Source organism: Ruditapes philippinarum, unplaced genomic scaffold (assembly GCF_026571515.1).
Source record: "Ruditapes philippinarum isolate M1 unplaced genomic scaffold, ASM2657151v2 ctg439_1_1_1_1, whole genome shotgun sequence".
In the NCBI taxonomy this organism is placed as follows: domain Eukaryota; kingdom Metazoa; phylum Mollusca; class Bivalvia; order Venerida; family Veneridae; genus Ruditapes; species Ruditapes philippinarum.
In genome coordinates, this window is record NW_026862043.1 from 140,915 (window position 1) to 192,328 (window position 51,414).

General features: G+C 31.9%; 2 protein-coding genes across 2 annotated transcripts; both read right to left on the reverse strand.

Annotated features, from left to right (window-relative positions):
* Window positions 1–624: 624 nt before the first annotated feature.
* On the reverse strand, window positions 625–12,365 carry LOC132717751 (uncharacterized). The gene is made up of 7 exons (XM_060701311.1): window positions 12,090–12,365; window positions 11,865–11,941; window positions 11,319–11,550; window positions 10,533–10,736; window positions 10,283–10,377; window positions 9,948–10,073; window positions 625–1,000 (listed from the first exon to the last, which is right to left on the reverse strand). The coding sequence occupies exons 1-7, from the start codon at window positions 12,259–12,261 to the stop codon at window positions 935–937; spliced, it is 972 nt and encodes a 323-aa protein (XP_060557294.1). The 5' UTR covers window positions 12,262–12,365; the 3' UTR covers window positions 625–934.
* LOC132717752 (uncharacterized) lies at window positions 12,339–28,356 on the reverse strand. Its single transcript, XM_060701312.1, has 7 exons — window positions 28,177–28,356; window positions 27,894–27,989; window positions 26,865–27,032; window positions 24,934–25,016; window positions 23,967–24,167; window positions 12,838–13,399; window positions 12,339–12,364 (listed from the first exon to the last, which is right to left on the reverse strand). Exons 1-7 carry the CDS (start codon window positions 28,295–28,297, stop codon window positions 12,339–12,341), a joined length of 1,257 nt encoding a protein of 418 aa, XP_060557295.1. The 5' UTR covers window positions 28,298–28,356.
* Between the last annotated feature and the right edge of the window lie 23,058 nt (window positions 28,357–51,414).

Genomic DNA, 51,414 nt, shown 5'->3' on the forward strand with positions numbered 1-51,414 from the left:
GAGGCGGTGACCTCAACAATGGTAGCAAATGTTAAAGCTTTTGTCAACAAAAAGCGTCGGGTAACTTTGGAGGAGGTAGCCAACAAGTTTAGCATCGGTAAGGCATCGGCACACAAGATTTTACACGAACACCTAGGCATGAGCAAGGTAAGTGCCATGTGGGTGCCTAGACAGCTGTCCTCAGATCAAAAGGCAACCAGAGTAACCAATGCAAAAGAACGAAGATGGCAAAAGTGCGTAGACGTAGGTGGAGAATGTTTTCAAAAAGAAAAAGAGTAGAAAGATTTTTTTAAAATGTTGAATGGTTTTCGAGAACGAGTCAAAAGTCCGGATAATTTCTGACTTCCCCTCGTAATACAACATTATCCAATACTCGCTATACTACTTTTCTCTGATTTAAAACTAAACTGCCATATGAAAACATTTAAGGCAGTTTCTAAATCAAAACTTTGACCATTTTCATGTTAAAGCTGTTGCTAAGGGCCGTGTACGGTAGCTTAGCTTGTATTTATCAAAACTGTCAATGCACAGACTGAGTTACACCGAGATTGTTACATTTTTTCCTTTTGGACGTTCCTAACAGTTTCGATGTTTGCATCTTTGTTAGTTAAATTGCTCATTGTAATAAGAATCATTTTCATATGTTTACAAGCTAAACCTAAATGACCCATGACACTCTTTTACTAAAGGTCAATAAAACTATTTAAGAAAACTGTAGAGAGTAAAATACTATATAGTATACAACATAATTAAAAGGCTGTAAAAACGGGATATCAATATTTACATATATATACATCGTACCTTCAAGTATTTACCAGAATTTTAATAGCTGGTAGGTGTTTTGTTTCTGTTCAAACACTTTTACAGTTTCAAACATGTAAGTTACATCAGTTAGGAAAACTCAAATGTCTCTTTGTAACCAGGTGTGTTTGTTTTAAAACGTTATGCCATGGCGATCACTGTTGATGAGAATCATTTTCTCCAGTAAAAACCACTTAAACTGAAATTTTAGAAAGTATGCTCAAAGTAAAAGAAACTACAAGAATCAAAAGATATCTGCAAGACAACGTAATTTTAGTATGGTAACAATACCTTTGACCTGACGACAGTTTATACGAAGTTTTTCCATAAACACAATGTATGCCTTTTTGTGTGCTGTCACATTGTTTTATCGACGTGGAAATATTTGCGATGTTTGTTCGCGCAAAAATTATTTTTTTAGGCAAACTTTCTTCTTTCATTTGCAAACACGTTTTCATACAGCATCTTACATGAATAAATTTGACTGTTCAGGTACCTAGATTATTTTTACTCATTGCTTATGTGTTTAAGTTTGGTCATAACAAATCACAAATGTTTTAAGAAAACAATATGTTTGTAAATAACACAATTATTATAGGTTATAGTTTGATTTTATTGACCTGTCAATTATGAATACATTATAGCACTCATTTAAATATTCGATCCCATTTTGGTTTTGTCCGTGTCGTTTACGAGAATTAATATGAAATATATAACTAATGTTTTGAAGGTCACACCATCGTAAGGCAAAGCTAGTCATTACATCCTGCAATATCACAGTCGGTTAAGTGATTGCCTTATGTGCGAGAGTTTTGTGGTTAGATCGCTACTACTGCCATTGTTTTAGACCTACTCTTTATTTTTGCAGTGTATTTTAATGGAAATGGCCGAGAGCTTGCATTATTGTCTACACAGATATAAAGCAACTTAGAAACACTGTTTTGTGTCGATTTGTATTGTGTTTACAGCATTAAAATGACATTTACCGATTTTAATCGAATGAATTTTAAATATTTATTCTTAAACCGTGTTTATTAAAGAGTACAATGTATAGACTTTACCAAAATAAGCGCAAATCATATTAAAACAAAACAAACAAATAAAAAAAAAGAAACAAGCTTTAATAATGTTGAAAATATAGATAAAAGAAAACATGGACCTACGAGGTCTCGATCTTACAACACGCTGAACACTTAGAAATAATTATAAACCCATGGTTCACCCTATTGCGCTTTAACGCCTAGTACAATAAACTTGCAGATACAGATTAAGATAAATCATATCACGGGGGTGGAACCCCATATGAATCTCAAAAATGAGCATCGGTAAAAATGATATGTGAATTTCCGCTACACCAGATGTGAAGCATAACACCAGATGTGACTGGAAAAATAGGCTGATTGCAGGGTAAGTTTTCATCTTTTTAAACATTTATATAAAATTCAATCCTTCATTTAACAAAATCGAAATGTGATTCTACCCTCCTGAGTCTCCTCTATATTACCCCTTGTTGTTTTGGATTTCTATGCAGTCTTCATCGAGATATTCTTTTCGTCGTGGGTTCTGGTGTGTCCAAAATATGCAATGTGAATGAAGAAAATGTCACTAAACGGACTAAAAAAACAGCGATTTTACGAAATCTAAGTACAGGCCGATGCTCAACATTCAAACAAATCCTGGTTTAAACATTTATTGAGATTTGGCTATATACAAGGGAATCGCTGCTCAAAATTACATTTGAGCTCCAGATGTGCTGACGGGATTCATAAGTGATGTAGAAAACCATCTACAAAACTACGGACCACTTCCATATAATCATTGAATAGCCAATGTATAGAAACAATATAGGTTTTGCAGCTCTGGCGGAAAGTTCAGTTGTAACATTAGTGTGTTTGATTACCACAGTGACAGAGCACACTAGCTTATGCTAGCATTAGAAATACTAAAAGACCCGAGTACATGAAAATGTTGACGCAGAGCGGATAGTACTCGTATGATAAACAATTCACTGATAAATGATATGTAACTTGGACAAACCAAACTGAAAGTATTGAACTTTGTAAAGCTATCGTGTCATATAATATGTTTCTATAATAATGTTTACTTTCATAAAAATATCTATCACTTTAATATTCCACAAGTTATAGTTATAGCGACAGACTGTTTTGTGTAAATATCATGGCCTGATGCGACATCGAAGGTTTTTCTTTACAGAATATGGGTCGAGAACATTGTCTGTAAGGAAAACCCGAGATGCCGCCCCAGGTCATGATATTTCTACATAATAATAGAGTTCGATACATTATACATGTGTAACTGTTTTATCGCATGATAAACAGAAATGAGAATTTTAATAAACATAAAATTTCAATTTATAATTGGCTTCTTTCCATAAATTAAATTCCCCACCCGAAACCTCGGTTACTTTTTATGTAACGTGTCAATTACCGATATTGTAAACCTCTCATCACATGAGCCAATTAGAAGTGTGTTGAGTGTTCCTGATTGGTTGGATGACAAAAGACACAGAAAAACATTGCTGTAAATAATTTGGACGCGCCAGTATTACACTAACCGCCGTTTCATCAGCATTTTGATGGCATGTCAAAAGATGGATTTTTAAATTTATATCAATAAGTCTATTATTAACGATTACTGTTATTTTCTCGGGTACTTGAAATGGATGATATTGCAAGTAATGGTACTCATGAAAAGATTCATAGAGGCAGTGCCTCTTAGCGCAAAATAACATGAAACAAAATAAAAGGTTTATAAACAAGTACGTCCATGCACCAGACAAAACTTTATGCAAACCCATTTCCACATTATATATCCCATTAATAAATTTGTTTTTTGCTGTTAAAGTTTCTTTAAAACCATTCAAAGAATTACAGAGCAGGCATGAAATTCAGATAGGCACTGACCCATAATTACGACTGTGGGCATGGCATGAAGTGAACCATGTAAATATTCTGCAGGGACGTTTCTTGATGTGGAAAATAAATATGCAAATCTTCTTTGATCTTTTTTTAAAAGTTTATCACAAACTTTCTTACAACATCATAACAAATTCAAAAACGCTTCATATTACTCCCCTATTAAGCAGACAGTGCAGTCGAGTGAATAATTAATTAATTAATTAATGCATGGTGGCATAAAAAGGGAAAGATTGCAGTACACACGACGTCAATAAGTCAAAATAAGCAAGGTCTTCCCAAAATATCTACGTATGTTCAAAACCTTTCGTATGCAGAATGTCTTATATCTCTTTCTATATGGATACTATGTTATTCAAGTGAAAATGTGTCTATTTCGGATAATAGTATTTATTACAGAATGATATACAATAGAATGAATTCTAGATTGCTGTATGAAAGTGATGCGTAATTATGTTGCTTTTTTATGTTATGCACATATGAATCTCTTCAACACATCTGGAGCTCAAATGCAATTTTGAGCAGCGATTCCCTTGTATGTAGCCAATTCTCAATAAATGTTTAAACCAGGATTTGTTTGAATGTTTAGCATCGGGGTAATATAGAGGAGAGTCAGGAGGGTAGAATCACATTTCGATTTTCTTAAAAAAAGGATTGAATTTTATATAAATGTTTAAAAAGATGAAAACTTACCCTGCAATCAGCCTATTTTTCCAGTCACATCTGGTGTTATGCTTCACATCTGGTGCAGCGGAAATTCACATATCATTTTTACCGATGCTCATTTTTGAGATTCATATGGGGTTCCACCCCCGTGCATATGTTACTGAGAACATCTCACGGAACTTCCCGAAAATCTATCGAAGATTTATATATTGTGTGCATTGACCGTATAATTAGTATGCAATTGACAGGTTAATAAAATCAAACAATATTTATATAACAAAAGAATGTTTCAAAGTATGACAAAGAAATGTTTGATCAGGTATTTATCAAACTAACAATGTTTATTTTAAACATTTATATAAATAATAAAAGTATTAATGAACTGAATAGAATAACGGCATATTGCATATAACATTTACCTGCTTAATGAACTTTGTTCGCTCGAACTCGGAGGGCCTGTGCAAATTTGTTCGAGAGATCGGTAGTTCGAGCCAACCGAGGTTGAACTATTATTACGTTTATCATATGCCTTACGGTTTTCTTGCTAACATCGGTCGAATGATAAATGCGTCAATTTAATTGTTTGTTAGTACATCTCTTCGTCGAGTATGTCATATTCAGAATTATTATCCCAGTGTTTTAATTAAGTATTAACGGTACGCTGTGTTAGTCTATATTCATGGTTGAGTTCGATTGGGCAATCACACCAAACTTGTTGAACAATGTTCAAAATATATTTATATGTATATAATGGGATGAATTTAATTTAAAAAAATAAATTTATGAAATATTTAAAAAAAAAACATTTACAGCAGCATCTGTTTGTAGTCATTTACTAAAATAAACACACGTACAAGTATTATTATATAAATAGATAACACTGTAATAATTCACTTTACATGAACCACGGTTGTTATTAAAGCCGTCCAGGTAATTGCCATGCATATTTCACTAAGTTCACGAGTTATTTTCTTTTTATCGTTACCATAAACGGCAAATCAACAATATTATCATAACAAACAAATCGGTTACAAGTCAAGTCAAGTCAAGTCAAATTTCCTTTATTTCACACATTTCATGTTAACATGAATAAATGTGGTTAATAATAAATACAATGTGAGTAGAGGCTCTTTAAACAAATGTACAATGTATAATTATATAATTTGAGTGGTAAAATAATTCGTAGAAAGAGTATTTATTCATATCATTTGCTGAACTGCAGTACGTTCAATTAACAATGTATCAAAACCACAAATTGTTAAAGTTCTTAGTAAATATGTTACCACAAAAAACCGTGGAGAGTCACGTAATTTGGACACTCTCTAAGGGTATAATTTCGTTTCATATTACCTTTCTTTTTATTTATCGACAAACGATGAGAATAGTTACAAAAAAGAAAAAGGGAAAAGAAATAATATTATAAACAACTGACAAGTGATGTACAATTATGTACGACATAATATTTTAAACCATTACAATGACATTTCTAGACTCATACTTATAAGCTAAATGAAAAAAGTGTCATACTATTTAGACAAATATTATAACAAACAAACACTTTACAATGGGTAATAAAAGATTTATCTGTGAATATTCGTGTAATAGTCTTGGAATGTAAGTAATTCTTGGAATGTAAGTAATCACATATGAGGTGAGTTCTAATTTTAATTATCTTAAAATTATTGTTTTAACAAATTTACATAATTTCAAATATTCGCTCTTGTTTTCTGTATTAATTAGTTGATCTAGTTTGAATGTATTTGCACGTCTGTAATAATAGGGTTTCAAAAATTTCTTTCTTTCATCATTAAGCAAAACACATTCAAATAAGTAATGAAATTCGTCGCCTATTTTATTGTTACAAGAAGTACATGTTCTTTGATTGATTGGTATTCGGGCCCAATTGCCTGTTTCTATTGGTAATCTATGGTTACGTGTTCGAAATTTTATCATGTAACGAAGAAAAGGTTTAGGAGTTGATAAAAGGTATTTTTCGAATTTAAATTCTTTTTTGAATATTCTGTAGAATGTACTTTTGCTGGAGTTTTGAATAACGGAATACCAATCATTTAGAAAAAAATCTTTTAGATTCTTCCTAATTGCTAATTTCAACCACTTGTCGTTTCCGAAATTTTGTGTATCCCATATATTACATAAACCGCAATTTATGAAAATTTGTCTTAAGTTTGCAATTCAAGGAAATTTTTTTTTCTCAAATTATTTTCACTTAAGTTTTTTGAAAGATTATATATAATATTGTTTAATAGTGACGACACTTTCTTTTGATGGTTATTTACATCGTGCTTTTTTAATCTAGCCTAAAACATTATTATTCTTTCATTTCTATCAAAAGATAGCGACAGGCAGCCTGTTTCTCCGTACACCATATAATTCGTGGTGGATCGTTTCATATTTAAAATATTTTTTTTTGATTGTGCTCGTTCAATCACTTCTATATTACCATATCCCCATATTTCCGCCCAATTAAAGAAGAATAGGTTTAATTGTTTTATTAAAAAAGATATATTTGGATATCAATTGGTAAACTAAGTCGACTTGAGTTTCTTATCAAATATGCATTGCTCTAGTAGCGTGTAATGCTATGAGCTTTTAAGTTTAAGTATATGATCCACTTTTACAAAAATAAAACTCCTAGATACTTGTACTCCGTAACTACCTCTAATCTTTCGTTGTTCAAGATAAAATTATAGTTTTGTTGTCGTCCTTTAGAAAATACTACGATTTTAGATTTAGATGTATTTACAGTAAGTTTTCATGTTTTACAATAGTTTTCATACAAATGTAATGATTTTTGAAAATCTTCAACCGATTCAGATAAAATAACAGTGTCGTCAGTGTAAAGTAATATAAATATCTTTAAAAAATCACGAATTTCGTCTGCGTTTTGGTCATTTTGTACCGTGATTCCCATAGTGTCATTACTATTTGCAAAATAATCGCTAAGGTCATTCAAAAACATTGAAAAAAGTAGAGGGGACAAGTTCTCTCCTTGACGTACGCCTATGTTACTAGGGAAAAAATTTGAAACTTCAAAGTTAACTCTGACACACGATTTAATGTTATCGTACATGTTTTTAATGACATTTAAACATTTTCCTGTTATATTAAGATTAAAGAGTTTTTGCCAAAGACCATTTCTCCAGACTGTATCAAAGGCTTGTTTGAGATCGATAAAAGCACAGAATAATTTATTTTTACTGTTATTAACGTAATTGATTAAATGATGTAATACAAAAATTTGGTCTGTGGTTGAAAACCCCTTCCTAAAACCTGCTTGACTATTATTTATTATATTATTTTCATCTGCATAAGTAGTAAGCCTATTATTTATTATACTGGTAAAAAGTTTTCCCAAACAGCTTAGAAGTGTTATAGGTCTATAATTTTCAGGTTTACTAGCATCACCTTTGTTTTTATATATTGGATTTATTATCCCAATAGTCCACATTTCAGGTATAACACCTTTTTCAAATACTAAATTAAAAAGTTTGAAATACGTATCTTTCATTAAACTATATGAGCATTTTATTTGTTCGTTAACTATTTGGTCTAACCCACATGCTTTATTATTTTTTAACATTTTTACTGCCTTATCAATCTCTTCATATGTTATAGGACAATTGATAGATCTAGATTCGTTTTGGTTTGATTGCTCATTATTTTCTAGATCAAATGTGTTATTGTCATTAATTGTTCCATCATTTGAAAAATTAACATTTCTGAAAAATTCATACATTTCATCGATACTTGCTTCCGTTTTGCATTGACTGTTATTATTACGAAGTAAATTCCAATATTTCCTGGGATCTTTGATTTTTAATTTGCGAAATTTATCAATGTTTCTATTCAAATGTTTATTTTTAAACGAACGCATAGTATTTTTGTATATCTTACTTTTTTCTTTAAGGTTATATTTGTTTTCGTCAGTTTTTCTTAATTTATATAAATATTTCGCTCTATGAAAGTTTCTTCTTGCTTTCCTACACTGATATCCAAACCAAGAGCTATTGTTATTTACTACTTCATTGTTGTTTTTAATTTTATAGCCAAATGCTTCCTCAGAAGTTTTAAGAAATAGTGAGGAGATATTTGTAACTAAATCATCTGCATTTTGCTGATTAAAATTGTCGCTATTTTTCAAAACGTCAAGTTTTTCATTTAATTCCTCTATAAGATTTATATCAAATTTCTGTAAAAAGCTTTCACTTTTCTTATTGTCCCATAATTTAATAGATGGTTCAGTATTATTAACATGTTCAACAATTTCAATTTGGTTAGTATTCAATGTTAAAACAATAGGATTATGTGCATCTGATAAAATGGGACAAAAATCTTTAACAGTAAGATCGAGTACATTTTTAAACAGATTTGAATTACATATAAAATAATCGACGGTACTGGTACCTTTACAAGTAGTACTTCCGGTGTAATCGCCAGAAGTTCGACCATTTAATATATACATATTATTTAATTGTAAAAAATCAATAAATCTATTACCGTAACTGTTATTATGTTTATCGGTGTTATAACGTAATAGCTTTACATTTTGTGCATTTTGAAATTTACTCATTTCAGTATCAAATTCATCGCAAAGAACGCTTAAGTTTTGGTTTTCCAAAAAACGTCTATCGACTGTAATAAAATCTTCAGTTGATTTTGTACGTGAATTGAAATCTCAAAACAATATATACGATGAGTAATTGTCCGACAGGCGATTGAAATCGTCTTGAATTTCGGAAAAAGGATCGTCAACTGCATAGTCCGAGTATTCGGGTGGTATATACACAACACCACAGAAAATGTCTGTTTCAGATTTGCATAAAACCTCTTACAGCACCTCTTATTTTGTATCAATTAACCTTAATTAATTTGTCACTATCACTAGGTGTTAAAAACATGTGTCGCAGACTGTCATTTATTTAGGACATGTCGAGTTGTCTTTTTGTGTTCGACCGAAAAGGTGTGATTTTCACTATATTTCTGCCGAAGGGACCAGAGAACAGGTTCGAGAGTTCGAGCGATCGGTGTTCGAGCGATCCGAGGTAGAACAATATATATTATATAGGAATTTTGCCGGGACTGTGTAATGAGTTCGAGCGAAGGGAGGTATTCGAGCGATCCGAGTTCGAGCGAACGAAGTTTAACTGTATATGTAACACAAAACAGTATTAAATTCAAGAAATCATATTTTCGCAATATTCCTGCGCGCAAAAAGTCCACTTTTTGACATTCGCAAAATGTTTGTTACGCATAAATATCGACTTATACAATTCAATTCAATTTTTTCATATCAATGTCTTTATTGCTTTAAACATTTTACAATGCTTATAGCACAGAGCAGTACCTGACCAAGTATAATGACAATTAAGGCAAAAATGTGACAACTAGAGTGTTAACGAAGTAAATGTGGACGGACGACAGACATTCAACGATTCTAAAAGATCATTAGAGCCAGCTCAGAAGAGCAAAAAGCAAAAAACATTAATACTTTTATCAAGAATTTTAAACGCTTGATAAGCTCACCTTCAGTTTTTGCATTTGCTCATGTGTTTCGTCGTGATGTTCCTCTGGATGTTCCTGGAATACCTCTTTTAAGAGTTGAAAGGAATCGCCTTGTAATACTGTCCGATGAACTACGTTCTCAAAATCCTTGAAAAAACCCATATATATGTACTTTCGTGAAGTTAAAATCTAAATATGTAACTGGTATTCAAATATTACATCATTTGCTTGGATTTGATAAAATTAGTACTATTAAAGTAAATAATTATCAAATATCTATGATTATCCAAATACATAAATATTTTATGTCTTTATTTGTCATCACTAATTTAATCAAGTCACTGTGTTTTATTTACCCTTGTTATATGAATGGCACGTTCGAATTCTGATAAACACTCTGTGAGAAGTCCTTCAAGGCTGGCAAGCCCGTCATATGTCTTTGCAAGATGGTCTAAAATAAATAAAACATTAACAACAATCAAATCAACAAAGATTAGTTATAATGATGATTATAAATGAACTAAACACATGTCTTTAAAATGTATATCGAAAAAGCTCTAACAAATTATTTGTGTTACGTGAGATAGAAATAGAAAAAAAACATACCAATCTCTGCATTGGAATTTCTAAGCTCGATAGTACTACATTTTGATTCATACTCTGCATTTGATTTTCGCTTTCTTTGAGCCAGTTCCTTCATATCCTGTGCATTTAATATAAGGCTTGCAGCAGCCATCTCACACTCGTTTGCGCCATTTAAAGCCATGCCAATACCTGCCGAGACCAAACCTGCTCCAAGGGAAGCACCATCTGAAAGTCATTTTTGAATTGTTGAAACAGATTTTATCTGTCATGACTATACTTTATACCTGTATATAAAAGGTTCACCAGACATTAAATAAAACAAGTAGTCAGTCCAAAAACATTGGCTAGGGTTCATTAATTGTTTGGGGTTGACTAGAAGGTCATAATAATGTATCAAGATCTAAAGAATTGTGTATATTTTCCTTTATCATATAGCACTCTACAAGAATTAAACAGAAGTAAGTGTACTACATATACAACATTGTAAGTTAAAACATCTTTTTTATTTGTTAATTCGTAGATATTTTGTTCTAGTTTGTTTCTGTTTAATTTTGTTTTGTTTGTCCGTTTTATCAAAAATTTGCTACATTGCTAAACGCATCAGAACATAAAACTGTTACTGGTTTGAAATACATGATGCACTGTTCAAAAGTACAAGGTATAAAATAAATTGTCATACCTAGCTAAATGCGGTGTTTGCTTTCTCCTGTAATAATAATAATAATAATAATAATAATAATAATAATAATAATAATAATAATAATAATAGTAATAATAATAATAAAACAACTGTACAAGTACACCTACATGTAGATGGTGCAAACAATATTCCTACAATAGCGGATGCAGCGCCCCATAAAGATCCCGTTTTTTTAAATTCCTCTGATAATGATCGAAGTCTACGTGCTTGATTTTCGAGGTAAACAGCATTATGTTCCTCATTGGTAGCTCCATACTCTTCACATTCCTGGAACATCTTTTTTATGCCTTGTAAATAATCGCCTTGTGATAATAATAGATGAAATTCGGTCTTGAAATCCTTGAAAAAAAACTGTATATTTTTACTTTCGTTACATTAAAATCTAAATATGTTATTAGTATTCAAATATTACATCATTTACTTGGATGTGATAAAAATAATACCATCAAAGTGATTAATTATCAAATATTTACTAAATCCATGCATAAGCAATTGAGACAATGTACAACTTTGGCAGTTTTTCATAAACACATTGCTTTTTCAATCACGGTGTTGTAGTTTTAATACAATGGTGCTGATTATTAAGATACATAGAAAATTTTATGTCTTTATTTGTCACCAATAATTAAATCAAATTAATGTGTTTTATTTACCTTTTTTATGGGAAATTCTAAGCCTGATATACACTCTGTGAAAAGTCTATCAATGTTTGCAGTCTTAGCAAGATGGTCTAAAATAAATAAATCACTATCAACAAACAAATCAACAAAGATAAGTTATAATGATGTTTAAATTTGAACTAAACCCATGTCTTTAAAAAAAATAGAAAAAAGGTTTAAATTTGTGTTACGTGAGAACGTAATAGAAAAATAACATACCAGTTTTCGCTTTGGAATTACTAAGCTCGATAGATGTCGTGCTAAATTTTGATTTATACTCTTCCATTAATGTTCGCTTTCTTTGAGCCAGATCCTTCATATACTGTGCAGTTAATTTAAGGCTTGCAGCAGCCATCCTACACTTATAGGCACCATTAAAGTATATGGCCATGCCAATACCTGTCGAGACCAAAGCTACTCCAAGTGAAGCACCAGCTGAAAGTCATTTTTGAATTGTTGAAACAGACTTTATCTGTCATGACTATACTTTATACCTGTATATAAAAGGTTCACCAGACATTATATATCACAAGTAGTCAGTCCAAAAACATTGGCTAGGGTTCATTATTTTTTGGGGGTTGACTAAAAAAGTAATTATAATGTAACAGAATCTAAAGAATTGTGCACATTTTCCTTTATCATATCGCACTCTACAAGAATTAAACTGAAGTAAGTGTATTACACATACAACATTGTAAGATAAAAAAACTTTTTATTTTGTTATTTGTTAATTCGTTGATGTTTTTTTACCTTGTTTCTGTTTAAGTTTGTTTGTTTGTCCGTTTTATCATTAATTTGCTACATTGCGAAGACCATGAAAACAGGAAACTCTTACTGTTTTTAAATACATGATGCAATGTACAAGTGTACAAGGTATAGGTTAAATTATCATACCTAGCTAAATGCGGTGTTTGCTTTTTCCTGTCATAATAATAATAATAAGTAACAACTGTACAAGTGCACCTACATGAAAATGGTTCAATCAATATTCCTACAAAAGCAGATGCAGTGCCCCATAATGATGCCTTTATGTTAAATGCCCCTGATATTCGTCGAAGATTACGTGCTCGGATTTCGAGGTCAACAGCACCACGTTCCTTATTGTTAGCTTCATCCTCGTATTTCGATAGTTCTTTTTCGGTCAATTGAAGCATATCTAATATATTTATTTCAAACCTAGCTTCTTTGATTTCATCTTCTTTTAATTTTATCGTACAACGATTGGCACCAATAAAATTATGGATTTTCGACTTCAAAGAAACTATTTCGCCTGTGCAAGTACGAAGGTTACGCTTAAACGCAAGTAACGTTTGTGACAATCTTTCAATATCCACTCTGCTGGGACAAGGCACTCGTGAAATCTTTTTCTTTTCCTTTAACACAGCACTTCCGGTTACTGTAAACGCATTGGTTACGCAATTACAAACACCCTCTGCTTTCTGGTTAAGTATATATATGTCAGTTTTTGTGTCTGGATCATTTATATTTCTTGAAAATTCCTGTAGCTTATCCGGTAAGCATCTGATTTTCTGTAAATAAATGATTTTTGAAGTCTGAAACCGAGTGTAGTTGTATATGTATTATAGTATACTGTATAGATATTCATTACCTGAGGGAACGTGAATAATTAACAAAGACATATAACTTTTCATATACTATATGCATTGTACACGTCATATTTAAATATAAGCTTGAACAAAATACATATTCATATTTTGCAGCACTAAATAAATACATATTTATTAGCTGACACAGATATATGTATTCTATATTTACATTACATCTACACCATACTGCATTACAATCGTAAATGATTACACTAAGCATACGCGTTGTCTATGAATAGCTGTTAAAACAAATGTGTTAAGTGGCCTTGAGCCATATACGGGAATCATAATCGGGATAGATTTTTTTTACCTTTCGTACAAAGTCCTCCAAGATCTTAAATAAAAGTTGTCCTCTGTGATTACGTGTATTATTAGCCTTTGTTCTCATGTCTATGTATGTTACATACTGAGATATATTCAATAAACTTAAAACTATTTAATAAACTTGATAATCAATTGTAATTTGACCATGTTTGATTTATAGATAAGATAATGATTTAAAACATAATCAGAAAATAAAAAAAATCTCTCGGTATGTTGCATTTTGTTCTAAGTAATTAAAAACAAACATTAATTGAAGTGTATCACCTCTATGTATAGGTTAGTGTTTAATAATACGTATAAACAAAAATAATTGGTCAAGCCTGCCACAGGCAGGCGATCAATTATTTTTGTTTACGCGTATTATTAAACATTAACCTATTTCATGATCATCATTACTGGTAGTATAGGGGTCTCTTTAACGCCACGACTGCGCATGCACGGCGGCCATTTTGTTTTCTATTAATAGTAACTCATTTGCATAGAAGAACACACACTACTTTGGCATCTCAATAGTCCTTTGTTAGTGTATCCGCCCCTAAATAAACACACGCCATACATTGCGGCGACTTTAAAGGGATTAACTTTAACAGTTAAATAGGCTATTGTTAAACCATCTGGTCTTAAATAGATAGACACTAGACACTGAGACTATGATCACGTTCGGTGCACTCGTGACCTGATCTAAATATAACTTATAATGTCGCTTGTAAAAACAGGTCCGAGCATGCGCAATAAGTACAATTACATTTATGATTGGAGTCATTTTGTCACTGGACGTCTAGCAGGAAACATTGTCAACAAAAAGTACTATGTTCAGGTAAAATACATTGCTTAATGCTTTAGTTTAAATCAAATGCATATTTCGTTCTATTTATTTATTTTTACATCAATATAGTTCATTTTTTATATAAATTCAATTCGTGTATGGATAAATCTATATGATATATAAATATGTTTCGTATATAGTTCTTTTTATCTGTAATTTATTTTGACATGTTATAATTATTTTTTTTTCACTAATATTGTTCAACAATTTATTTATTTATACTGTTTGATAAGTTTTGATAATAAAATAAAACTTTTATTTCTCTGTAATATCTTGTCATCTCTCCGTTTAGGGCTCAGCACCTGACCCTCAATGTGCGCGACCACGCCTTAAATCGTGTATACAAGTCAGCTCTGTATACTTCCGGGGGATATTTTTATTCACGTTTCTATTAATAAAGTGATGATGTCATTCTTAAAATAGAATCCAAAATGGCCGCCGCATGTCTGTTATTCAACACGGCCATCGTGCATGTTGAGTGAGGTCATTTCTTCTATGCAATTGAGTTACTATAAAAAGAAAACAAAATGGCCGCAGCGCATGCGCAGCCGTGGCGTTAAAGAGACTATACTACTATTTCTTTTTCAACCAAAAAACAAGGCATTTCTCTAAATCACTGATAGCTCCGCCTTTTCGCTCTACAAGATGTCTAAACCTTGTCAACTTTCTAACATGTCACATTTAGATAAGCTAAATAAATGGCCCTTTCAACATATAATCAGACACATTTTTTACTGAAATGTCACAGAAGTATAGCTTTATCTACAGTAAGACTATCATGTTTCTATAAAAAAAAACAGCGAGGAAAAAAGATGCAATTAGGTAAAACCAATGGAGTTAATGAAATGTGTACATCCTTTTAAAATATCTGGAAAATGTGAGAAAAATAAATAAGAGACTATTAATTGATACAAATTTGTTATAAGCTTCAAGTTATTCACTAACATTCAAAATCCCTATTAATTTGCTCATTTGAAAAACAGTTCTTTTTTCTGTGTGGAATGGGTTCATGTTCAATGAGTTTTCCAGCCAAAAATGAATAAAATATAAAAGTACATGTACCTAAATGACGTTTAGGTTTGAGAATATATAATCACTTAAATGTGTGACACAAATATATTCACCTAGCAACAAGTAGAAATTTACGCTACCAGAACACCTGTATAGATTTACAAAATTAGAAATGTAGTTGAAATATTCAATACTCACTGAATACGGTAATAATTATATTTCACTGTGTTTAGAATTTGTTTTCACCTCACTACACTTTACTGCAGTAAATTTATTGTCCCTGTATTTCAAAACTTTTCTTGCTAAAGATTATCATTCTTCATAGTCATCATTAGCATCATCATCCTAATCAATACACTCAATATACTTATGTGTATCATCAAGATCATCAGCAACGTGATTATGCTAATTAATAATTATGAGAAGAAATAGTATGACAACACTATCAGTATCATAATCATCATCATCACAGCGAATAAGATGACCATAACAATAATCAACAGCGTGAGCATCAATATCATTATCATCATCAACATCATCATCAGCATCATCGTATGAGTATAGATGCTCACTATTAAACGTAAAAAACCAGCCTAATATTGTACAATAATTAGGATCATTATGAGAAGCAGCAGCAGGATGGTATCAACGTAATCATTGCAAATGTCATGTAGGGAGAGAAATGTGCAGCCTGACCTGTACTCGAACCAGGTACACATCTCACTTATTAGGCAGCTTCATTAATAAAAAGAAAAGTGCTGAATTTTGCCATACCCCATCGTCGGTTAACCACGGTATATATTCCGTACATACTACATTAACTAGATAATGTAGTATGTACGGAATATACACCGTGGGTACCGACGATGGCCATAACACTGCCCTTGAATTTTTCTTTCTTATGGGCACAGATAATGAACCTTTTGAGCTGCAAACATGATACAATCACAACCCCCTTTGGGTGCTAAATGTCTCAGGGTAAAATATGTACCTGACCTGTACTTGAACCAACTATTGGAATACCATATAGTAGCTCTACTGACCAAGCTTATAATCACAGGAACATTTAATATCAGTGACTGTTTTATACCATGACACTATCAAAATACCTTTTACTCATCACCATCAACAACATAATTATTCAACTGTTAAAATGACCATCAAAATACTTCTACTCATCATCGTCATCAGTGCAATCAACATGATTCTGGTCATCATCACTATCATGGACATAATCATCACAATCAAAATACTTTTTTGCTCATCATCACCATTATCAACAAAATCATCATCATCGCAATCAACATACTTTTGCTCATCGTCATCATCATCATCAATATAATCATCAGCATCAACATCACAATCAACATATTTCTGTTCACAATTACCATTATTATCATCATCATCATCATCCTCAACATTATCATCAATATAATCATCAGCATCACCATCAATAAACTTCAGTTCACCATCACCATCATCAATATAATCATCATCACATTATTACTGCAATCAAAATACTTAAATTGCTTATCTTCACTAACATCAACCTCATATTCAACCAAATCTTTAGACATTTTAACAATCGCTATTGTCAGGAACATGTTTACTAATAGAATCATTGTCATCATCAGCAATGCTATTTTCATCATCAGAATTATCATTGCAATTAACATCAGTATGCTTCATATCACCATCATATTATCATCACATTCAAAATACTTTGCTTACTCATCATATATATAATCATTTTCATCCACATATGACATACTAGATCCTGACAGATAAGAATTTCCACCTCCCTCTTGTCTGGCACTTCTTAGACAACCTATGGAAAGCACTCTTCAAGAAGAATACCCTGGCCGGAAAATTAAATTTTGCCCTCCTTCGAACTCAGTTACGAGTACCACATTTACAACCTATGGACGACACTTTCCTGAAAATAACCCTCCCCACCCTGGACTGTCATTTTTATAAGCTCCCCACCATGTCGTGAATATCACGATATTATTAGATAATTAACTATTTAAGCGGGAAAATATTTTATTTTCTGTTTGCTCCTTGCCATGAAATTCTTGATTTTCATGTCATTTACATTTTAAATAAATGGCGGGAAAATTCTTTATATTTTATAAACTCCTTATCACGAGAATTGTGCTTTTTGTGTATTTTGCTCTCTGCCATGAAATTCATGATTTTCATGTTATTAACAATTTAAATATATGGCGGGACAATTATTTATATTTTCTAAACTCCTTGCCACGAAATTTGTGCCTTCACGTTTTTTTCCTTAGGCTTATGGCGGGAATAGCAACTTGTATAAAAAGATTGTAGTTGTATGTAAGATTGTTAACACGATAAAGGATTGTTACGAAATACATTAAATGATTGGATAAATGTTTATAATAAAAATTTTGGAATTAACAGATTTAAATAAAATGTAAAAAAATTTCGGTATTGGAATTTTTTATTCAGAGGAAATAAGATGTATTAAATCAAATGTCAGTGTGGAATGGGCATTATTATTCGGTCTTATATTAAGGAAATCTTAAAGTCCACCACACACCCTTCCTCGACAGGTATCTTTTGGACAAACTCTGGAAGTTCTTTTCACAAAATATCCCCTCTCGACAAGCATTTTCAACCTTCCCTTCCAACTTGATTCTCATCCCTTGTGTATCCTTAAACAATTATAGTTCTTTTCTTTATACACATATTTCTGGCTAAATACAAATATTGCTGGAAAATACTCATGTTTAAGTAAAAAGTTCACTGACAGATCAATTTATTCAGAACACCTGGCATGATCAGATGACGTAATCAGCTAATTATTCAAATTATTATATGTTTTAGAAAGAGTTCAAAATAATAAAATGTTACACCGCAATCTTGCTTGGAAATCTATTCCATTTAAGGTCAGGAAAAAATCGGATCTCTATCAAAACTTGGTTATGGGCAAATCCAAATATTCCTCATGATAATAAGAAATGTTCGTTTTGTACAAAATGACATCGGTGATGTTTTATACTCCGATGTCCACGACCGGGCATCTTAAGCCTTAATGGCCGGAATAGTCATACTGGTTTAATCTAATTTTGCAATTCAACCTAAATATCCTAATTATGAAAATAAAGAGATACAGACGCCACAACTATATATCAACTTCCTTACCGAATTATATTCCTTTATTGCCATAACTTACTTGCCGCTTATAATTCTTATAATTGGGCTTTCTTTAGGGATTCTATATTTATCTATTTTATGATCACATCCGTGTTATTTGTGCCGTGTGGCGGCTGTAAAAAGTCTCCCCGTACATTTAATCAATGATGTCATATTTTCGATCCTTGAAGATCGTTCAGCACGACATTATTGTTGTGCTTGTGGTAGTTTTAGTTTCAACTTTTCGGCATTTTCTAGTTGGGTGGTTCCAATATTCCTACTTAAATAATGTTGAATCACCCTTAGGATATGTTGCCTGCTTTTTAAATTTGTCTTTTGACGTCTTATCTGTGATACGCAGGCTTCATAACCTCTGATCCCCTTTCAAAATTCCATTTTATTTAGTTCCGCCCATTGTTTTCTCGTTTAGGGCACACGTATTTTTTTTTTAATTGGGGACCATACGCCGCTTTTCATGGAATGGCACGGAAGTGTCACATTGAAGGTTCCATGATAACCGCCGTATGAACACAACTGCGGATGTTTCTAAATTCAAATTTTACTATTTCATGTTTAAATGTTGAATTCTGCTTAAGCCGGTGCTAGGGGGCGTGGACGGTAACTTGCACTTTCCAGTACCGTCCATGAACAGGCTCAATCAAACCGAGCCTGCAACATTTTCAATTTTGCCGTGTTGGGCTTTCTTTAGGGATTCAGTATTTATCTATTTTACAATGTAACTATTCTAGCGATTTACTCAATATAGGCCAAATCACGTGCATCACGCGCACTCGCTATTATTTACTATTTTATTTATTTATTTATTCACAGAAGGTGCAGTTTTCTTTAAATCGAAGAAAACAGACTTGATTTAGGTTCGGTTTGCTACAAAAATAGTAATGTTAATTGCTCTTACACTTCGCTGAAACGTGAAGGAAATACCCGTGCTTGTCATTTTATAGGATTTTTGTAAGAATTGCTAAATTCTTATAAAAAAAATCTGGACACAAAGTGATCCCTCGGAAGCATTAACCACAACATAATTACATGAGAATTGCAGACACGGTTTGATTGAGTCTGTACATGAGGGATAATGAATACGTGCAACATCCCTCACGTCCCCTAGCACCGGCTTGAGCGGTACTCAATTCTCAACACTCAATAGTGCTGGCATCAATGAACATGAGGGTATGTTTAAGCCCGATCTTGCATGGCTAGGGCTTTAATAACTCCGAGAGCTTCTATAGATATTAATGAGAGTTAATAACGTGTATTAGCGCTTTTCCTGTTTAACAATATTCGTCTGATTCTTGTGATTTCGCGTTTCATTATTTGTTATGTGTATCAAGAAACCGGTTCGGCTTGAAATGCGCTTCACGAACAAGTGGGATAGAATTTGACAGGTATTATTTGATGATGAATTTATCGTGGTCGTTATTAAGCTAAGACATTTTTTTCATGACGCTCCGATTAACTATTATAAAACGTTCAACAGCGGCGCGTGCATGCGTTATTTTATTTGCCTTTGTGAATGCTTTTCCTCTTCGTAAATGTATACCTGCGTTGCGAAGCTTTTTGTGCCAAAATGTATGTATATATATATATATATATATATAATATATATATATATATATAATAAAAAAAAAACACAGTCCATGAGTTAACTTATTTAATTATTTGCCTACCGGTTTCTCTTATGATCATCAGGGCAAATAAGACGTCGTTTTTTATATATATATATTTTTTTTGATGGTTTTTATATCTATATTTTATATGTATGTATATGTAAAGTTGAGAGTAAAATAAAGAAATAAACTAAAACTATTACTGGGACATTATATAATGTGTCCCAGATTTTTTTTGAAGTATCTAAATGTATCAAAGTCAAGACGGTGTGTATAAATTAATAAAACAATTAACATTCAACTCATGCGCTTACATTTTGCCAAGATAAGTTTATTATTATTATTATTATTATAATCATTACAAAACAAAAATACTAAAAGGAATGTTGCCTATCTATATCAAAAAAATTTAGGAAAATTCATTATGAAAGGGCGGTTGCTGTATTTTTTTTAAAATCACACGCGTGTACTTCTTACTAAGAAACATTTTACTTCCCGTTTATTTAAGTAGATCTACGTGTTAATGATTATATCATATATTATTTTTTGTTGTTTCATAGTTTGGAGGCTTTACTTTTGAAATGTGTCAGATTTAAATCTATGCCCAAACATGAACAGTGCGTTATCTTTATATTATATTTTATTTAATAATTTTACATTTATTTTTAATTATATTTTAGTAATCTGCATTCACTCTAGAGCATGCTCGTTGCTTGGCTAATTTCTTTCTTTCTTTTGTGTGTGTGTGTGTGTGTGTGTGTGGGGGGGGGTGTACTTATTGTGACAACAGGGAAAGATAATCATATTCATATGCTTATATATATGAGACCGTACGTATGATACTACTATCAACCTTAATAATCACACGCGTGGTAACATAACTATATTCAACAGACTTGACTTCTGTGTTGTTATATTTTTCTGGTCCTTCGGGATCATTGATGCCAGCACTATTAAGTGTTGAGAATTGAGTACCGCTCAAGCCGGTGCTAGAGAGCGTGAGGGATGTTGCACTTATTCATTATCCCTCATGTACAGACTCAATCAAACCGAGTCTGCAATTCTTATGTAATTTTGTTGCGATTAATGCTTCCGAGGGATCACTTTGTTTCCAGATTTTTGAATCATTTGACCCATATTTTGATAAAATAGATAAATATAGAATCCCTAAAGAAAGCCCAACACAGCAAAATTGAAAATGTTGCAGGCTCGGTTTGATTGAGCCTGTTCATGGACGGTACTGGAAAGTGCAAGTTACCGTCCACGCCCCCTAGCACCGGCTTAAGCAGAATTCAACATTTAAACGTGAAATAGTAAAATTTTGAATTTAGAAACATCCGCAGATGTGTTCATACGGCGGTTATCATGGAACCTTCAATGTGACACTTACGTGCCATTCCATGAAAAGCGGCGTATGGTCCCCAAGTAATAAAAAGCGTGTGCCCTAAACGAGAAAACAATGGGCGGAACTAAATAAAATGGAATTTAGAAAGGGGATCAGAGGTTATGAAGCCTGCGTATCACAGATAAGACGTCAAAAGACAAATTTAAAAAGCAGGCAACATATCCTAAGGGTGATTCAACATTATTCAAGTAGGAATATTGGAACCACCCAACTAGAAAATGCCGAAAAGTTGAAACTAAAAATACCACAAGCACAACAATAATGTCGTGCTGAACGATCTTCAAGGATCGAAAATATAACATCATTGATTAAATGTACGGGGAGACTTTTTACAGCCGCCACACGGCACAAATAACACGGATGTGATCATAAAATAGATAAATATAGAATCCCTAAAGAAAGCCCAACACAGGCGAATCTAAAAAACTTTGTTGTATAGTTTCATCAAAATCAACCAAATAGTTAAAGAATGCATGTTATTAAAAAAATCTATTTTAAGCTCTGGTGGCCATCTCGTTTAGTAGACCGGAACCATCTGGGCAGTTTTTATGGAAAACTATCCAAGGATCTTTCATGTAGAGCTTCATCAAAATTTAACAAAATGAATAAGAAGTAAATCCCGTTTAAACTTTTTTCTAGTTGTATTTTCTGATCGCAAGATCAGTAAATACATAGCTAACATCCACGGTCTAACACAAAATTTCCTAACAGACCTAACAACGCAAAGTAGTTCTCACTCAAAACTGCTTAAAACCCAGCAGTTTAAAAGACAGAATATTTTTAATGTAGGCATTTAACGAATTACAGTGCGCATTGAAAGTTTAGATTAGTCAATAGAAATATCAGGTTACAATCACAAATTTCGCGGATGAATATCATTTTAATCAATGAAAATGCTATTTCTAGCTATGTCGATTACTGAATACTCCAGGGCGTAGTATAAAAAAAATCTGACTGGCCGAGTAGTGGAAAATATATACATGTCGGACTGTTTTGGCCAGAAGATTTTCGCTATAAATTATTTTTAATCAGTGTTTAAACAGGTTTATCGTGAACAAAATACCTCGAAATTGATAAGGATTACAAACACGAAATGGAAATTCTCAATTTTGAATTACAATGTATTTGTTTTTATTCAGGGCTACATATTACGTATTACTTCACTGTGGTGCAGGGGTATCGCGCTCGTATCGCGCTCGTTTAGGGTGTGAGAGGCCTAAGGTTCAATCCTAGTCGAGGCAACTTTTTTTTGAAGTGTCTTTTTTTAAGGAAGTAGCCACGATATGCAAGGATAAAGTGTGTCATAAAAAATGATTTTTTTGATGGCAACTCTAGTCATGCAAAATTCCATATGTATCAATCTCAAAAACTGTTATAGAAAAAAAATCTTAACGCAGTCGCTGTGTAAGATGAATTATAGTATATATAAAAATAAACCTATATAGGAAAATACATACAGATAGTCAGTATGATTTAGATCAGAAAATACCACAGAGCTTGCAGCCCTTTGATTTTTGCAATGGCGTCTATCTTGTTCAGCAGACCCAAACGATTTTAGCAGTTTTGTAAAAGACTGTCCATTGATCATTTCTGTAGTTTAAATAACATCTATTGAGCTATATACATTTTTTTTATAAAATAAAAAAAAACAGAATCCCTAAAGAAGGCCCAACACGACAAAATTAAAATGTTGCAGGCTCGGTTTGATTGAGCCTGTTCATGGACGGTACTGGAAAGTGCAAGTTATCATCCGCGCCCCATAGCACCGGCTTAAGCAGAATTCAACATTTAAACACGAAAATGGTGAAATTTTGAATTTAGAAACATCTGCAGATGTGTTCATACGGCAGTTATCATGGATTATTCAATGTGACTCAGTAGTGTCACTCCATGAAAAGCGGCGTATGGTCCCCAAGTAAAAGAATGCGTGTGCCCTAAACGAGAAAACAATTGGCGGAAACTAAATAAATGGAATTTTGAAGGAGATGCTGTTCAAGTAAAATTGTTAATGACAGACGACGGGAACTGGTATCACAATAGCTTACATAAAGTAACGTGCTCAGATGTGATAGTAAAAGACAACTGTAGAATATTGAAAATTCAAAACAGAAAGCAATTATATAATATTAAGCTAACCTTTATTATTTGCATATCCCCTTCATGAAATGATGTCTGAGTTACTTTCCCCGTTGTTTTTACTACAGGATCTTGGAAGATAAGTGTAGATTCGTCAGAGATTAGTTGTGAATCTCTTCTTAGACAAGGGTTAGATGTATCCTCTTCTTCAGAAAGTGCTGTCGTTCTTCTTTGTTGTCTAGTTTCAGTTTTCTTCTTCCACTGTTGGCATTTCCATCCATAACTGACGTGTCACTTTGTTGTGCTTCAAAGAAAAGAAAGAATAGAGTAATTCATTGATATACCAGATGGCTGACAGACAAGATGTTTTAGTTATCAGAAACAAGAGGGCCCTTATATTTTATCACCTACATATTTAGGCTCTTAATGACAAGGCAGAATAATATTTTTTTACCATGAATGAAAAGCAATTGCAAAATGATTATTTATTGTTAATGTGCGATTAAATGACTGTTTTGCAATATTCATCACCATATTTCTACTGCGCTGACTAACGTAGTATGGGATGCATATTTTGCATGTTTGGACCTCTTTGTTTTGGTAATTTATGTAAATGTAAGTCCCGTTTGTAATTTGTAAGTATCGTTGTCCCACTGTACAATGTTTTATTTTCAAATACATGAAAATCACCATTAATCTGAAAGTGTGCTACCTTTACAGTATTGTCCATACATTTCCAGGACATTTCGGCTTAAAAGATTACAGTTATAGTGTTAACAAGGTGTTTTCATATACTCGTATTTGGACTCTATGGTCTTTTTTGACCCTAGATGATTCATGTTCAAAGTAGAAATCAAGATAGCAACCTATATGACAAATTTTCTGGAATATTACCTATATAGAATTTACAACGACTTTTATAATTTGGACTGTATGAGCTAGATGACTCTTATTTGAACTTGACCTAAAAATCATAGAAGCAACTTTTCAGACAAATTTCCATAATATTTTGGAATGAAAATATTACCCTTTGAATGTTGAAGGGACTACACTGAAGTTCTTTTGGTTTCTTCTTCCACTGTGGAATTTCCATCCACAACTGATGTGTCTCTTTGTTGTGTTCAAAATGCCAACAAAATTAATTTGTATCTCCCTTTACACTTATAACAACAATACCCTCTTAAGAACATGATACAAACGTGATAATTTAACCTTTTTTTTTTAAAGCCAGCTAGACGCTAAATATAAAAATTTTGTACATTGTAGGATGGAGGAAAAAAGATGTATGAAAAAGTGTAGGAAGTCTATTGTTAGCAAAGATGACCATGATGAATAAAGGCAGTGTTAGCAAATATGTAGAAATCTATTTTTCAGTCAAGGTCAGTTCTACCTTTGAGAACGCCCAAAAGGTTGCTTTTTCCAAGTATAAAGATAATTGATAACTAACCAAGTTACAGTCAGTTACTGAATTATGACTGAAAATTCAATACCTTGACCTTCAAGATCAAGGTCGTACATGAGTCAAGTCATTTTGAGTTTAATATACATGAAGGTCCTGACCTTAAATATGTTGTGTCTAAACATGAAGTTAATCCATCAATAAAAATAACAAAGTTGATAGCAAGTTACAGGGGAAAAACAAGGGAATTTACATTTTATTTAACATTTACGGTCAAGTCAATCCAATGTCAAGGTAATATCTAATTATTCAATATATTTGTTTGGTCTTTGTTATAAATAAAAAATATGTACATAAAGAACAAAACTATGACAATTTAACCAAAATTCAATTACGTTGACCTTGGCGGCCAAGGTCATCTTAAAGGCCAAGTTCAAGGTCAGTTCTACCCTTTTTAAAAGGGTCTTATCCAAAGGTTATTTTGTCCAAGTATGGAAATAGTGAAAAAACCAAGAATCCCCTAAGGTAAAAAGCCCAACACGGGCAAAATTGTAAAATGTTTGGATTGAGACATTCATGTACAGTCTGGAAAGTTGCAAGTTACCGTCCACGCACCCTTTAGCACCGGCTTAAGCAGAATTCAACATAAAATTATGAAGAAATTGAAGATAATCCATTCATTAATTACCAAAGTTTGGCAACACGTTTACTTCTATAAAAACAATATGATCACCGAAATTTGATACAGCATCATCTTTGACAAGTTTTGTTGTTAATGACATATTCGACCGTTCATCTTTTCGCCTTAGTTCTGATTCAATGCGCTTCATTCCTTTCCGAAACATTTCAGTTTCTTAAATGTTTTTGTACTGTTTCCCTTTCAGATAGTGGTAGGAAATTAGATCTTACACGAATGGAATTATCTGCCATTTGAAAACTTGTTTGTATGGTAGTGTACTCGGTTTTTTGAACTCGTTCATATAATTTGGAAACTAAAATTTATATGAAACATAATGTACTATATCTTACAGTATTTAATTAAAATAAAAAAAATTCTTTAAAGTTTGTGGTTTAAGGCATCCGATTTTTTAAAGTGGTTAAAAGGCCAGTCCCTTGGGAAAGATTCCCCGTCTGTTTCCAAAAAATAGATATTTTTATATTTGGCACCAATGGTGTTAAGAAAAAAATCAAATTGCTTTTCAACATAATGTCCGCAGAAATTTAAAAGGATTAAAGTTTAATAATAATAAATGAAGTATATTTTGGTAATTCAAGATTCATTTTTTACCTATGTTATCCATTGACTTCCATTGAATTCCTCTTTTAAAGATTGACGATTTTCAAGTTGTACATTGCCACAACCTTTTTGGCAAATTCTTTATAGCCGTTTCAATGGTTGAAGCTGTAAAAAGAGAGCTCTCCATTCTGTAATCGCGGATCATTTTGGGACAAAGCGCTTTTTACTGATTGTACCATTTTATTGTAAGCATCAGGGACCCACTTTTGCTCCACCAAATGTTTAAAACGTCTTCCCATGATAAAAAAACTCTTGAGAATACTTGTGCAACTGCTTTCCCGTAATGTATGCAGAACACCCTTTGGAAGACTTTCTTCTAGACTTGATACTTTCTGTTCGATAGCCTTGATGAAGTTTTTCTCTAAAATATCTAAAACTTCTTTTTTTTTTTCTGCACTACAATTTTTTACGTCAATCACAATTCCAATACCTGCATATTATTGACGTACGTTATTAGAAATTAATGATTGAATAATATTTTCAAATGTATTCGGGTAAATATGACTTGTTATCAAAATTTAATTGAAATGATAAAAATGACTGATATTTTTGCATGGAAGTTAATACAGGTGTTACTTATAAACCATGTTCCTTTTATTTTCAGCGTAATCATTTCGGGTAACAGAAAAAACCAGGCATTGCGATTTTAAAGTGGTTTAAAAGACCAAGCCCTTCAAGATTCCGTTCTTTTCCCAAAAAATAAACCAAAATATTGACCAAAAATGTTATATTTAAACTTAAGTTAACTTGTACCAAATGTGGGAAATCCAATGATTAATAACAGTACTGATCTTCATTAAAACTTTTGGTGAACATTTAGAATAAGGTTGTATAGGCAAAAGGAATATAAATGCATTAGTTGCTTCATGTGTAAACTGTACTTGACCTAAATAGAGGCAAAATGTCAAACCCAAATATTATCTATTTTTAAACTTTTATTATATACACGGGTTAGTTGATTGTTTTAAAAACTATTTAAAAACTTCAAATGTAATATAAAAATTACATTCTACTATGTTCGAGGGGCGGGCGGTGAAGTTTTTTTCTTTGACGGAGGAATTTTTTCTATATTTTAATTATGGAGCCTGTAGGGGTTAAGTTGGGAGGGATAAGTATTAGGACCTTTTTACTTAAAACAAATTTTATATCTTAAGGTTGCAGAGCAATTTCAAACAATATCCAAAAAAAAGCATATTGACTGAAGTTATTACATTCATTCACAATAAAAAATTTTGGGACTGAATTTTTATGTATAGATTTGATATGAAAACAATCTAATTTTTTTAATTACCTGGAATGTCCACAGAAGCTCCAGATGGCAAACGAGAATCAAGTCTGTCAACCTTTTCAATAAGTGTGTCAAGCTTTCCATGTGTCAAGTCTTGGCCTATGCATAAGTAAAAAAGACGGATATCAAGTATTAATTGTTTTGATGTTAAATTAAGAGAAACAAAGATATTATACTTTCAGACATTCAGAGTTATATATTTTCAATAAGAATTACTATATTACTTGTACAAAATTGTAAAAGATATCTTAAATATTGCTAAAAGATATTGGGAAGCTACATTTACCATTATCAATTTTTTCCAAGACTTCTTTATTTGTCATTTCTATAAAGTAAAGCTTATGAACAGCTTGTAGCAAATCATGTGGCGACAAAGGACCAGTGGCTAATGATCTGAACAAGTGCATTTATTTCCTCCGTAAACTTTTCATCATTGATCTCTTTCAGACAGTATTCAAAGCAGCATTTCATTTGTTCAGTATACTTCTCGAATTTTCTTCGTTTCTAAACGTTGGGTCATTTGAATGACAAAGTTTGTTTTCTGATCTTTAAAAGCTTCTTGATATAACATCTTCATAGTATATGTCAGACCACACGTTTCTTCTAGAATAAAACAGAACATGCAAAGGTCCCAGTTATCTAGATTCGTGTGTCCGGACGATGGAAAAAACACATCCTGCTTGTTCTTTCCCAATTTCTGTTTTAATATCAAAGATTTGTTTTTTATCAAAAATTCATCGATAGTATCTTCTCCACAATTCTTGCTAATATCTTTAACTGTTTTCTCCACAAGTCTTCTTGTTAGTTTTGTTCCACCTTTCATTAATGTCAGCATAATTATACTGTAGTTTTCGGTACCTGTTGAAGACATAGTTACTTATCTAATTTATTAATCAACTTCTATGTTAACGTGTATCTGTATAAACACTTGTGTTATTTACTGTTTATATATCGAGATGATTTAAACTATTATCCGGTTAACACATTTTTTCTGACTTCTGAAATATTAAAACTACAAAACAAACATGGCGGAATTCAACATCCTCGTTTCTTATTTACAAATTTACATATATTTTTTTCGAAAAATATTTAAACAAAGAACCAATACATCTTTAACTCGCGTAAAATTCAGATAGCATACATAAAATAATTTTCCAAAAATTTAAATTAAAAAAAACTAATAATTATCGGGTTTCATACTTTTGATTTTAAACATCCTATCGTTAACTGCGCGGCATTTTCAAACTTATGATAAAAAGTTTGAAGCTACATGTTATGAAACACAATACATAATATGCATCTGGACAAATATATGACAGCTCCTTTTTTGATATGCATTTTTTTCTTTTATTTTTTATTTATATTGTCCTATGTCACGGTATAAAACCTCGTTTCTGTTCAATAAATCAATAAACATGTGTACATGTTTAGACAAGGTCATTTTTTTTTTTCCCCTTAAATTCCCCGAAATCAGGGGCTTAGAACAAACCATTTAATTTAAAATTTTTAAGTTTATTCCGCCCAAAATTTTCAAAATTTTGGTTTAGAAAATAAAATTTAGTTACCATACAGTAGGGATTTTTCCAAAAACTTATCAGCATTTTTTTACACTTTCATTTTTTACTTTATTGGGTTTTTATCACGAGTCTTATCTTTTATAAAAATATCCTAAAACCCTATGTCACCCAAAACCCAATTTTACGTTGAAGGGCTTTTTAAAAATTTTTAAACTTTTTTATAAAGAAAACAAGTCACATTCCTTTTCATACAGCACCCATTTTGATGAAGTAATTTTTAACAAAATAAACATGTATTAAACTTATACATGTTATCTAGTTAATGCACTGTGTATTAATTGGTGAACGATTTATCTTTAACACATTTTCAATTAAGATGTTTCCAAACTATATATTTTTACAACATGATATTTTATTCTTGAAGCATAAATTATTCAATAATGTAAAGTACAATAATGTAACAATTTTAACAATTCAATCCATTTGATAAATTAAATGTTTGGAAATATCTCAGACCTTTGTCTGTCAGACCTTTGTCTCGTATTACAGGCAGGAATCAGTTATATAACACAGTTATCATATTATCAGTTATTATGCATCTGGACAAAGTTATGACAGCTCCTTTGTTGTTATTAATTTTTTTCTTTTATTTTTTAATCATTTATATTGTCCTATGTCACGGTTCGAAATTAAATACATATGTTATATCTGAATCCTTTGTATAAAAACGACATCAATGTCCTAAATCATATTTATTTATAGACTCATATATGTATGCAGTATAAAATAACATTAATATTACACTTCAATTAATGAAATGCAATGCCAGTCTTAAAAGTCTTTAAAGAGACATTTTATCAATATAAAATGTATAGTGATCACAGGAAACAGAAATATCAGGATACGTATACATGTTTTTCTCATTTATATAATAGAAATATCACGATACTTATTATACAATAATATACTAGTGAGTCATTGAATATCACATCATATTAATTGGCTCACTAGTCAATAATTGTTTTTATTATGTGAATAGATGAAGATTAAAGAGACATACAAAAAGTAAAGCCGTGTAAGCAATTACAAAACAGCACTTTTGCCTGTTTTCATTGAAGCCCAGGAAACAAAGACGCTCTGTAAACAAATAATGTAAGGCGTTCAAACAAAAGTAATTCAAGTTTATACACGTCATTGCGATGCAACTTCTAACTATTATAGTAAAGTAATGGTATTTTAATCGAGAAATATGACATGTAGAACAAAATACAACATTTTCTTATGTGCAAGAGTAATTTACAGTCTACGATACTGAGTCTCAATCTATTTTTAGATTTGAAAAATCCAATTCACCCAGTGAATATGATACTTCACCAAGTTAATATGATTTTATAAATAGTTCTCGGCCAATGAGATTGCAGCTAGATTTAAATCATATAATAAAATATAACTTTCTTTTATATAATAGAAATATCACGATATTTATAAATGGATCTCTCTTTTTTATTACTGAAATATTACGACACTCATACATGTATCTCTCTTTTATATAACAGAAATATCAAGACGCTTATACATGTATCTTACTTTTATGAGTTGAACCTAATCAAATTTTGAGTTTAAACTGATATATTGTTTTTTTTATATTTATTATATAATTAATCAATTATAACATTTAGTTAAACCCAAAGCATTTTTTCCGTTTCCCCGGTCTCGGAATTCGTATGTTCCGAGTCAAATGTGACTATATTGTACTGTTCCGTCACGTGGTACGAGAAAAAATCCGTAGCATGATATGTCCTATAGACCTTTTTACAATACGATTTTCCATAGTAACGAATGTTACATTCCGCGCATGCGCATTCTGCGTAGGGCAAAAACGCAATAACGATGACTTCAATTTATTCAAAGGCTTTAATATACGTGATTGCAAGTTATGTCACCAAGCAAATAAATAAGTGTGTGATGACTTAAAGCAGTAAGTACCTAAAACCTTAATTGTATCTATAACAGATATACGAAACTAAGGGGGAATAATAAAAAATGCATAATCACGTGTTATCACTTTTTTCAGAATGATATTAACCTCGAAATCATATATCAAAAAAACAAATCTTAAATGTTTACATGAACTATTTCAACAACAATTATGTTGACCTCTTTATTTGCAAATAGATATACACATTTCCACATTTTTTGTAACAATGTAAATGTCAATGTCATGTCCGTGATCGTAAGGGGAATATCTTTAACAACCATCTTTTTCATGCCTTTTTATGGCAAACTTGGACACAAAGCTAACAAGGCATATTTCATGTTTTTGTTATGAACATCATTTTCAGTGACGGATGTGGCATTCTATCAGAATCAAAATTAAACATTTGCAAATGCTTTACTCATAAATCTGCAACATATAACGAAGAAATTACCTAAAATTTCTCAGAAAATTGTCACGGCCAGATAGAAGTAGACAATACACATAGCTCAATGGAATCTTGTCTAAAAACTGACCTATGTATTGCCCTAGTAATTATGTTGATGTATCACCCATATACAGTTTAATATATAAACCGCACATGCTTTGGAGAATTCACCACACTTCAATTCTTTCGATACGCCCTGGCTTTAACAGTAGAGATCCGATTGTAAAGGATAAAAGGTACTTTAAATATAACACGGACGTCATTATACAATATAAGATATCGTATTCAGATGACTTTATCGCTTTGCAAAAGCGTATGTTACGGTGAAATAAGGCCATTCAGAAAAGTGAACACGAACCCATTATTAACAAGGCACGACATATACCAAAATGTTCCCAAACGTTTGTTGTTTCCACAACTGCCGGCATAAATTGGCATAAATGGTGGCGATCAGAGAAATCAGAGAAATCCAAGATTGCAATCAGGATGGTCGCCATAAATGGAAAAAATAACTATGAGAATTTGACTTATATTATAATAACTTATTTTCTTTTTACATTTTTGTTCACATAATTTGACGTGCAACAGATACTTATTGTATGCCAAAGTATAAATGCATGATTTTTACATTAATATGTCTAAGTATATGCTGTATATCAAAGGTCATGTAACTATAAAAATCATACACAGACAGAAAAAGTTAATATTTTAAGAAAAACTATAAAGTTTTTTTCTAAAAAAAAAATTCCATTACATTTCTTATTAAAAAATATATACATTGTAAGTCGGAGGTCTTACCAATTCTTCTTTTGTTTTGCCCTCTTATAAATTTGGCGCATTTGTAAAAACATATCATTAGAAATTAATTGCATGATTTTTCTTTTTATCTTGCTGGGTCTCAAAAAATTAAAACGTAATGGTAAGTATTTCTTTTACTAAAATTGATAAAGTTATTTTTCACGCAAACTAAATTCCAAGAAAGCAAATGCTTCACATAATGACAACATTTCAACTGTAAGTTTTAGTAGGACAAAATTACCTTGGATTAATTAACCATTGCACCAAAAGTTTCAAAGGAGGCAAATGTAAATGTAAACATCAAATAAAAACTTGATTAAAACAGTGATTTATGAAAATTATGAAAATCTACATGTACATTATAAAATGTTTATGTAAATAAACTCTTTTACACAAATTAAATCTGAGACATGTCTTGTGTTTGCCCTATTACATTGATTTATCTTCGATTGTAAACAAAACAAAAAATTATCATCATCATCTTCAGTAATCGCCTCACTCTTCATAGAGCATAATGGCAATGAAATGAAATGATTTCAAGAGTTGATTTACTTTGTTATTGATTTCTCATTTGTTGATTGATAACTGATATTTATTTTGGTGTTCAAATAAGAAAAATGACAAGTAACTAAATTAAAAGAGCATAAATATCAATTGAATGAATAAATGTCATCTAAATAAATAAAATGTTCAAAAATGAATAAAACGGTTTTTATGTAAAATTTTCCTAAGGTTTAATATCCAATTTTCCAGGAAATAACATGTTCATTTATAACAAAGGAAGGAAAATTGACTTTTAATGATGAAAAATATGCTTTTGTCTGAAACGTTTTGATGGAAATAAAACTGTCCTTGATTCCAAAAAAGGTTGATTCATTATTGTCTGTATGCAAAAACTGAAATGATGAGGTAGCAGTCAATATTATCACCTACGAAAATCAAATTCGTTCAGAGAAAATTAAAATATGTTATTACAAAGCAAGTCGAGTAGAATATGTCCATCCTTTCTACAATCAGTTGCAGGACAAAGTTCCTTGAGACCTATAGAAACTGTTTCTTATGTAACATATTCAAAATTGAAAGACCCTAATTTTGATTGGAAACAGAACTGCTTTATTGTGGAAAAAATGTAGTGAAAAACATAAATCAAAATGGTCACATGTAGAGATCTGAAAATGAAAATTCTAAAAATTATTCTTAAATCTTTTACAGATTGCTACACTCAAAGTTTGTTTTGGTTATTTGTTTGGATTTTTAACGGCACGCCAACACATAACTGGACATATCGTGCCGAATGCTATAATACATGTAATAGGCTTAAAATGTTATGTAAAACTTTGTAAATGACAATAAAAATAAGTCAATTAGATCCTAGAATACAAGTTTATCTCTTTCAAATACTCAATGATGTTTTTTATGGAATTATATTAAAGATTTTATATTAATTCTTTGAGTAAATTAACACAATATAATATATAACGGGCCTGTGAAAAATCATGACATTCAAGAAGAAAATCCTTGACAGTAAAATTTTCATTACAAGCTACACAGAAAGGGGCATTGTCATTAATGAGGAGATAAGAGAGGGTAAATTTTGTGTGTCCATTTCGGCATCGAAGAAGAACTGTTTGATCATGGCGGTTTGACAGAGATAGAAATGGTGACACATCAAGAGTTGGGTTTATATCGTGAAGTTTATTTAAAACGGCATTGTCCCAATTTGCTTTCCATTCATATGATTCGAGGTTATTAAAAGCCGATCTAAAACCACAAGCAGGTAACAATAAGTCAGTTTTTCGAAAATTTAATGATTGTTTAACTAAAGCATCTACTTTTTCATTTCCTCGTATATCTACATGACCTGGAATCCAATATAATTTAACAGATTTTGTTTTAAGTATATCATGAAATCTTAAAAGAAGTTTACTTATCATGATATTGTCAGATTTTCTTTTTTTAATTGATATTAAAACAGAAAGCGAGTCAGAAAATATCACAAATTTATCATGGGTATGCTGTACTATGTATGACAATGCTAAATCTATAGCTTTTGCTTCAGCAGTAAAAAATAATGCATTATTTGGTAACCTCATACTAGATGTAAAATTATTTCCAAACACAGCCGCACCTACTCTGCAACCTTCTTTTGAACCGTATAAATATGTATTAAATCTTCATGTTCTTCCTTAATTGCTAGAAACTTCTCTTTGAAATGTTCAGGTGAATTTGATGACATTTTTATATTTGAAAGGTTAATATTTATTTTCGGGGAATTATAAGTCCAAGTGGAACATCCTCATCGTCATTTTGAAGGATACTGTCTGGATTAATGTTAAGTTTATCTAAATCATCTTTTAAACGAAGGCCTAATGGTTTAATTTCCTTTGGTTTGTTAACAAATGTTTCAGTTAAACTTGGTTTGAAAATAATATTTTTAGCTCGAAGTTTGCTATTAGATGACATTCTAGTTGCATATTGAAGAGATAGCTTTTTCGACGAAGATGAAGCGATGGTTACCCAGCTTCCACATATAGACTTTCTACAGGTAAGGTGAGAAAAGCACCTAAAGCTAAACGTTAACCCTGGTGATGTATGGTATCTAGCATTTGAAGATATGATTTTCTTGCAGACCTATATACTACAGAACCATAATCTAATTTTGATCGGATAAGACTTCTGTATAATTTCAGTAACGTGGAAGAATTTGATCCCCAATTTGTACTTGATAAACCTTTAGTAAATTTAAAGCTTTTAGGCATTTAGTTTTTAAATGTTTAATATGTGGTATCAAATATAATTCGTAAAAGCTTCATCAACTACTGGAATTTTAGAACCAGATATGTAAAGTTCAGGGTCATTATGTAGTTTCCGAATCGACAAAAATAAACACATTGAGTTTTTGACTTTGAAAATTTAAAACCATTTTCTATTCCCACTTTTGAATTTTATCTAAATTTTGTTGAAGTTTTCGATCGATAGCAGATACGAAAATCGTCTACATATAGAGAACAATCTATGCCTGGTGTAAGAGCGCTAGCAATATTGTTTATTTTGAGGCCAAAAAGTGTAACAGAAAGTATGCTTTCTCGAGGAACACCTTGTTCTTGTTGGTCGTCCTCAGAAAAAGTTGAACCAAGTCTTACTTTAAAGTGCCTATCGTTTAGAAATCCAGAAATGAAAGGAGAGCAAGTCTGCCTTTAAGTCCAGCATCCTTTAGATCTTTTAGGATACCTTATTTCCAAGTAGAATCGTAAGCCTTCTCAAGATCAAAGAAAATTGATACCAGGTGTTGTTTATTTACACAGGTTTCTCTAATAAAAGTTTCAAGTCGTACAAGATGATCGTTTGTACTTCGCTGTTTACGAAAATCTGACTGAAAGTTAGTGATAATTCCATTATTTTCTAGATACCAAACTAAACGATTATTTATCATTCTCCCGAAAATTTTGCAGAGGCAACTTGTTAGTGAAATTGGACGATACTTCGAAGGGTCAGTTGAACCTTTCCAGGTTTAGGGATAGGAATAACCAACGCATTTTTCCACGTGTTGGGAAATTTACCAGATACTCAATTTTTGTTAAAAAATTCAAGAAGCAAGTAAAGAGATTCGGGTGGTAAATGTTTAAGAAACTGGTAGTTAATTTCGTCCGGGCCTGCAGCACTATCTTTTGCAGTTTTGATTGAATAAATTAAGTCATCAATAGAGATAAGGGAATTATAGTCTTCATTGTTTGTTGAAGTAAAATTAATATGCTCTTTTCTTTCTCAGCTTTACATTTATGTTGTTGAAATTCATTTGAATAATTGTTTGAAAAAAGAGTTCTTTTCAAAAGTTTTAGCCAAAGTGTCTGAAATATCCGTTTTTGTTTTGGGATATTAGCCATAACCAGTTTTTAAGTGAACAGTTGGACTCTTTTTATACTTACCACTTATTGTTTTCGTACTGCATCCCGGACTTTCCTAATAGGAGTATTTGAATTAATATTTGAAACATATGATTGCCATGATTGGCGTTTAGATTGACGAATTGATCTTCTAGCTTTGGCTCTAAATATTCTATAATTTTCAAGGTTTTCTGTTGTAGGGCGATGTTCAAACATTTTAAGTGAAGGTTTAGGTATACGAACGGCTTTTTTACCTTCATCGTTTTTTTTTTATTTTGTTACTTTTATTATTTTTTGTTAATGAAATAACTTTGCAGGCAATCGTATGTAATGCTGAAGAGAACGTTTCAGCTATATCAGCAGATGTGAAATTAAATTAATTTTTTGTTAGATCAATAGCACAGAGCCTAGAAAATGTTTCCCAATCTGCTTTCTTAAATTTAAAAATTTGACGTCTTTCATCTGGTATAGAGTCATTTGATTTTAATAACAATGAAAAATGATCACTGCCGTACTGGTCATCTAAAATTTTCCAATCGAAGTCTAAATACATAGCAGAGTGGACAATCGAGAGGTCGATGGCAAGAAAATGTACCTGTAGCTGGATGTAAATATGTAGGTGACCGATTGTTTAATAAACAAAGCTGAAAATTATCTATCAATTTTTCAGTTATATTACCCTTGTTATTTGTAGATATACTGCCCCACATATGATTATGAGCATTTAAGTCGCCTTAGAACAGGAAAGGTGATGAAGGAGACATGACTTTTATTTTTGCATGCATGACTTTTGAGTTCAAAGGGAGATCGTATCGCAGTAGAGGCTAGATACCATAGAATGAAAAGGTTGTCTTCCTCAATATATTTAATGACCGCCTCCTTGGTCGAGGGGTTAGAGTCGATGACTTCTTATCCAGTTACCTCCGTAGCGTGGGTTCGATCCCCGGGAGATGCTTTGGTTGTTTAGCACTGCGGAAGGTAGTCTAGAACTGGTGTAACTCTCCAGAACGATGGTTAGGAAACTACCCACCTATATGACTGAAATACTGTTGGGAAAAGGCGTAAAATGAAACAAACACACAAACAAACTCAATACATTTAAGAAAGAAATAAACAGGAATTTTCAGTGTTTTTCAGATAAGAGTAATCTAACACAGGTGTGTAGACACTTGAAAAATGATTTACAAAACTATATTGATCGTGAAAAATGTGTATGAGTTATCATACTTAAAATCAAGTATTTGAATTATCTGTTGCTCATGATATTGATATTGACAGAAACCCGAAAGCTAAACGACTTAAATAGGTTCTTCGTCAGATATGACCAGGCATTACGTTTATTCTAAGAGAAGGTCTTACAGATTTTGTTTGCTGAAAGTCCATTACAATTGAAGAGGCCTTGTCTAAATCTCTTGGTTTAGAAAAATCTCTCCATGATGTGACTGAAAAGGAGGAATGTGAATCCTCTTTATGTGACATTTTCCTTGAATCTAATGAAATCATACACCAGGCAGCAGGTATTTAACGAAACAGAATTTTAAAACCTGAAGGGCTATGCAATGAAAGTTTTTCTTCAGCTGAAACTAGTTTACAGGAACAGAGAACATTTCTTGATCCACTTCTACTACAGTTTGTTGGTTGGTTATCCTGTGAATCAATATTAAACGAAGAAATTGTTAATCATGAATATGAAAATGAAAAGAAACTTGCTTCTATTTGTTCTGACATAACAACATTAGTTAAGTCTGTAGTAACACCAAAACATATTGCACTGTCAATATACTTACACCATACATATGGTGGTAAGAAGCTAATTGAAAACTTACACTCACATGGCTACACATTATCATATCATGAAGTGATACATTTCTTGACGTCTGTCGCTAGATATATGTCTTCAATTCAAGAACAAACCCCTCTGGTGCTATTTTTCCTGCACATTTATCAGTAGATACTTCACAAGAGTCGGATGGATTGCAGCAGCTGACAATTGGGATCACAATGAATATACATTTAGTTGGAAACATTCAACACATGCTATGACATGTATTTAAGTTATGCAGTCGTCTATAAAATCACATACAGCTACTAGAATTCCTAGAGTAAAAGTACGTTCTATTGACTCATTTTTATTGTCAGGTATATCAATATTTCGTTCATATACACGTTCTCGTATCACATATTATTGTTATCATTATGAGATTAATTATATATTCACAGTGACATAAATAGGAATTGCTTATGTGTTACAAAAACATTCATGTCTGATCGATTCACACTTTGCTGCGATCAAGTATTTCAAAAGTTAATATATGTATTCAGTTTGCTACAAATGTTTTAGAAGTATTTTACAAGTTCTTTTTGCCCCAATATTTAATTAAAACAAGCCTTTAAAAGAAATGATTAATGTAAATTATTTTAAAAAGATAATTTTGTTTATAAATAAAAAAACGTTTGCCCTTTATTATTTTGCCATAAAATGTTTTAACTTTAGGCTGTGATTTGTCGCATACTCTGCCATATACAAAACCATTTACCAGACCGGTACCTTTTTTGATCCACCAGTACAGTTGAACGACCTTGATTATGAAGAGCCAGATAATGCTAAAGTCTTGCGACTCAAAGAGATTTTGTATAATTTTGGAAGAGATAAAATTATTATTTTTTGTCATGATAGGTCAGATTGTTTGCCACCATGGACAGTTTTTCAAGCTCACATTCATACTGATCTTTTGTTTGATCAAGATGATGTGTTTAATCCTAATAAAATGTCACCACCAAATGATTATAATACAATCTACACTCCTAAGCGCACTAAAGAGCAAATGAATGCCCTTGGGCAAACTGTCTGCCCTATATTTTGATATGGGATAACTTTCCAAGGCACTAGATATTGTTTGAGCCAATCCAAATTAATTCGACGGAGTTTTACCTTCAGAAGGTGGAATGCATTTCATGATGAGTTTGTTTGGAGGTATTGGGTACATTTATGGCGATGCCGATTTGAAAGATCTGTAAGTAGAATCAAGAGTTTTTGCTTAACTTACAGCAGGTCTTACTTTGTCAGGAAAAGATTTTGATGCGTGCTTGTATAATGATTGACGAGGTTTTAAACAGAAAATTCTATTTACAATTTCATAATTGGATGAGGACTAATTCTAAATATTTGCCCTCTGACTTTTTTCAGCTGATTATAAATCTTGATATAAGGTATGTAGGTGTTGAAGCCAGTACAAATGAAGTACTAGATTAAGTGATTTGATAGAATCAAAGATATAACCTCTTATTGAACAATTCAGGCTTGAAGGAAGGGAAACGTCACCACTTTTTAGATTTTAGGAACTTTCTTAATAAGGTTACATGACCAATTTAACTTTTTCTTGCATTTTCAAACCATGCTTTGTTGGATGTACACCAGTTCTCTAAAACAAAACTATTTCCATTTTTGTTTGCCTCTTACCGTACATATACTCAAGGTTTATGCCTTATATTGTCTAAGAAATGAATCAATAACCTGTACAGTTATCAGATAGCTTTGCCAGAGGTCTATTTGTCTCAAAACCGAGCCAATCACCATTTAGTTCAGTATAGTATGACTATGTCTTATAGGTGACTGAAAGTAAGGCTTTAAAATCTTCAGGTGGTATCATTGGAATAAATCATAACGACAGAGCCCTAAATGCTGGTTTTTGGCTCGACCTATAACAGCGAAGTATGCTATTGCGTGTTCTTCTAAAAAGTCTGACATATTAAATATGAACTCAAAAAGCATCACACCAAAACACAATGATCATACAATCCTACATTGAAGCAGTAGGTAAGATGATGGATATGTTTGATGAAACCTTTATCAATTCATTTTCCTTAGATAATCCACCAGCAAGGTTAGTAAATTTTGCAACTGGTATTGAAACTACACAAGATGTAGAAGAAAATTTATTAAATTGCGATGACACAGGTAAGGAAATGCTATTTGAGTTTGTAAGGGACCATATGATACACGAAGAAGGTAAGCCGCCTCGCAAATTTTTCTTTGATCCTCTTAAAAGGAGAAATATTAAAACCATGAATAGCTCTATATCTTTGGTAAAGACTAGATCAAAACTGATCGAAACTGATGGTGAGGAGATGTATCTTGGACTGTTAGCAATTAACACCTTTAAAAAGGTTCCTCTGGATCGAGTGTTATCATTTGAAAATTAACCTATACCACTGAGTTTGTTTCCTAATGATGGCAATATGATATCAACAAAAATATCTGATTTCGCTGTCAAACTTAAACATCTCATTAGCTCTGATTCCATTCAGAGGAATATTAAGGAACCAGACTGTCTATTGTTTGATGCAATGGCAATTATACAGATGCCTCAACTAATCACAGGTACTAAGCAAAGTTATGAACAAATGGCAGCTGCAGTTTGGAGGTATGTGTTAAATAAAAGCGTAGGAATATCACCACTCCCAAACACGCAAGAAACGTGGAGAAAACACAAGCAATCATTTTCAAATTAACCTCAAGTGAATTATGGTCATTCCAGACTGGAAAAAGGTATTGACTAATAGCAATGGTAGAAGTGAAATAACTAAATTTTTCACACAGTATTTGACTGAAAATTGTCATGTCATGTCATGACAAAGGTGGTTTGGATAATATTGCTCTAAGAGTGATGTGTGATATGGTCTCATTTGTGCACGAAATTGATCAAAACAAGGAAGAGGCTGTTACCAGGCTGCTTTTGCATCTCTCATATTCTACAGCATCTGGGGTAACGTCAGCAGTTGTTGTAAGTCCAGACACAAAAGTACTTGTTCTGCTTACCATTTTAACAAGCTTTGTGTTGATGAGTTGAATATTAAGACTGGTAGAAAAAGTACTTATTCAGATCTGACAAGATATAGTCCTGCTCATTCTGTAGCTGCTGCTTTATCGCCAATTGAACAGGCACTATTGCTCCCAATATACTGTTTGACAAGATGTTACACTTGCTCCTCTTCTTTTGGAATAGGAAAGAAAAGGGTTTTTCAAATGATATTCAAACATTTAAATTTGCTTGTCCAGTAATGATTGCTGCTGTTGGTTTTGTTGGTTTGCTTTATGGTAGTATATACTATAAATCATTAGATTCCTTGAGAACAAGTATGGTATTGGAAAACCCCAAATATTACCACCTACAGATGACAGTTGTAGGCTACATTTACTACGGTGTCTGTATCAGACGTGTATCTGGAGAGGTGCGTTAGAAGCACACATTGAACTACCTGATCCCTGAGATTTTGGATATATGATTGATGCAGAAACTGGACAGTTTATACCTCAAATGATGAACCAACCCATTGCACCATCTGAACTAATCAATATTTTTGTGTGTCTTTGTTGGCGTCCACGCCGAAGCGCGGCGCCCCTTATGGAAAGAAATCAGATTTTGTGAAAGGGCGACAGCAACTTCTCGAGCCTTTGAGTCGGTCATAATAAAAGCCGATCATTCCGATCGGCATGAGGGTGCTTGATTATTATTAATTAAAAATGAAATGTCGCGATATGTACAATGAATAGCAAACTGGAGAATTTCGCAATGCAAACATTTTCAAATGAAATAACCTTTTCCGTCTCTTCGTTTTTTATTCATCATTTTGTAGTACATAGAATGATGAGTTGATGACCTAAACATTCCGAAAATCTATTTATAGAGGGATGTACTCCTATCGGTAATTCCGGTCTCTCCCAGTCTATTTTGATCGGAATTTACTAGTGACCGGCAAATAGTATGACACGTTTATTGTCCGGTCTCTCCCGGTTTTGGAGTAAATGTTTGATATCGTTACAGAACAGAACAAATATTTTACAGAGGAATAAGCTTTTTTCCAAAATGAATGTTTGTCATTTAGTTTGGTTACAATAATTAATAAACATAGATCAACTCTCAAAGTTATTGATTATTATTATACATAAACATACAATTCGAAAAAAAAACCAACAACAACAATAGCATGTTTCATTTTATCTATATGAGATAAAAACAATAAATATATACAATAATTGAGAAAAAAGGTACATTTTTATGGTATAAATATGACACTATCAACTTTGAAACATTTTATTTAGTTTGTTAACAGATACCTTAAGAGGGGGTCTTCGCTTCTAGCGATAACATAATAAGGGACAATTCCACAAGTGTGGTGTTGATCATGCGTTACACATATGGATTATAAATGATTGTATACATGTATATCCGTTGCTATTAATAATCACGATCATAAAGAAATAACAAGTAAAATTCTAATCTCTAGCATGCCAATCAAAGTTCATAATGAACAATGTCTTTCGTCCGTTCATTCTGGTAAAAACCAATTAACCATTGAAAAGTTTATAAGAATATCTTATGGTGGGGTGAATTTAAACAAAATTTAATTAGAGGTCACACTAAATTAAACAATATTATAGTATAAGAAGTGTTAAAAATATAACAAAACACAGACAGCCTTCTTGCTGTTTTTTTTTTCTCTTCAAATTTTTATTTGTATAATGGAAAGATGTTTTAAGAATAAAATATGTTGGGGCAGTGCAGAGAGGATCAAGTTTCTGTTTTTTTCTTTACTTAGCAGTTTAAATTACTTTTTTAAAACTGATAATTTTTCCATTGTCAAACATTATTACTGTTTAGGGATTTATTGACATGATGACTGAAAATATAAATTTTGTTCTCAATGAATGTTCAGGGGTTAGGGATAGCCAAAAAAAGAAAAGATGTATTAAATTACCTAAAAGGGAAAAAATACAATGTATATTTTTACAAGATACACATTTTACTATAAAGAAGTTAATTTTTATCGCTCACAGTGGGGGATATGAATGCTATTTCAGTAATTTATAATAGTCAATCTAGAGGATAGCAATATTTAATTAATAACAATTTTTGACTTTAAAATTTAAAAGTCTTGGAAAACAGATCAAAATGGTAATTTACTTATTATAGCATGCATGCATTTCAAATATTGATATCACTTTAATTTTATATACGGACCAAATAGAGATGACCCTATCTTCTACAACAATATAAAAGAGAAAAATCTTACAGTTAGAGAACCCATGTATGAATGGTAGGAGACTTTAATATGGTGTTAAATCCTAATATGGACTACTTTAATTATTTAAACATAAAATAACCCTAAGGCCAGGGAAGTTGTTTTAGATATGATAATTGAATGTAACTTAATTGACTGCTGAGGGAACAATTTTTAGAAAAAAAAACAGTATACTTGGTTTAAAAGAAAACCCTATAAAAAAAGCTAGGCTTGACTTTTTCTTAATCTCAAATAACCTTTTTAAAACAGATATGAGTAGTGTTGACATTGTGCCAGGTTATAGAACAATCATTCCATGATTTTATTAAGTATTCAATTTGGCAAATTTAAAAAAAGGTATTTCATACTGGAAATTTAATAATTCCCTTTTGAAAGATTCACAGTATGTTTAATGAAATTAAATCCGTTATATCCCAGGTCAAATTACAATATGCTTCTGAGGCCCAAGAAACAGAGGTACAATTAAAAATATAAGTAATAATCTTATAAGTTTATAATAGACGATAAACTATTTTTTGAAACTCTGTTAATGGAAATTAGGGGAAAAACTATTTCATACTCATCTTATTAAAAAAAAAAACAAGAAGACAAAACTCAGGAAAATTAATGATAGAAATTGGTAATTTAGAAAGACAGTCAAATATTTAATGTCCAGATTTTAGATGAAAAAAAAGAAGAATTACTTCAATTCCGAAATAAGAAAATGCAAGGTGTTTTTATAAAGATCTAGGGCCAAAATGGATTTAAGAAGGGGAAAAACCATCAAGATATTTTTGTAACATGGAAAACAGAAATTATGTCTCAAAAACAATGAATTCTTTATATGATGTATCAGGTACTTTGCTTACAGATCAAAAAGAAATTCTACAAGAAGTAGCTGGTCATTACAAAATTTATATACTTTAAGGGAAACAGATGATGTCAATCTTACTGCTTTATTTGATTATAATAACATACCAAAACTAAATGATGAAGAAAGAAAACGACTTGATGGTCTTTTAACTTATATTGAAATGTTAGCCAGTTTAAAAAAAATGTCAAATGATTCTTCCCCAGGTAGTAGTGGTTTTACAGCGGCTTTCTTTAAATTTTTTTTGGAATGATTTAGGTCATTTTGTAACTAGATCAATAAACCAAGCTTTTGTTACAGGAGAATTATCAGATACCTTTAAACAAGGGGTTATAACATGCATCCCTAAAGGAAACAAAGATAAACTTTATATTAAAAAACTGGAGACCTATTTCTTTATTAAATGTTTCTTACAAAATTGCATCAGCAAGTATTGCCCAACGCCTTAAAACTGTTTTAACGGTAAGTATCTTCCCTTTGTCCCTAGTTTTTATTTATCCCCCCCCCCCCTTCCCCGTGTCTCATGTCCCCTTCCCCTGTGCCTTTTGACATTATGGGCCTTATATTAATTCATTTATTTGTTTTGTTTTAGTTCCTTATAAGTTACTAATTATGTATTCTGATGTAGTGGTTTGCCTGCCCGTGCTCTGCCTTGTGCCCTGTCCTGTTTTTCTTTGGGGTCCTCCTGGGCTCCTTGCCGCTGGCACTTGTTGCTGGGTCGGGTGGGGGCTGCGTTCATTGAATGCCGCCTTTCCTTGTCGATCTTGTTTATCATATTTTTAATAAACTTATAAGTGAAGATCAAACTGGTTTCTTATCTGGAAGATACATAGGTGACAATATAAGACTTATTTAGGATATTATGCAATACACAGATGATCATCAAATTCCTGGAATGTTTGTTACTTATTGATTTTGCAACAGCCTTTGATTCTGTATCATGGACATTTATGCATAAAGTTTTAGAGTTTTTCAATTTTGGTGAAAATTTCATAAGTTGGGTAAAGTTATTTTACAAAAACATTCATTCTTGTGTGTTACAATAAATGGAAATTTGTCAGATTGGTTTCAAAATACAACGCGGTTGTCGTCAGGGCGATCCCTATCCCCTTACATTTTCATATTATTTGCAGAAATTCTTGCATTACTCATGAAAAATAACACAAATATAAAAGGTATCAGACTTAATACATGTAATTCTGAATTTTTTATTATCACAATATGTTGATGGACACAACTATAATGCTTGATGGAACTGTTAAGTCTCTAAGACACACTATGCAAGTTTTAAAATTTTATGCTAAAATTTCAGGTCTAAACATTAACATAGATAAAACAAAAGCAGTATGGATTGGTTCTATGAAAGGGAATACTCAAAAAATTTGCCCGGACTTAAATCTTCAGTGGGATTCTGAATGTTTTCAGCTACTTGGTGTTACTTTTACAATTAATTTAAATAACATGACTCAAGCTAATTATTTATCTAAACAGGAGGAAATTAATAAGTTATTTACCCATTGGTCAAGACGTATTAGTACCCCTATAGGTAAGAATGTTGTAATCAAGTCATAAGCATTACCTAAATTAAATCACCTCATTCTTAGCTTGCCAAATCCTGATATAGGAACAATTAAAGCTATACAAAACTCCTTCTTTAAATTCTTATGGAAGTCAGGACCAGATAAAATTAAAAGAAATGTTGTTATTCAGAATTATGAAAATGGAGGTTTTAGAGTGATAAACTTAGAAACTTTTATAATGTCTCTAAAATTGACATGGATAAGAAGAATTTTAATGTATAATACCAAAACTTTAATTTTGTTAATAATATGTACCCATTTATATCAAATATTAGTAAATATGAGACCAATTTTTGATAAATAAAACTTCAGACAGTGCAAAATAATTTTTGGAAAGATGTTTTTACTGGGCTCATACAGTTACATAAGCAGTACCCCAGGAACTGGAGTGAATTTCGCTCACTTCCTGTTTGGCATAATTCTATGTTTAAAATAGGTAGTTCTTATGTTTGTTTCTCAAGATATGTAAATTGTGGTATTATATTAGTTAATGACTTCTTAGACAATAGAGGGAATTTGCTTTCATTTGATGAATTTTTAACTAAGTTTGATATAAATACCAATTTTTTTAGAGTATCAAAACATTATAGAGTCTATTAGGAGATTTTTAAATCAGCTGTTTAAGACACCTACATCAGAAAGAGGAAATGCCTATTCAGCCTTTAATGTTCAAGATGATAAATAGTCAAAAGAAGGGATGTAGACAAATCTATGATTATATTCTTAGAGCAAATATATCATCTACTGCTAAGAGAAAATGGGAAGATGAACTCAATTTGAATAATGATTTTAATTGGAATGGCATTTATAGGCTCCCTTTTAATATAACAAAGGATTCAAATTTACAATGGTTTCAGTATAAAGTTAATCACAGAATACTAGCAACAAATTAACTTTTACATAAAATGAGAATGTGAACATTTTGGTATACAACATGTCTTGTTAAAATGGGTCCGGGAACCCCCTATAAATAAGCTAGCTTTTTCGTAATTGTCACTCTACCAGTAGGCATACACCCGATCCTAGTGGTAATGAAGAAAATTCCAGCGTTGTATTAAAGACCATTACAAATTGAGAAATAGAAATATGAACACTCGCAACTGTAAAAAAGATGTAATTCCTAGAGATAACCATTCTTCTATGATTCTCTTAAGCATATATAAACATTAAAGATCTTTTGTATAATTGTATTGTGAAGTAGCAATTTTGAAGATTCAAATGTTGTGATTCGCTTGTTTGTTACTATAAAGCAGTTTGAATTAGTCTAATGTTTTAAAGGACTATTCTTATAATTGAAAATATGTTACAATATGTTATCATTTAGAATTATATGATTTCTTAGTAAGCCTTTCTCTTATACAGAACATTTAAAATTTAAATAATTTTATTATAGTCTTTACAATACAGACTATATTTTTAATATTTGTGCTTATGATAAGTAAAGTTAATTAAAATTTGCCTGGTTTCGTTTTGTGATAACTAAACTATACGGAGACAATTTAATTGGAATTAATAGGATTAACATTTATTTTGTGATGGGAGTTTATTTTAAGCACTCGATATGCAACTTTCTAATAAAGAATATTGTAAAAATAATAATAGATATTTTCAAAACTAATATAACATTTGGATAAAACTAAAACATTGAAACAGGATAATTGGCTGCGTAAGTCCAAAAAAAATAATTATAATGTTGGACATCAAAATATCAGCTAAATAAGACGCAATGAGAAAGTTAAAGATACATAATTGCATTTAAAATAGAATCGGAAATTCCAAAACTTTAACGCTGATCATAACTTTTTAAGTTCATAGTGTATTGTCTTCAGACCACAATTATCAATTATCTTCATACTTGGACAAAACAACCTTTTGAAAAAGACCTTAATACTGACCTTGATCTTGAACTTAAAAAGACGTTGACCGTCAAGGTCAAATTATTGATTTTGGGTCAAACTGCCATAACTTTGTGACTTTTGCATGTATTTGTTTTAAATTTGGACAAAACAAGGCTTGCTTCCAAACAAACATATTGAAAAATTTAGAAGTTACATTGATCAATTAATTGACTTTTACCATCATGGTCAATTTTGTTCTTGGCTTTCCTGTAACTGGCTATAACTTTGTTGTATATAAATGGATTTGCTTCATATTAAGACACAACATCACCAATACCATGATCATGTATATCAAACTCAAATTGACCTTGACTCATGTATGACCTCGACGCTAAATGTCAAATTATTGAATTTTCACTGATTATTGCTCTAAATGGCTGTCAATGGATAATCTTCATACTTGGACAAACAACCTTTTGGACAAGAACTGGGTTCGACATTGAGTTATAAGTGACCTTTACCGTCAAGCTAAAATTATTGAATTTTGGTCAATTTGCAATAATTTTGTTATTTACGAACGGATTTGATTAATACGTGGAAATAAATATTTTTTTAAAAATTTAGATATGACCGTGACCTTTTAATCACCTTTCATTAATGCTAGATGATTGAATTTTGCTTATATTTTCTTAACTTTGTCATTTATTTTTGGAAATGATTCATACATGGATAACATTTGTGTCTAAACATACTTTTTAGAATAAAGAAAAGAAAAACTTAATTTCTTATTCTTTAATTTTCTTTTTGAACCGTTTGTTTATTTTCTTTCTGCAGTTTTTGTTAATCCGCAATTAAATTATATAACAAAAAATGAGATAGATACCTGCTTACAAGATAATTAGTCGATAAATGCTGGCAAAAGTTTGCTATCATGCGATATGTCATTGATAAATAATGCGATAACCGTATTCTTTTGTATATCAACCGTGATTTATTTAAAAGTACCTATTGAAAGGTATTATGTGCCTGCTTGTACAAAGATTTAGAAAGATATCTTTATCTATGCTATATAGAGTTAATCATGTAATAGATGACATGTTAATGTTACAAACACACATGATTTAGGATAGTTTAGAATGATTAGTTGTTCTTCTATTGTTGTTTATGTTAAGCTTTATTTATTATTTTGAGGAGTTTTTCAAGTAAATATCATACAAGATACAGTATTAGTTTAGGCCCATGTCTTATGCTTAGCCCATTATGTAATAATAATGTTGCTGTGTTTATTATTAGTTTGAATAGACTTTGGTGCCTTCTGGGTGCCCTGCTTGGGTGTGTCCGGGGGCAGCGTCCTGTGAACGTTGCCTTTGCCTTGTTGATCTTTATTCTTGTTATTTTATGGAATGGCACTTATGTGTCACATTGAAGTTTCATGACAATCGCCATATAAGCACATCTGCGGATGTTTCAAAATTCCAAATTGTACCAGTTCGTGTTAAATATTGAATTCTGCATAAGCCGATGCTAGGGGGCATGGACAGTAATTTGCACTTGACAATACCGTCTATGAACAAACTCAATGTAAACCGACCCTGCAACATTTTCAATTTGCCGTGTTGGGCTTACTTTATTCATATGTTCTCTATATTATCACCACATCAGCGTTGTTTGTGCCGTGTGGAGGCTGTAAAAAGTCGATCCGTACATTCAATTAGAGTAGTTATATTTCCGATACTTAAAGATCGTTCAGCACGACATTATTGTTGTGCTTGTGGTAATTTAGTTCTTTCTATTCGGCTATTTTCTTATTAGGTGGTTCCAATAATCATCACCTGAAAACTGTTGAATAACCCTTAGGATATATGGCCTGCTTTTTAAATTTGTCTATTGACGTATTATCTGTGATATGTAGGCTTCATATCCTCTGATCCCCATTCAAAATTCCATTTATTTAGTTCCGCCCATTGTTTTCTCTATTTTATCACCATATCAGCGTTGTTTGTGCCGTGTGGAGGCTGTAAAAAGTCGATCCATACATTCAATCAGAGATGTTACATTATTTCTGTATTTAAAAGTCGTTCAGCACGACATTATTTGTTGTGCTTGTGGTAATTTAGTTCTTTCTATTCGGCTATTTCTTAATTGGGGGTTTCCAATAATGCATCTCACCTGAAAAGTTGGAAATAACACTTAGGATATGTGGCCTGCTTTTAAATTTGTCTATTGACGTATTATCTGTGGGATTGCAGGCTTCATATCCTCTGATCCCCTTTCAAAATTCCTATCTATTTAGTTCCGCCCATTGTTTTCTCGTTTAGGGCACATACATATTTTTACTTGGGGACCATATGCCGCTTTTTATGGAATGGCACTTATGTGTCACATTGAAGGTTCCAGGATAATCGCCATATGATCACATCTGCGGATGTTTCAAAATTCCAGATTGTACCAGTTCATGTTAAATGTTGAATTCTGCTTAAGCCGGTGCTAGGGGGCGTAGACGGTAATTTGCACTTAACAGTACCGTCCATGAACAGGCTTAATCAAATAGAGAAAATAAGAATCCCTAAAGAAAGCCCAACACGGCAAAACTGAAAATGTTGCAGGCTCGGTTTGATTAAGCCTGTTCATGAATTTTTCTTCTTTTATTATTATGTGTAAAAGAATATGGTTTTAAGGATACACGGGCTTTCTTTATGGATTCATATTTTCTCTATTTTATACGGTATCAAATTGTAATGCGCTTTAATGGGCACAGTCGTCGCCTACCTGTGTTTTAGACAGTACTTATAATTAGACTAAAGGCACCAAACAAAAACCTGGAGTGGATATAAGGGTGAAAGGAGTGGGACATGAACTGGGAAATAATATTAACTTAAACGGGCCCATAAGGGAATTAAATGGATAAGGGCTGTAAGGTCGAAAAGGTTGGAGGGGGTAAAAGATGGGAGGGGGGGGGGGGAATTGAAGAAAATACCTAACGTCAACGACAATCCAACAAGACAAACATCACAAAAAATGTAAACATTCAAAACAAGTAACAATACAGACATTAAAACACGTGAAGGAACACAGAAAGATACTTGAAACGGTCGAATATTTTTTATTCCCTACTTCCTTTTGTACAATAAAATTACACGATGGACTTTTTTAAAGTGTGCCTTATATCATGGCGTGATTACTGTTAGCTCGCTTATTTCCATTATCCAGTGTTTATGCTAAATAAAGTTCGGTGTCTGATGCTTTGTCGGTCATGTTTGATCATCTAACATTGTATATAACAATTCAAACAATTTCTAGCGATTGTGAACAGTTTTGGGGCAAGAACTCTCTTATCGAAATCAATGGGGCAGTTATACAGTGGCGGATTAAGGGCTGCAGCCCCCAGCTCAGCCCCCAAGATACGGTCATGAGCTAGGATGGAATGTATACGTGTCAGTTTGATGCAATATTGGTCATAGTGTACTCCCCTTTAAAACATTTATTGCTGTCATCCAGTTATTAAGCACCTGTCTATGTGCTGCAAAAGCCTTTATCTAATGCCTTGAACA

Coding starts and splice junctions, on each gene's coding strand:
- LOC132717752 (XM_060701312.1), bottom strand. CDS start 28,297: ATGCACTTGTTCAGATCATTAGCCACTGGTCCTTTGTCGCCACATGAT. Junction 24,168..24,933: donor GTCCCTTCAACATTCAAAGG/GTAATATTTTCA, acceptor AAATGCCAACAG/TGGAAGAAGAAAACTGAAAC. Junction 13,400..23,966: donor GGGATATGCAAATAATAAAG/GTTAGCTTAATA, acceptor ATTTATTTACAG/AAAATCAGATGCTTACCGGA.
- LOC132717751 (XM_060701311.1), bottom strand. CDS start 12,261: ATGGCCATATACTTTAATGGTGCCTATAAGTGTAGGATGGCTGCTGCA. Junction 11,942..12,089: donor TAATTCCAAAGCGAAAACTG/GTATGTTATTTT, acceptor TATTTATTTTAG/ACCATCTTGCTAAGACTGCA. Junction 10,737..11,318: donor ATTGTTTGCACCATCTACAT/GTAGGTGTACTT, acceptor AATGACTTTCAG/ATGGTGCTTCCCTTGGAGCA.